The following is a 72,089-nucleotide window of genomic DNA, read 5'->3' as shown; positions in this document are numbered from 1 at the left end:
TATGTGATTTAAGCAGCAATCTCACACCCTCCTCCTCCTCCTCTGATTTACATATTTATATGATGAATTATTACTAGAGTAACAGCTGTACACAGTACTCATATCTCAGCAACGTAACCTTCCCCTTCTCATCAGATCACTTCTATTTCTGACTAGAAATCTTCTGGTCGACCTTTTCATTTGCTGTGGATGATTTTTTTTTAATTATGTTGGTTGGTAGATCCTCAGGGATATTGTCTTTAGTGTCATTTATATCTATTCTTTCTGCTTAAAACAAGACACCAGATACAATGATGCTGAAGAGACAAGACAGCTTAAAAAATGGTAAGTTAAGTGTGTGTGTGTGTGTGTGCTCTCTCCAATCAGGTGTTCATTAGTTTAAAGGGGATAGTGTGAAGAACTAGAATTTGGGCTCTAACTACCCTACTAGTCTAACATTAAACAACAGAAAAAAAGTGTGTGTGTGTGCTCATTTTAAAATTAAAAATGAAACAGGAATATGCTGACTGGGGTCCTGGTTATATAGAATACTTTAATGCTTTTATATAAGCTATGTATCAGGTTATTTTGTTTTGGGTTTGGTTTGGATTGGTGTGTATTTTCACATTGCACCAAGAAGAATGGATGCACTGTGTAATCTCTTTAGATAGATTGTATTTTCTGGAATAATGCATGGGCAAAAATATGAGGATGACTAGTGAGCCTTTCCATTGTGAAAAAAGTAGGGATGAAAAATCCAAGCAGCACAGATTTTATTTCAATATGATGAATTGCCCAAATATGGCGAGAACTACAACTGTAAAATATTTGTTCTTACTAGAAAGTTTTGAAAGTCACATCAAGACTTTAAAAATATGAAACGTAGAGAAGGCTTAGAGTTCTATGCTGTGTGAACCTGTAACTGCAAGATTTTTTTGAAACGTAACTTATTTGCATGCCTTTTTAAAATGTGTTTTATGTATTGCATATTACAGAACAAGTGACTTTGCCCTGGGCTTCAATGCAGTTGTGGCACGGAGCTTAATATCAGCAGTAATATTTTGGAGGCAGTCTTGTTTGCACACCTGCCTCTTAAATTCTAAGGATCGTATTGTACTACAGGGTTTTGGTTTGGTTTGTTTAAGCAGATTTCCCCTCTGAAATCGGCATGGAATTATGACTTTTAATCAATTTTGGCTTCTTAAAAGGGAGTTCGGTCCATGTTTCTGATTAGACATGAAAATGTTGCTTTTCTTGTGTCTAAAGCGGTGTTTGTAGTTGGAGAGTTACTGAGCTCTTTATTACAGTATTAAAGGCAGCACTCGTGTTTTCATGACACTGTCTTGTGTATCTCTTTTGCTTTAATGCTTTTCCTGAGACAAACATAACTGGGTATACAGAATGAAATGTTGAGAACCTGCTGCTCCCATGGCAGGCAATGGGAGTTACAGATGCTCAGTAGCTCTCAGGGTCTAACCTTGAGATAGCAAAGGATGGTTCCTCTGAATCAAGTTCTTGCTGAAGTCCATGGGAGTTGGATTGAGTCACAGGAAAGGGTTCCCATCTTTTAAATTCACTGTTTGTCTCAAGGGGGTTTTTTTTTCTTTAAAAAGTAAAATGAAAGTTTTGGTATCCCAGAACAATTGAAAACAATGGTGTTTTCAAAATGCCGTAATATCTTGTTAAACTTGTAGTGCATCCCTGAGGTAAAATAACCTTTCAAACAATCCCTTTAGTTGATTATCTGCACTGATTGTTACCATCTTGCAACAACTGTCCTTCTGGGCAGAAGAGAAACTCATTGCCAGAACTACAAATAATGTACATAACCCAATTTAAAGCTCTAACAAAAAGTTCCAGTGCTAAGAGGATTGTTGTACCGTAATTAACATGTGGGATGAAAATACGTTCTGAAGTTTCTGAACACTCAAAATATAGATTAGATCCCTAGGAAAGATAAAAATTAGCTTTTAAAGTTTTCCTCTGCCAGATTTTCAAGTTGGCATTCCTCAGAATCGTACATAAACATAGCTTTATCCCTACAAATGCTGTGTTTGCTCTGCAAAGGGGAGAGGGAGGTGTCTAAAATTTCATATCTACACCTGGGAAGAAGTAGTAACAAACTGGGAATCACGGCTGCTTTTTGCCACCACTGGCAACGTAAACAAAATGATCAATTTAAAAACAGCACATTGCACGTGACGATGAAGTATTCCTGGGCCCTGACAGTTCATGCCAGTTCTGCAAGCCATTAGTAACAGTAGTTTGCATTTTGTTGGTGTGATTTTTTTTAAAATTTTTTTTTATGGATCTCAAATATTTCTCATACTCTATGCAAGCAGCATAACTAAAATGCAGCCAACTGGTGCCCAGCTCACACAGCAGTGTACGTGGGAAGGGGGAGGGAGGAATTCTGGCTAAGGGCATTGTGTCATGGGATCATTAATATCCCTGCAGGATATACAGGACCTCATTTTGGACTGCTATGACTCCTGTTGAGTAGTCCTAATGAAACGAATGGACCTATTTAGGCAATAAGGTAGTAGTGTGAGTAGAGATTTCTTCCGAAGGACCATCACACTGTGAACTTTGTGGCACCCAATCTATCCACCTCAGAATGACAAAGAGCTGAATCAACCCAGCTAGGACCAGAGGCCACTCAAAACAATCTGCTATTCTAGACAAAACTTTAGTGGGCATTCCTCCTAGGCCTAGAGCAGCAGATTTGGCCCAGCCGCGTTTCTGTCGTGATGGAGGGGCAGCTAAGCCAAATGTGAGCTAGTGGTGTTGCAACCTGGTGGACGGGGCTGCAGTGCCTCTCAAGTCTGGCCCAGCCAGTTCTTTGTCAGGGTATGGCTGCTGGACCATATCTGCCACCAGAGGCAGTTGCCCAGAAATCTGACGACCTAGGCAGCTACCTTGTTTGCCTATAGCTGGAGTGGCCTCTGACTAGGATTGGAACCTTTGATTCCAGGAAGCCTGCATAATCCAAGCAAGTTGATCAGATCATTGAGCCTTCCCCTTCTGTTGATCAGTGACTTACTTTATTGTGCTTCAGTGTTAAAGTGATCCGCTTACATCAGCCAAATAAACCCATAAAATGTCAAATATAATCTCTGGGGACCAGCATTATGAATAGCTGAGCTCCATAAAAGGATGCTTCCGGGATGCTGGAGGAAAGAAGAACCTGTCCCTGGCCTGCTGCTCTGAGGTTTTGCAGTCCAGGCAGTTTTCCACCCAGGCTAGTATGGAAATGGAAGCAAGTAGAAAGAAATGACGCTAGCTCTAATCATTGCAGTGTGGGATTGGTGTGTTTCACATAAACCCCTACCTCAGCCAACAGCAACTGGCCATGTAAAACAAAATGATCAATTTAAAAACAACACATTGCACGTGATGATGAAGTATTCCTGGGCCCTGAGAGTTCATGCCAGTTCTGCAAGCCAGTAGGAACAGCCAACAGCTGAGGTGACGATGTAATCTGAATCTTCAAAGTAAAAAAACTCCTATTAAAGGGCTGTGCAAGTAGGATGTCTGAGCGGAGGCCAAACCACAATAGGTATGTACAGCTGGAGAGCATCTGTTTTACGTGCAAATCAAAACAAGATAACTGAAGTCACTAACAAAGAACTGCAGCCTGGAGAATGGGCCTGCCTTCTTCCAGCCATCCTCCTCCTGTCTGTCCAGCACCCTGTGTCACATCCCTTCCTCTGTACAGAGGGAAGGAGAAGCTAACGTTAGGACCCAGTACACAAGGGGCTGAACTGAGAGCGCCCCTGCGCCTTGTCACAGGCAGCTTTACCACATTAGATGGGACCACAAGTCCTCCACCTCTCACTGATCCTTTTAAGAGACATTTACAGATGCCAGCTCACTGTGGCAAAGTGCATGACCCACTTTTTCCACTCTCGTCTTGCAAGAGAGCTATTTGAATAAATGTGCGGTGGCAGAGGGAGAGCACCATCATCAAGTCTGTACTTCGATCCGCATCTGAGGATCACAAAGAAACTAGGAATGTTATCGCATCTCATTCACGAGCTGCATGTGATCTGGAATGATCACTAAGGCACAGGAACAGCCTGCAGGGGTTCTTAAATTGTTGCACTGTTAAAGTGAACAGTGTCATCCTGTCTAAAAGTATAATCTCTTATGGCAGTGTATCAAAAAGAGAAGACTCTCTGAATCTTTGAGTAGATTTAGATGGTTTTTAAGAACCCCAGGAGGGCAGGAAGTGAACTACCTAGAAAAGGTAATACAGACCCACGCCTGCACTAACTTCTGCTGGGTCAGAGTGTGCACCCTGCCCTCCCTCCCTCCACATCCTTGTGGGGGTGAAACAGAGGCTGGGGTGACTGGAAGCCAGGATGGGGGAGAGATGGCTTGGATGATGAGCCATGCAATGTGGGGGAACAGGACTGGCTGGGCAAGAAAACTGGGACGGGGAGTCCAGAGAATTGACATTAGGACTTGCAGGACAAAGAGGCTGGGGCTGGGATAAGAAGCCGAAGATTGCAATCATTTAAGTGAGGAGAACAGGAGTGGGATGAGGTGCCAGGGGTGGGAAAGAGACAGGACTGGGTCTGGGCAGAAAGGGGCCATGCTTGAAAGGAAATGGGCAGAAGAGTCTGTGCCCAGTAGAGCAAACTCCCCTCTAGAGCCTGGAATGGAATTCAAGATCTCTGAGTCTCAAAACTCCTCTGCTGTCAGCATATATCTGTGAAACCCTGTGTCTAGTGCTGGTCGAGAGAGGATAACAACTTACTACTGCTATCAGTTCGCGACGAGCACCATAGAAAAACTCATCTGGAAATTAATAACTGGGTTTAAATAGCATGCAGTAAACAAGGAACAGGGCCACACGTTGGACAATGAGGAGAAAACAAAATATTGAGTAGCTGCTCATTAAGTGAGCGCTGTCCATCTGGTGCATGGAATGAGGCAAGGGTCCTGTGTGGGGGAACAAAGTGATTAAAGACTGTATCATAATGCATATTCACAAAAGGACCAAATTAAGGTGCACAGGCAAATTAATTCTGGCATTTCCTAACCTCTGAGTGCTTGGCTTTGCAGCCTTGACATTTTTTTAATGTTGTGTGTGTGTGTGTGTGTGTGTGTGTGTGTGTGTTTGGTGGTGGTGGGAGTGAGAGAGGGAGATTGAGATGTATATTCCTTAATTATGGGTTTTAATCCATTTTATTTGACATATGGTGGGAGATATGCTGATTATTGCAAATTCAGTCTCTTAATAGTTCTATAGAAAAGAGATGGGCAAATATACTAGTTCACTTATTCCTGTGCTCTCCTGCTATGTGAAACAGTAGAGCAATCAACAGGTTGATGTTCTCTTGCTTGTGTCTGTAAGAAGACTTTTAAAAAATTCCATGTCCCTCTTGCTGTCTTATATAATCACAGCAGTGATTCCTAGGTTCCTAGTTTGAACCTTCCTTGTTGTGTTGCAAAATTTAAACCTTGCCACTGATTTACAGTTGGCTTATAATGATTACATTTTTATTGTTTACCAACAAATACTATTGGACCTAGGATTATAAACCCAAAGTACAGTATAGTACTTTGATCTGATTGTACATTCTCAGTCCTTGAATTGTTTTACCACAAGCAAATTAATTGCCTGTTATCTCCAACCATCATCATCTCATCTCCTCTCTGTACTGCTAGAAAGAATTTTAACAGTCATTGCAGCTGTGGAAGTGCCAGCTTAACTGGTCTCCGGGGAAAAAAATGGGTACTACCTCACACATCTTGGTAGGGTTAGGAAAGAATGATTTACTAGATAGTTGCATCTTCTGTTGGACTGTTCTCTTCTCTTGAATTCCAGGGGCAGTAATTGCTAACAGTGTCAATTCATTGGACAATTAAACTCCTTATTTTATCCTTCAAGCAGGTAGAGATCAGACAGTGGTAATAGAAGGCTCTTCAGCACTGTGGTATAGCTGGATGATAGAGGGGGGGAGTCTCTATACCCATTCTGTCCTTGGCATCTCAGCTACTTAGAACCAACTGTACTGGTGCAGTTGTAATAATGAACAAGTATGTACTGATAACTGGATGAGGTCCACCATATATTAATTGTTAACCACTTTTGGTTTCTACTGACCTGGGCTAGATTTGAACGAGCTATCTAGAGGTGAAAGGTTCCTAATCCCACTGGTAAACTCTTGAGCACCTGAGGTCCTCTCTTGTTCTCCCTTTTTACTGATGATTAACTTTTCCATGATGAGAGAATTTGTGTGAGTGGAAAAACACACTATCCTGCCACACTGGTATTCTCAGCAAATTAAGTTTTCTTTCGCTATTGGCTTGGAAAGGAACACTTTTGTTGTTGTTGTTGTTTAATGAATGGAATTACACATCTAACTTCCATGATTATGCATGCATATGGCTAATTACATTTATTTGCATGCACAATCAACTGATTTTGTACATGCAATCAAAGTAACTGCACACAAACTAGGCATTCAATTACAAGCCCATGTATTGTACTCAGTACACCGTGTAGCTGCCATTCCATCAACAACCAATCTACAAGTAGGTTGAGGACAGTATATTAAATCTACATGACCATGAGGCCAGCTGGCAAATGGCAGCAAGCCTGGAATTAAAGATTTCTAGGTAGACTTGTTCCAAAAATTGAAAAGCTACCTTTGTGAATAATCTTAAAGTTGTTTTTATTATGGGAGTGTTTGGAATGGACCTGGTTTGTTTGTTTTTCTTGAGCAATATCATGCTTAATCTCTTTTTATCAAAATGGTTATTGAATTTTTTTGTTTACTAAACTCTGGATTTTCAATAACTTTATCAAGAAAAAATATTCTTTTAAAAATCAAAAAGGCACTAAAGTGTTTCACAAAAAACAAAAATGTCAACGAGACTGCTTTGAAAAACGTTGTTTTCCTAAAAAAACAAAATAATATATTAAACGTTCTCTTCAGAAAATCAGTTGTCGTTGCAAGCTTTTAAGGATTTCTTGGAGTTTAAAACTAGCAAACCTTTCAGTGTAGTGGAATAATCATACTGCAGAGTTGTACAAAAACATGAATCTCTTACTTGTAGCTGAAAACTTTTAACAACATTGAACTTAAAATCCCTGCCCCCTAGCAAATGGCGTATGGACTCTTAGACCAAGATCTTCGATAAGAGCTATGAGCAGACAGTGGAACTTTGTATTAATAACTACCCTTATTAGACAACTTTCTGTCCTGAGAAGCCATCCAAAACACATCATATCCCCAATATGATAGAGAATAATTACATTTGATGATGGAGTTAAACCAGAGAGGAATTCAGTCCAAGCAGAACAATTCTGTTGTACCTTTATTAGGAGAGAATGTCCATTAAGCAATTTATTTGTAAATCCCTTGAATATGTCTGTGATTCTGTGAGTAGGCACTTAAGATGGCTTTCATTATAGTTTTAAGTGGCAACAAGTATATTATTTGAATGTACTTCCTGTGCTTGGCAAAAACTTGCCTGGCTTTTAAATATACATGGTCATTAATCACCTATTTTTAATATCTATGCAAATTAAGGGCTTATACTAAACTCCACAGGGGTTAAGCAAGAAGCCTCTAGCTTTCTCCTGCCTTCAAACCCCCCCTTCCTACACACACACACACACACACACACTGGACAACATGAGCCTAATCCTGTCTCATTAAAATCGTGGGAGTGGATAGATGTATTATGTCTCTTATTTATCTGTATTGCCTTTTCTGAGAAGCTTCAGGAATTACCCAGCTTCCAACAGTGGTCATCGCATTGGTCTTGGCACAGGATATGGTAGATCCTACAGTTACAAAATAACAAGTTCAAACAATCTTCTGCATTTAATTTTAAACATTTTGTTGAGTATTGTTGAATTGTATTCATTTAGACCATCTTTAAACCCACATAATTACTCAGTACAAAGACTCTAAAAGTTATGCCCTATATAACATACTCACTCCACAAGCAGGAAATGCTTGTCCTGAGCTGTTCCCGCTGTTATAAGAATAGCTCATTTATAAATGATTGGAAGGAATTGGTAAACTTCTGAAAGAAGTGGAGGGACTCCAAGGTACAGTAATAAAGGAGACCAAATATAGAATTCTTTGTTAAAATAAAATATCATACCATGGCCTACAACTAGTGTCCCTCATGTAGCAGGAGGCAGAGTATGATGGCTGGGTTGTTGTGATGATGATGTGATGTTATATCATGAGAAGAAAAGGAGTACTTGTGGCACCTTAGAGACTAACAAATTTATTTGAGCATAAGCTTTTGTGAGCTATAGCTCACTTCATCAGATGCATTCAGTGGAAAATACAGTGGGGAGATTTATATACACAGAGAATATGAAACAATGGGTGTTACCATACACACTGTAAGGGAAGTGATCAGGTAAGGTGAGCTATTACCAGCAGGAGACCAGGGGGTGGGGAGGGAAAACTTTTGTAGTGATAATCAAGGTGGGCCGTTTCCAGCACTTGACAAGAACGTCTGAGGAAGAGCGGTGGGGGGAGGGGGGGCGGAAATAAACATGGGGAAATAGTTTTACTTTGTGTAATGACACATCCACTCCCAGTCTTTATTCAAGCCTAAATTAATTGTATCCAGTTTGCAAATTAATTCCAATTCAGCAGTCTCTCGTTGGAGTCTGTTTCTGAAGTTTTTTTTGTTGAAGAATTGCCACTTTTAGGTCACATCACATCAGCCACACTATCAGAGGCTCGTTTATCTGCACATCTACCAATGTGATATATGCCATCATGTGCCAGCAATGCTCCTCTGCCACGTACATTGGTCAAACTGTACAGTCTCTACGTAAAAGAATAAATGGACACAAATCAGACGTCAAGAATTATAACATTCAAAAACCAGTCGGAGAACACTTCACTCTCTTTGGTCACTCGATTACAGACCTAAAAGTGGCAATTCTTCAACAAAAAAACTTCAAAAACAGACTCCAACGAGATACTGCTGAATTGGAATTAATTTGCAAACTGGATACAATTAATTTAAGCTTGAATAGAGACTGCGAGTGGATGGGTCATTACACAAAGTAAAACTATTTCCCCATGTTTATCCCCCCGCCCCCACGCCCACTGTTCCTCAGACGTTCTTGTCAACTGCTGGAAATGGCTCACCTTGATTATCACTACAAAAGGTTTTCTTCCCCCCCTCCCCTCCCCGCTCTCCTGGTGGTATTAGCTCATCTTAAGTGATCACTCTCCTTACAGTGTGTACGATAACACCCATTGTTTCATGTTCTCTGTGTATATAAATCTCCCCACTGTATTTTCCATTGAATGCATCCGATGAAGTGAGCTGTAGCTCACGAAAGCTTATGCTCAAATAAATTTGTTAGTCTCTAAGGTGCCACAAGTACTCCTTTTCTTTTTGTGGATACAGACTAACATCGTCGCTATTCTGAAATATATCATGAGAGCCATTCTTCCTCCTTCACCCATCCTATTTAATTGCATTTATTATCTATATATCTATATAATATGGGTGAAGGAGGAAGAATGGCTCTCATGATATAACAAGCTGGCCTCAGAGCCCAACTTCTGTATCACAGTTAATTAGAACCCGTGAGCATTCAGAACTTTAGAGTTTTGTTGCTCTGGGGGCTGGCGGCTTCACGCAGTATGTATTGCAAACAGGAAATAAACTGTACATCAGCAGCTAGAAACTTGTGTGTTGCACATTGAAGAATACTGGTCAGAATGCCTTCAAGACCCCTTTTCCAGGAAATCTCAGGGGTCGGCTCCATGAAAGTACTTAGGTGCCTGAGTACCTCTTTTGGTTCTACAGCGATCCACAAAACTCCCACCAGACCCTGCAGGTATCTAAACTCACTCAGTGCCTAAGTTTTTCAGGATAAAAATTCCCTAGGAGCCTATGTTTCTGCCTCTGGGCATGCGCCCTGCTGCCTCCCTCTAGGCCTCTGGGCAATTAATTCCTGCCTAAGCCAGGGAGCAAGCCACAGAGTGGGGGGAAACAGACATTCAGCCTCCTAAATCATCTGTGGGGCCTGATCCAGTAGGTGCTCATTGACATTGGGCTAGAGAGAGCGAGGGAATGCCTGTAGCCCACTGGTTACGTTTCCCAGAGGTGGCAGACCCTGGATCCAGTCCCCCAGTCTAATTACTCTTTTGTTGTTTATCCAGAGTGAACAGCTTCAACTGGAGAGACTGAGGGAGCCCCACATGGGAATATCCCATGGTTCAGAGGGTAGAGAACTCTTCTGAGAGGCGCAGAGACCCTGTTCAAATCATTTATCCTCCTTTGGCAGGGAGGGGGCAATTGAATCTGGGTCTCCCACATCCCAGGTGAGGGTTCAGACCACTAGGCTCAATGTTATAAGGTGGGCACCACAGGCAGCAGCGACTCCTCTATCGTTTTGTGTCGGGAGAGACAGGCTCCTATCTCATTCCTGTAAGAGGTGCCTAAGGCGCTTGACTGCAGGCCGCAGGTATCTCTTCAAGCATAGCTAATCTGATGTAGGTGCCTCTCTACAGCCTGGATTTAGATGCCTATGTATGAGAAAGGGGAGGGATTTAGGACACACCCATATTGTCGGCATCTCCCATTGTCTAGTTTAGGTGGCTCCCCACCTACCCTGCGGTGTTTTGTGGATCGTATTCTGAGGTGCCTGTCTGCCCCATTTGTTGCATAGGAATCTAGGCACCTACCTTGGCTTTGTGGTTTCTGGATTTTCTAGGCACCTAAAAATTAGACAGTGTGATGCTCCGCATTGCAACATTGAAGTCCCTTTGTGAAGCCCCAGCAGGGTCAATAATGTATAAGCCCCCATAGTGCCCAGTAGAAGCTGCAGAATAGGCAGGGAAGGGAGGTGTTTATTGCTACTGTGAAGAGAAACCACTTGCAATGAGGTTGGAGTTATTGTGAGGAAGTGTCTTCAGCACATAGAATGAAATGCTGGCCCTACTTTGAAGTCCATGGAAGTCTTGCCATGGGCTTCAATGGAGCCAGGAGTTTGCCTATAATCCAGCTATTGCTATTATTTCAAGACAAATCAGCAAACTTATATTCCTAAAGAAACATGATTGTATGCCAAGAGCTTCCCAATCCTATATGATAAAGGCAGAAGAAAATGAACAGGCAGAGGTGAATTCCTAAAAAGCCATTGTCTGATTCTGATAACAGGAGTGACGCCCCTGAAATCGAAGAGGGTACTCTAGTGTAAGGGACTTAGGGGAAATGCATGTAATACTATATGGGGCAAGTGGCATGAGTATTCCTTTTTCTTGGGCAAAATAGGTAAGTGCCAACTATGAAATGGATTGAGACCTCAAACTCATTTCTCATAGGCCATCAAATGGCCAGCCCATAGTGACTACTGATTGTGGCCTATAGACCAATTGCAAGGGACCATGTCAGCGAGGGGAAGAAGTAGTTAGGAAATACTTAATGATATTGTTGAAAAATCATGAAATAACCTAGAAAATATTAATGAATTTTTGTGAGATGTAATGGGGGGAGGAAGGAAGATACTTTCCTATATGAAGTGAAAGTCTTGAGAAATAGGTTGCGTAGTGTACACTGAGAAACATCATAAGGAGACTAGATTGTGTCACTGCTGCTCAGTTGCTAAAAGTAGAGCTGTTTTGAAACTTCTGCCTTTTAGCTGCTGAGGATTTTAAAAGCCATGCAGCACAAAGAGCTGAATATGGCCTGGCTAAAACAAATGGATGAGGCTCCAGGAAGATGTACTTCTGCCTTCCTTATATCCATTAATTGGTGACAACGTGAAACATGGGAAAACGACCAGGCCAACCAGGATACAAATATAAACAGTAATGAGGTAGCGCCTAAGGGCCCCAGTCACGGTCCAGGGCCCTATTGTGCTAGGTGCTGTACAGATACGCCTCTGTCTCAAAGAGCTTCTAATCTAATAATGGTGGTGGTGGTGGTGGTGGTTTCTGTGATAAATAGCAAAATTACCAACCCATGACACACAGGCCCTCAAACAGCCTTTACATAGACAGTAATGACTTTAAGCCATAGCTGGCCAGGGCTGTTTGAACCAGAGTCCTAGTAAAGGAGGCTTCTGTAATCTGTTACGAATCTCCTAAGTAATACTATGTTTGAGACCATTACAATATAGCAAATTAGCATGGACTTTCTGCTTCCCTGATTTGTTCTGGCAGTAGCAGATCTCAATCTGCGGCAAAAAGCAAGATTTATTCCGGGGTATATGCTGATTTACATAAACAGTTACTGCAGTGGCTTTTTGATTGATTCTGTTCCTCCTACCCCCTTCCCCCTGCCATCGCCAATTGTTTAACTCTTTAGATAACAAATAGCAGTTAAAATTATGTAACCATTCTGCAGCCTCAGACTGCAGAAGAAGTATATTTGCTGCTTGTGGATATTTATATTAAGCTTTACCACTATAAACTTATTTCCAGGGGGTTCTAATGTTGATGAAAATGTCCTTTGGCCAAAAACAAGGCTTTTCTCTGTATGTGATAACCACTGCAACATGAGTTTTATTTACAGATGAGCAGCAAATGTTTCCTCTGTGTAATGCAATGAAAATGCAGCTGTGCTGAGCAATGCTGCATCTGCTCCATAGAAGGAAGGTTATTCATTCCTCTAGAAAAATAAAGGTATTTATACTGTAAATATATAAACCTTAACATCAGACCCTACAATTATTCTCAAACTGAAACATTTCAGTAATTCGCTACAATCAGCTACATTTATCACTAACAGCACTTTGCCATGTGAGCACCACTGCATTCAAATATTTGCCTAAGGCGTGCCAACATAAATAATGTCTAAAACAGTATTGTACTGGCTTTGCAACTGTAGGTGAAGCGCCGTCACAACTATAACTCGAGAAGGGTGTCTTAACCAACTACTCCAGTATCACCTCAGCAAGCCAAGTGTCATGTTCTCTTATCTACATCACTTTAAAGTTTTTTTGAAAGCAGAGAGAGCAAGCTTCACCTAGTGCAGTGTTACATGGCAACCCAAACGTGCATCAGTGCGAGAGAACATAAAATGAACAGGAAAACCTATTAGGCCAAATATCCCATCCCTTGGTTTTTTTGTTTGTTTGTTTTTTCATTTAATCCCACCTTCCTGCTTTTTCACAAGACTCTTAATCCTCTTCCTCTCCTTCTCCAGAAATAAACGCAAGCACCATTTTTCAGTGTAGATGCCTTCACTGAGGCACCCTAAAAAGTCTGGTTCCCTCCCCCCGCCCCAAAGGACTGAGCACTTACTCCTCCTCTGAACTTCAAGAGGAGTGCAGAGGGACCCATACCATTTAGGGCACTCATCTTGAGAATTTTGATACTAGTCACCTTTTAAAACTCACTCCCTGGTGTTTATCTCCATCTTTTTTTTGTTTTTGTTTTGTTGAGTAGCTTTCCTTGGTAAATTATTCTATACGTTTACTACCCTTTGCCTAAAACAGTTGCTGGTCTATGGTAGACAATGAAGTCTGCTTAACTACATTGCTCAGCAGTGTGAAAAATCCACACCCCTGAGCAGTGTAGTTAAGCCGACCTAATTTCCTAGTCTAGACCAGGCCTCGGTATGTCTACATTACAACTGCTACAGCATCACAGGTGCAGCTATGCCACTGTACTGTAGACATTTACTACAGCAATGGAAGGGTTTTTTCCATCACTCTAGTAAACCCACCTCTTCGAGAGGTGGCTGATCCCTTGTTCAAATCCCTTCTCCCCCCACAGGAGGACTTGAACCAGGGGTCTCCCACGTGCTGGGTGAGTACCCTATCCACTAAGCTAAAGACCATGAGGGAGGGCCACCTCCTTCCCGTTTTGTGTGAACTAGCCTGAGGGCCCGATCACATATGTGTGCTCAGAGACTTCCTACTGGATCAGGACCCCTCCCCGACATGTAACTTGGGCAGCTCAAGGCCTATCTTTCCCAGTTTGAGAATCACTCTGGGGCTTACATGGGAGAGAGGCATCTGGATGCCTATCATGAGGCAATAGTGTGCATGCTCAAGCAGGGGATAAGTGCCTGGTAATCTAGAGGGAGGCTGCCGTGTGCATGCCCAAAGGAAAAAAGGTAGGTGCTGAGTGAGTTTAGGTACCTAACGGGTTAGGTGGCAGCCAAGCAGCAGTGTTGTGGATCGCAGTGGTGCCTGAAAATGAGACATAGGCACCTAAGTACCTTGGTGGATCCCACCTTAAGTAATTGGGAGCTAATATATACCAGAGTATTAAAGGGAGGTAAGTTCTTCTAAGTGTTTCAATCTTTTACTGGTCTTGCCTGGGTTCTGCTTTAGCCAGCTGCTCTTCCCCCAGGTGCTCATTTTGATCAGGCAGTAAGAAAGCTGGGAGATGGTGTCCCATATCTTTGACATAAAGGAGATGTTGAGCTGGATGTGGTCTGCACCCAGGTGGCATTTCAGCACCTGTTGTCATGCTGGCTGTCCCAATAACTTTATATAAAGGTTGAATACTATTGTGGGAGAGGAATGAGCTGTTCTGCTTTAGGTGTTTAATGACATTACATTTTTGTTGTAGAAACACAAACCCCATATCTCTCAGGTCTCACAGAGAAGAATGCATTTACTTCTAAAATGCATTGATTTTGTAACTTGAGAACTAAACATTTTCTGTTAATGATTTTAGATATTATACAGTTTTTACTATTTCACTTTAAATTGCATTCATGAATTCTGTTTTTTCTCTGTATTCATCACTTTGCTAATACAGTTTGAGCTCTCCTATTCTTCCTACTATTTTGCTGTGGTTTCAATAATCTCCCAAATCCTTTTTCCTGATCAGAATGCAGATGGATACTGAAGATGGAAGTACTACTATCCTTCTTTATGCTTAATTCCATCAAATGAGGAGATAATACAGTGCTTCTTCTTAATTGTTTGCTTGGCCATCAAGTTTTGCATCATCCCCACTTGTTTCAGTGGTAGCCCAGTACAGAAAAGACAGCCCTCAGACTATACAAAACTAAAAAGGATTTTGACTGAATTGCCCCCCGCATACGATTTAAAACAGAATAAAACTCACTTGCTTTGATAAATGGAGCTTTTCTATCACTACTAATCCTTACATAAAATGTTCTTTTAAAACTTTCTAGGGAAAAACTATGTAAGTGTGAAGAATTCAGAGAGCTGTAATATGGGAAGTGCACATTTGGGTTCAAACCCCTATTTGTATGACTAATAAATGTGTCTTTAGAATAACTTGTTCCACCAAGCAGAAATACATTGCAAAATGGTACTTTGCAGCATTGACATTGGAACAATTGTATAGTGGGGGTGTTGAAAGCCACTGAACAAAACTGCAAATCCTGTATATGATAGAAACCACTTCAAGCCCGGGGGTGCTGCCACACCCCCAGTTCCAGCAGCCCTGCCTTGCAGGTGAGATCAGCCAAGCTGCAGGATTCTCAGTTAAACCCCATTCTACCTGCCGTGGATGCTGAGTGTTGGCCCTGAGAAGCTGCATACCGAAACAGCAATTGGCTTTTAACTGGGCTGTGTTAGGAACATGTGTATAACCAGACAAAAAGGAAAAAGCGACAGTTAGACGATACCCAACCAAACTGCCAGACAGCTCTCTGGAGCTGGGCCAGTAAACCCGATCCATACTGCAGGGGCTCAAATTGACCTCACCCATGGGACAAATCAGGGGGAAGGGGCAGAGGCTGAGGGCGGAAGGACTCTGTCTGTCCTTGGAGAGTTTCTCCCTACTACTTTAACTGGATGGGATTTGTCTCCCCAGGCCTTGTTCCCAGTGCAGAATGTGTCACAGGAACTGCCTAGAAATCCTGCCCATCCCCCGGGTCGGATCTTAATGGATTGTAGGCGATCTACAGGAGGCCAAGTCCATTGACGAGGGGGGCTTATGCTTCCCCAGCAACTCTATGCCCACACCCACATCCCCTCCACAAACATGTGTACCCCTGGTAGCACATGATTCCAGACTTCCTTGCCCCACCTTTCCAAAAGAGGGACCCTCACTACAGATGGGGTTCTGTGGGATGAATAACCTGGAACTGTCTTACTTCAGAATCTCTGCAGGGCAGGAGGTTGGATGAAGTGTGTCTCCATCTAGTCCCTGTCCCCTCCCACTGAGCACATCCTATATGGTCTGAAGGAAGAGGAGATGTCACCATACTGGTAGCTGAGCACCCCTTCCACCTTGGAGGGGAGAGAGCATATGTGGATATTCTCTTTAACACGCTAATCTTGGAGACACAATCACCTCTGTTGTATGGAGCTATGGAATGCTTCCTATCTTCTGTGTGCTGCACCTTTTAAATGTCTGATACACCCCCTGTGTAATGTGCACAACAGCCATTTTCTTCTTGCCTGTAATAACTTCACACTGAACTGTTGAGTGGAGATATAGGCCAGCATTCACAAAAGTGGCTGAAGGAGCATCATAAGAACAGCCATACTGGGTCAGACCAAAGCGATAAAATACCAGTTGACGATGTGATTGTGGGGATGCAGATTGTAGTTTAAAAAAAAAAAAATCTGTAATAAGGGGCCAGAGCCACACATAGATACACGCAGCAAACTTCCAAACCTCTGGCAGTCTGATATACAAAGTCCACAATCCCTCTCCATGTGCAGATCATGCCTGTTGTGCTCTTAGCCACAGAAGCATTTATAATTTCCAGTGCTGAGGAATGGATTTTTTTCCCTGCTGCAACTTACTTTTGCTATTTCATAAGAAGATAAGAATGGCAATATTGGGTCAGACCACAGGTCCATCTAACCCAGTATCCTGTCTTCTGACAGTGGCCAATGCCAGGTGCCCCAGAGGGAATGAACACAACAGGTAATCGCCAAGTGATCCATCCCCTGTCGCCCATTCCCAGCTTCTGGCAAACCGAGGCTAGGGACACCATCCCTGCCCATCCTGGCTGATCGCCATTGATGGACCTATCCTCCACGAACTTATCTAATTCTTTTTTGAACCCTGTTATAGTTTTGGCCTTCACAACATCCTCTGGCAAGGAGTTCCACAGGTTGATTGTGCGTTGTGTAAAAAAATACTTCCTTTTGTTTGTTTTAAACCTGCTGCCTATTAATTTCATTTGGTGACCCCTGGTTCTTGTGTTATGAGAAGAGGAAATCACACTTCCTTATTTACTTTCTCCATACCAGTCATCATTTTATAGACCTCAGTCATATCCCCCCTTAGTAATCTATTTTCCAAGCTGAAAAGCCCCAGTCTTTTTTAAATCTCTCTTCATATGACAGCCGTTCCATACCCCTCATCATTTTTGTTGCCCTCTAAACATTTTCCAAGTCTAATATATCTTTTTTAAGACGGGGCGACCACATCTTCTCGCAGTATTTAAGATGTGGGCATATCATAGATTTATATAGAGGCACTATAATATTTTCTGTCTTATTATCTATATCTTTCTTAATGATTCCCAGCATTCTGTTCGCTTTTTTGACTGCCGCTGCACAATGAGTGGATGTTTTCAGAGAACTATCCACAATGACTGCAAGATCTCTTTCCTGAATGGTAACAGCTAATTTAGACCGCATCATTTTATATGTATAGTTGGGATTATGTTTTCCAATGTGCATCACTTTGCATTTATCAACAAAGTATTGAATTTCATCTGCCATTTTGTTGCCCAATAACCCAGTTTTGAGAGATCCTTTTGTAGCTTTTTGCAGTCTGCCTGGGACTTAATTATCTTGAGTAGTTTTGTATCATCTGGAAATTTTGCCACCTCACTGTTTACCCCTTTTTCCAGATCATTTATGAATATGTTAAATAGGACGAGGCCCAGTACAGACCCCTAGGAGACATCACTATTTACCGCTCTCCATTCTGAAAACTGACCATTTATTCCTACCCTTTGTTTCCTATTTTTTAACCAGTTACCAATCCATATGAGAACCTTCCCTCTTATCCCATGACTGCTTACTTTTCTTAAGAGCCTTTGGTGAGGTACCTTGTCAAAAGCTTTCTGAAAATCTAAATACACTATATCCACTGGATCCCCCTTGTCCACATGCTTGTTGACCCCCTCAAAGAATTCTAGTAGATTGGTGAGGCATGATTTCCCTTTACAAAAACCATGTTGACTATTCCCCAACAAATTATGTTCATCTATGTGTCTGACAATTTTGTTCTCTACTGTAGTTTCAACGAGTTTGCCAGGTACTGAAGTCCAGCTTCCTGGCCCTGTAATTGCCAGGGTCTCCCCTGCAGCCCTTTTAAAAAATTGGCATCACATTAGCTATCCTCCAGTCATTTGGTACAGAAGCTGATTTAAATGATAGGTTACAGACGACAGTTAGTAGTCCACATGCATGTGAATTGCTAAATTGGACATAAGGATGTTGAAGAAAGGCATGAGAATAATATTTCTGCGTCAGGTCCTCTTGTATGATTCCCCCGCCCGGCCCCTATCATCCTGTCCACAGAGAACTCTGTGAAAGAGATGCACCTGTACCACATACCTTGTGTGCTAAGAGGACATGAGGAAAACCTGATGCATTATGCTCTTGGAAGATAGGGGAAAATTGGCATTTTCACAGAATAAATAGGATGTTGCCATCTAGCCATGCACAGCCCCGCCTATGTATGCATTTATACCATGCTTATCTCTGGTGTCTAAGGTCCATGGGAAATCCTCCCTTCAGCCCTCTGGAGATCCTGCCTCTCTGACCCTCCCAAACCCACACAACAAAACTAGAAGTGTGTTTGGCTCAGGTGCAGTGCTGTCATTGGTCCCCTATGGAAATGCATAAGCTACCTCCCCATCTGAGGTTAGTTAAAGGAACTGAGGGGGAATTGATGGTGCAACAAGCAGCACTAATTTACATGGGAAATTGCCATGTAACTTGACTGGGTGCATGCTGCACAGGGTAAATAATCCCTACCACTATCCCTTTATGGACAGCCATGTTCACCAAACTGCATTTATAACCTGGTCTGGTACTAGCACAAAGCAAGTGTCAGTCATTTGACCTTTCCACCTGCTTCAAATGGCAAATGTGGGTATGGAGCCACTCTACACACACTGCTGTGGAAGGCTGTATAGGGACTGTCCTAAGGCTGTAAGATCTTGCTCTCCTTTCTATTGCTATAGATGAGGAGCATTTTGCTCTTGTCCTTAGTTCCTTTCAGTCCACGTCTGCAATATCATAATGACTGTGTAGGTGGGAGGATTCGTATAATATAATGAAAGTCACTCTGGCTTTTAGAAATAACATTGCTTCTCCTACCTTTGGGCCCCAAATCTCTCTCAAATGCAGGAAGCCACAACCACCCCATTTGTTTTGCCATGTTGCTGTCTTTAAAATATCTAAATTCTGCATTTTGGGGGGTTGTACTTAAATATAGGCCTCAGCCTACTTGGGATGGCTAGTGCCATGATTGCTGCAAAGTCGTTGTGCTCAGTTAGGCATAAGAACTGCAATTATTCTGCTCCTTATCTCCTATGCCCTTCCAAGTGCATGCACCCATACGGGGGGAGGGATCGGGGATGGACAAGAATAATCTCTTTGTTTATGCATGTGAATGAGTCAGGGATTTTTCCCTTTCTACTTCTAATAACTTGGGGGCTGAGGGAGTTCACTGGTCATGGTTTATGTTAAGATTCCATTTGATAAAGGGTTCAGTGTTTGAATCCATTCTTAGTGCCACGGCGCAATAGATTGGTTATAACCATTTATAACACCTACTGTTGTGTTCATACCTATGACCCATACTGCTCATGTCTGGAACATGCTTATAACATCTATTATCATTTATTAATGGAACCTTTAATATAAAATATGACTGGTTAACTGATGGATTCCATATGCATTTTGGGTCATAGGCTCCATGCTGTAGTAAAAAGGTTTAGGAATTTCTAAGATTGCCTGTTCTTCCATCCTCACGAGGCCCACAGGAGGGTGTAGCAGTTGGGGGAAGCATCCACAAAGTCCCCTCTGTGTGTTCTGTACAGTATCCCCTCAAGGGGAAAGGTTTCTGGGGCTGTAGAGCAGGGACAGAGGCAGGCCTCCTGATGCCATGGATCATGGTGTTTCACAAGGAAGGATACCCCAGCATTGAATAGGCAGGTGCCTTCTGCAGGGATAACAGCCCCTCTACTGCCTTGGTAGCAAGGCTCTTGATGTGGTTGTTGGTTAGGTCACTTGGGATGCTGAGCAACAGGCACATTCAGTGGACTTGGGGGGAGAGTTAGCAGAACATGGAACATGACTCCTAATTGGCTTTCTACACAGAAACCCACCTGGTTGGCAGACTATAGTGCTGTACAGTACATCTAGAATAACTTTGGCTGGAGGGCAAATCAGCAATTCTCCAAAAATAATAAATCAGCAGAGCCCTTTTTGCACTGAACACCCATGGAGGGATATTGTCGGGGTCCTGGGGCAAGAAAGGGACAGAGATCTGGAAGAGGAGAGCGGCACTGCAGAGGTTCCCTTCTGCACACGTGCAGAAAAGATGCCCTGGGCTATCCCGACACTTGCCACAAAACTGATCTGTGTGTGTCAACGCAAGTCCTGCCATCTAGTTGTGAGTGGGTGGGAGGAGAGAGTTTTTAGTAACTAATGTAGAGCATGGCTAGAAACACCTATTTAAAGCGATAAAATACCAGTTGACGATGTGATTGTGGGGATGCAGATAGTATTTAAAAAAAAAAATCTGTAATAAGGGGCCAGAGCCACACATAGATACACGCAGCAAATTTCCAAGCCTCTGGCAGTCTGATATACAAAGTCCACAATCCCTCTCCATGTGCAGCTCATCCCTCTTGTGCTTTTAGCCACAGAAGCATTTATAATTTCCAGTGCTGAGGAATGGATTTTTTTCCCTGCTGCAACTTACTTTTGCTATTTCATAAGAAGATAAGAATGGCAATATTGGGTCAGACCACAGGTCCATCTAACCCAGTATCCTGTCTTCCGACAGTGGCCAATGCCAGGTGCCCCAGAGGGAATGAACACAACAAGTAATCGCCAAGTGATCCATCCCCTGTTGCCCATTCCCAGCTTCTGGCAAACCGAGGCTAGGGACACCATCCCTGCCCGTCCTGGCTGATCACCATTGATGGACCTATCCTCCACGAACTTATCTAATTCTTTTTTGAACCCTATTATAATTTTGGCCTTCACAACATCCTCTGACAAGGAGTTCCACAGGTTGACTGTGCGTTGTGTAAAAAAATACTTCCTTTTGTTTGTTTTAAACCTGCTGCCTATTAATTTCATTTGATGGCCCCTAGTTCTTTGTGTTATGAGGAGGAGTAAATAACACTTCCTTATTTACTTTCTCCACACCAGTCATGATTTTATAGACCTCCCTCATATCCCCCTTAGTCATCTCTTTCCCAAGCTGAAAAGTCTTCAGTCTTATTAATCTCTCTTCATATTTCAGGGTAATACTCTGATTCCTGCCACACCTCCTCTACTTCCCATCCCCCAAATGCTGCCCCTTCCCCTTCGCGTGGGACCATATTTGTGCTGCAGGTCAGTACAAAGTGGCAGCATACCAAGTAGTAGGTTTTAGCTTGCATGTAGAATTTGTAATAAGTTGCTACGGTGTTCAACACGTAAGCCATGGGAGCATATGGCTCATTGTTTTTCGTACTTGAAATGCTGGCACCGAGTAGCAGAATTACATCAGTGGAATTACTTGCAAGATATTGCTTTTTATTTTGTAGTTTCTGCCTGTAGAAGAGTTAATAACACATCTGGCTAAGTTAGAGCATGAATGCTTGGCTTTATAAATGGAGATTTTGATTCTGCTCAGATGAGTTTCCAGAAGTTGTTAGGGAAGAAATAATTATTCAATGGAGGCTCGCATATGACTTACTGTTTTGAGTTAGGTGTCAAAGATTTAGTTTAGCTGCCATGACCCAGTTCAACTAAATTTGACTCCACTCTCAACATGAGAACAGATGTAAGCACAACACCCTTAGCCAGTACTAGTGTAAAATTTGCTTATATTGGTTTCTGTTCCAGTTAGTTTAACTGGTGGAAGTATTTTCTTTTCTTTTTTTTTAAAAAAACACAGGGGGGATCCCGCAGCCTCCCACCTTGTTAGGCATGTTATGCTAAGGAGTTCGCACATGGAACAAAACAGGGGGAACTCCACACTGCCCTGAAGAGTTATACTGAAACTGAGCAGCAAACAGATTTCTTCCTGTTACAGGTAGACCCAGTACTTACGTATGTCTCTGACTATCTGGAACAAGTGAAAATCAGAGTGTTCTTTCTCTTTCTCCCATGATTTATTGTGTATAAATTGTTCTGAGCCACTAAAGCCTCATGAGGAAATCTTTGAAAAACATTAGTTGTTGCTCAATTTTTTTTTTTTGAGGAATCTTTGTGCCTCAGCTGCTTCTGTGAGAAGGGAGACAATGTCATGGTGAGAGAAATGAAAACCGATTTCTGCAAGGGGGTGGGGGGAAGGTAGTGATAGGTGGACTTGGGGCCAATAGTGGTATCAAGACTGCAGACCATGACGCAGATGTGAAATCTGAGTCAATGTAGCTATGTTTGAAGATGGTTTGGGGTTTGTTTTTTTTTGCTTTTATTTAAACAAGAAAGGCCTGTCTCCAGGCCTGTCTGCACGAGTTTCCAATCATGGCTTTTTTTTAACCACACAGTGACAGAGATCTGAACCAGTTAAATCAAGCATTACTGAACATAGTCCACATAGCACTTTCTCTGTCTGCCAAACCTATGTGCTAACCATGCATTCACATCCAAATCTATGATGCTGCCTAACAATGTCTATGCACTGGTGCACAGTGGGAAAATCTGAGCAGCTACTGTGTAGTGCAGCGGTTCTCAAACTGTGGGTTGGGACCCCAAAGTGACCCGGTTTTAATGGGGTCGCCAGGGCCGGCTTAGACTTGCTGGGGCCTGGGGCCAAAGCCGAAGCCTGAGCCCCACAGCCTAGGGCTGAAGTCGAAGCCTGAGGGCTTCAGCCCTGGGTAGCGGGGCTCAGGTTACAGGCCCCCTGCCTGGGGCTGAAGCCCTTGGGCTTCAGCTTTGGCCCCCCGACTCAACCCAGGGCGGTGGGGCTTGGGCTTTGGCCCTTCCACCCAGGGCAGTGGGGCTCAGGCAGGTTCAGGCTTCGGTCCCCTCTCCTGGGGTCACGTAGTAACTTTTGTTGTCAGAAGGGGGTCACGGTGCCATGAAGTTTGAGAACCCCTCATAGCGCTTCCACTGGTGCAGAAGATTTTGGTTGGGATTTTTCCAAGATGTTCCAATACCGCTATTCAAGATTGTGGGCCTTGCCTAAAAATCCCAGATGACTCTTTGGCCACTTTCCATTATGGAGATCTTGGCCCGCGCCTGGCAAGTTCTGAAAGTTTGCTGCTTGACAGCCTTGAAAGCAAACAGGTCAAAAATGATTGCAGAAGACTGACCATTGCTGTCCCTACATGTTGCTGAGCTGAACTGCAAGGAAACTAGACTCTCTGGGCAAGACCCAGCTCTCTCCGTTGGTGGGCTATTATTGTGGCTGGCTTGGTTGACATATGCAATATTGCATGCAGAACCTAAATGTTGTTACTGAATATAGAGGCTAATCTGGAAGGTTGTACATTAATTCCCACAATAATCTCATGATCATCAACACACTTCCATACAGCTATGCTATAGTTAGTTTCTAATTTTTTAAGCATTAGGAAAAAAACAGTAACCTTTGACATTGCTAGAAACCTCACCCTTAAGACTGTATACAACATTGCAAGAAAAGTCCGCATATCTGGGTTTTGTATGCAAAACCACTCTCGTTTTTCCTCCTGATAGTTTCAAAGTTATAAGAGGTTTTTTCATTTTCTTCTTTGTAGGCCCCACTGGTGTCACTCTGGTGCTCTAGGCTGTTCTGCTTGCTGAGAACAGTAAGGGGAGTGATTCCTGTGGTAAAAGCCTGGGAGCAAAGACTGTTGTCAACTTAGCTACTTTGTCACTAGATTTAGTGACTTTCTGGTTTTCCGAGCGAAAAAAGAAGTGACCAGTGACAAATTTAGTGATTTTCACTGCCAATTACAGTGACATTCAGAGAAAGAAGTCACCAATATGTATAGTCACAAAATCATTCACCAGCAGCTCAACTGTGTTAATAAAATCCATTCCATGCTCTTTTTACTACTTTCTTTTGCAGACCAAGTCAATGTCATTATGTCTCAACTGTCATCAGTAGGAATCGCATTCCAGGGTTTCTTGGGCTGAGATCGCTATAATCTGCAAGCAAGGAAAAGAAGTTTGTGGAGGCTAATTGCTAAATCCAGGCACATTATGGAGAGAGAAGTACATTAGCCAGGGCTTGTTTTTAGCCAAACGTTTTCTTTCTCACTGCGTAGGTAGCATACCCTGCGATGCAGTGAAAGATGGCTAATGAAGTGGGCAGGGTGGGGGAGGCAGGTTAGCCAGTGAGGAGAGCCGCATGGATGGAAGGTGGGTGGGCTGGGATGAGACAGGGCCATGTGCCCCAATGGGTAGGAGGCACCATGCCTCCAGGGAGGAAGCCCTTATTACAGGATCAAAGGTGGAGCTAGCTTGATTTTGGCTCCCCTTTACTCATTCCCCTGGCTTGGCCTGGGACTAGCTGCCTATCTGTTTTCAGAAATCAAACCCTGGAAGTGGGGGGGAAAGGGGTCTGGCTAGTGGATTTTTGTTTTTAAATCTACTTTCTTGGTTCCCAGCAGCACTGAGCTCAGGTAAGGCAAATGCCCTCCTCCCCCTGGCTCTGGGCCCTCCCTTTCACTAACGTGTCGTCTCAAATCCAGGCTGGCAAGAAAGGCGAGGCTGTAATTAACCAGCCCCAGCCGATTTGGGCTGCAGTGGGACAAAGATATTTTGCAGGTTTCGGTATGCCCAGTGCTTAATTTGTGATGAAAGAGGGGCCAGGGCTCAGCTTCCCTCAGTCCTGGCACGCCCCGGCACAAATTAAGCACTGCCCAGAGATTCTGGGGCTACGACCTGCCAGATGTGTCCGATTGATAAGAAGGACCCTCTCTGCTTTGGGGCTAATGAATATTCCCCCTTTAATGATGTGTGTTTCATTGATAAAGCAACTATGGGGTTGTTTGTTTTGTTGTGCTTTTAATTAAAACTATTTGATCCAGAGGGGATGTGGAGGAGGAGGATTTACAAAGCTCAGCTGTACAGACTTTGCTGTTTGAGAGTCCAATTTCCACCTGTTTAAGGGGGCCAGGCTGCAATGGCAGAACCTCTCATGGTCCTGATTAAATGCTCTCCCCCTCTCCAAGCCTATTCAGCAGAAGGCTTAAGGTTTGTACATGAGCCAGTGGCCCTCTGCTCATTGGGAAGGGTGCTCTGTAACTGCAGCCCAGGGTGACTGGGGTTGGTTAATTTCTTTCTGCCAGCTTAGGTTTGAGCCGACAGGTTAGTGAAAGAGAGGGCCCAGAGCCAGGGAAAGAGGACATTCACCAACAACCTGCCTCCCCCACCCTGCCCATTTCATTAGCCATCTTTCCCTGCATCACAGGATGTGCCACCTACTACGCAGCAGCAAGAAAGAACACATTGGCTAAAAACAAGCCCTGGCTAATGTGCTGCTCTCTCCAAAGTGCACCTGGCTTCAGCAAAATATTTAATTAGCTTCCACAAACTTCTTTTCCTCACCTGCAGATTATAGTGATCTCAGCCCAAGAAGCCCTGGAATGCAATTCCTTCCAAGGACATGCTCAGTTGAGAGGTAATGACATTGTCTTGGTGTCCAACAGAATGTAGTAAGAAGAACATGGAATGGATTTTATTATCACTACTGAGCTATTTGTGAATGATTTTGTGACTATACTGGCTTGGGTATGTGCGAGCGCGCGCACACACATATATAAAAATTCTCTGTTGAATTCTCTGGAAATTTTGTTCAGTGACTCCTTTTGAGTGCTTAAACAGCTACATTTGGCAACTTTTCAGGGTTTGTCTGGTGACTTCCTGCTATGTGGAGTTGGCGACACTTCCAGCAGCTGACTCCTTTTTTCCTGAGCTCCTATCTTTTTGGTGCCTTGAGCTCAGCCCCACAGACATAATGACCAACTTTCCTGGTTTCATCCTCCCTGTCCCAGAAAGCAGGCATACCCCTCAACAAAACAAGGAAGTGGGAACATAAGAGGTAAATCACTATGGCAAAATGACAAAATTCAAGAGGTTAAATGAGCCAAATAAATTTCCTTCAGGAAAAGGAAATGAACAGGGATTGAAATGGAGGGGAAGGAGGAATTACTATTCCCAGCTCTAATCACAAACAACTCTGCTCAGATGAATAATCAAGATGAGATGCTATTCACAGGATCTGTGGATGTTCAGAATATGATACTGTGCGGAATTTCACTGGGCTCCTTGAGCCTAGCTTACCCTCTCTTGGGCATAAATTTGCCTATGGGCTTGTTGGCACTTTCTTAATTGTGGGCGAGGTAGTGAATATATGGTGTGTCTCAAATCCCACCCCCATTGGTGGCACCAAACCGAGACATCATTCAGGACATTTTGCACAAAAAGTGTGGGGAGTTCTCACACTAGACTCTACAGTGTTAGGTACAGGGGGTCCCCGGTATACATCTCCCCTTTGTTTATTGTTTTGGATATCTGTCACTCATCAATAGGGGTACGTGTTCTGATTTACGTTGGTCCTGATCTGCATATCGGATCGGGACTGACGTTAATTGGAACATGTTCCCTTATTCTACAGTACCGTATTTGCATCCGCCGGCCACGTTCAGGGCTTATTACCTACAGAGGATGTTCTCCATGCTGATTAAGGAGATGGCAGGTGAAGGAAAGCCCAGTGTAAAGGAGTTTTGGAAGTCCTACAACATCTTGAACTGCGTGGAAAACACTGACGTGTCGTGGAAAGTGGTCACTTTGCAATATATGAACAGCATTTGGCACTGTGCATGGCCAGATGCTGTCCACAGCTTCATGGGATTTGATGCCCTTCCTGCTCTTGAGCAAGAAACTGTCAGGTTGGTGAAGGATGTCAGCTTCGAGGAGGAAGATGTACTGTATAGGAGTTGTTGGAGTCTCATGCCGAGCAACTGACAAATGAGGAACTGATTTGAACTGGACCAACAACGGATATCCGAAGAAAGCAAGAACAACGATAATGATGATGATGATTGATGATGTAGGGCAGGAAGCCAGGAGTCTGACGACAAAGAATCTCTGCCATGTACATTGGTCAAACTGGACAGTCTCTACGTAAAAGAATAAATGGACACAAATCAGACGTCAAGAATTATAACATTCATAAACTAGTCAGAGAACACTTCAATCTCTCTGGTCACTCGATTACAGACCTAAAATTGGAAATCTTACAACAAAAAGACTTCAAAAACAGACTCCAAAGACAGACTGCTGAATTGGAATTAATTTGCAAACTGGATACAATTAACTTAGGCTTGAATAGAGACTGGGAGTGGATGGGTCATTACACAAAGTAAAACTATTTCCCCATGTTTATCCCCCCGCCCCCACGCCCACTGTTCCTCAGACGTTCTTGTCAACTGCTGGAAATGGCTCACCTTGATTATCACTACAAAAGGTTTTCTCCCCCCCCCCTCCCCTCCCCGCTCTCCTGGTGGCATTAGCTCATCTTAAGTGATCACTCTCCTTACAGTGTGTATGATAACACCCATTGTTTCATGTTCTCTGTGTATATAAATCTCCCCACTGTATTTTCCACTGAATGCATCCGATGAAGTGAGCTGTAGCTTACGAAAGCTTATGCTCAAATAAATTTGTTAGTCTCTAAGGTGCCACAAGTACTCCTTTTTTTTTTTTGCTTTATCCTATATTATTGTACAGTATTTACTATATTAAATGTTCTGTGTTTGAACGGTGTTAGTAGGGTTCTACATTATTTTATTCAATGTTTTATGTGTAAAATGTGTACTGTATAACCTGTCATCCTAAAAAGGTACACTGTTTAGGTACACTGTTTAGGCAAAAAGCATTGTCATAGGTGAGTGGGGTGAAGTTGTGAACGCATCCCCCCCTTTATTCCACTATGTCTTGTGGGGAAAAATTCCCTGATGTACGTCGTTTCAGTATCCATCAATCTTTTCAAGAATGCAACCTGAATGTATACAGGGGACCCCTGCACCTCAAGTTCATCATCAAATTAGTGACGCCAAGCCCAGAGATGAATGGGGTAGTTCACGCCTCTCAAAGCTACTGTTCCAGGTTCTCTGCAGCCTTCTCTCAATCCGTGCATATTTTTGAGGCTTTCTTAATCATACGCTCAGGTCTATACTAGAAAAAGTTTTGCCTTGCAATTCCCTCCTAGTGTAGATGCAGCTTCTACTGGTATCAGAATGCTTTTGCTGGTGTAGTTTATATCACTGTATTGTCTAAAAGCTGTAGCCAACTGTTTGACTACACTCGCAATTTGTTCTTAAGAATGGTCAAGAGACCAGATAACCAAACTTATGGCTGGTCTATACTAGAAAAGTAGAGCAGCTCATCTATGTTGCTCAGGAATCCACACCCATGAGCTAAGCTGACCTAAGTTCACATGTAGACCATGCTAGGTCAATGGAAGAATTCTTCTGGAGATCTAGCTACCGCCTCTCAGGGAGGTGGATTACCTTTGCTGACAGGAGAACGCTTTCTGTCATCGTAGGCAGTGTCTATACTGAAGCATTTCAAGTGTACACAAGCACTTAGCCAAATTTATTGTCTAAAGACAAAACAGTACAATATGAAAAGGAGACATGTATATCCCCCGAGGAGCAATTCTTATCTCTCAACATGTTCACCTTATACAAAAGATATGTTTCAAATATATGCATTTTAGGTATTTATAGTATGTTTACAAGTTACAAAAGTCCTTACAGGACACTAAAATCCAACCCACCCGTCCATAACATTTCCTTAACTTGTTGCTTGGTTTTGTACTTTTCTTGTCTCTGGTTTGGATACTACATTCCAAACCAGCTGCCCATGAAGGTAACTATACTAGGACATAGAACAAAAGTATTTTGATTTTGACCGATTTTGAATTTTCAAGTGCCAAAGCTGACTTCAGTGTTGCAGAGTGTTATGGGACATGTAGCAAGAGTAAGTATGATTCAAGTATGTAACCCGGCTCCAAGTAAGTATGATTCAAATAGCCTAAAGTTTTATAACATTTATATATAATGTATAATACATATTAATATGGTGTGCAATAGGTATAACATGCCCATTGCCTAACCACTGCCCCAAGCAAAATAGAGTGTACCCACAAAAGCAATTTTATGCAGGTAGAGCTTCCTCTACAATAAAAGGGTTTACCAATACTGAAATTCTGCAAGCCCTCCAATTGCCATTACTATACCAAAAAAAGTTTTTAATCTAAAACTGGTCTAAATTCAATTAAAAAAAGGAAAACAGTTTCTCGCAAGCAAGAGAGCACCTTCACGGAGGTGCTAGTATTCTGGACCACTGCCTACCAATTCAATGTGAGCCCTGCAAAGGAGCATAAAATATGACCAGTACTATGCAAGAAGGAAACTAGGAGGGATAACTTTTAAGCCCTGGTACATACAATAGCATAGTTTTTATATAACTAGGCTGGGTAGGGCTATGGTTTTTTTTTTTAAACTGATAGAGTTTGGCCAACCCTGCTATATAACTGTGGCTCATGAGTCACATGTGGCTTTTTTACTGTTAAAAAGTCCCTCCTGTACTCCCCCATTCTCCACTTACCAGACTGAGGGCAGGGGGAACTGGGGACCTGTGCCTTGCAGCAGAGTGGTGGGGTAGTTGGTGGGGAGGGAGGTGTCTCAGGGCTTCAGCCCTGTGGGGTGCACCTGCCAGGGCTTGTGGCTTCAGCAGGAGTGGGACTGAAGCCCCAAGTACCCTCAGGCACCTCCTGCGGGGCTGAAGCCCCGAGCCCCAGACCCTGGCAAGTGTGCCCAGGCTCTCAAACTTCTGAAGACTATCATATGTGGCTCGGAGGACTGGTAAGTTTGGCCACCCCTGTAGTATAGATACAACCCCTTGTGCAGGGTGGATGCAGTAATATTGCTATAAAGAAGCCTGATACTGGCCAAAGGGCTTTGGCTGTTATAACTGCCTCTATGGTAGGAGGGCAAATGTTTTTCTACTGTAAACAAGGCCAAAGGATGGTGCTGATACCTATCTCCTTGTATTGGTCTTCACCACAATGTGTGATAAGGAGACACTTATTCTTTTCAAGTAATAAACATGAAGAAGTGTGAGGGCTGGAGGGGGAGAGGGTGAAGGTGTGTGTATATATAATGATTTGGGAGTAGTCAGCCAAACTGGTCCAGTACCTAGAGTTGGGGGAGGAGGTTCAAATACAGCCATTGATAGGCAACTGGAGAAAAGTAAATCGGTCCAGCGAGGTGCTGCTAGGGGTTATTATAGGAAGGAGCCTATTGGGGGCAGGAAGGGGAGATTGTGGCTATGTACAGCACCTTCAACAACTAATTTTCCCGAAAAGACTGTGTGTTTTTATCAGTTGATTTATTTTATTCTTAAAGTCAAAAGTTCAGTAGAAATTTATCTCAGCTGGGTCAAGTGATTTGCTGTTTATTCTGGCACTATCCTTCTGCTTCACTACTGTAGGGGGGCGGGTCCAGCCCCTCTCCTGGCTCCCCGGTGGGCTCCAGCAAGACTGCCTCGCTATTATTATTATCTGTATAGCTACGGGCCTGTGGCCTCACTTATCTGCACCCAGTCCCTCATAATCCCCACAACCTGCTTCTGCCCCCTTGTTGCTACCCTAATCCATGCCCCACTTCCCAATCATTTGTGCCCCAGCCATGTCATGATAATCCAGGGTAAGACCCCTCCGCCCCCATCCGTTCCTACCCCACGGGACACCCCCCGTGTCTATGCCCGCGCCCTTCCCTCCTGCAGCCCCTCACTAGGCCTTGCCCCCTCCCTCGCTCCCGCAACGTCCCCCCGCTCCGAATTCGCGCCGGCCCCGGCCCCGCCCCCTCCCCGCGAGGCGGAGCAGCCGCCTGGGCCCCGCCCCTCGCTCCACGAAGGCGGAGCCAGCCGGCGCCCGCCCCTCTCTACCCTTGGAGCCGGGTTACATGGCGGCGGCTGGAGCGGCAGCGAGGCAGCCGGGGACCGGAGCCGGAGCCGGAGCGGAGCCCGCCGTCAGGGCCGGGCGGTCCAGGAGCCTGTGCAGCGCAGCCCCTCAATGAGCCTGGGCAGCCCCGTGAGTGTGGCCGGCCGGCGAGCGGGCGGGGCCAGGCCGCAGTGCGCGGCGCGCGGGGCCTGGCCGCACAAAGGCGCTTTGTTCCCTCCCCGCTGCCCGGGATCTCCCCCGCTGCCGGGCCCGCGGGCCTGGGCCGGGAGCCTTCGCAGTGCGGCGGGCACATGCCCCTCCCGGGCAGGGCTGCAGCCGGCCCTGGGGTAGGTCAGGCCGCCCGGGCTGCCCCGGGTGCGGAGGGGACGCGGCCGCCCAGCTCCTCTCACCCGTGGCGGGCGCGCCCCGCGCGGGGTTATGCGGCGCCCATGGGGCGGGGAGACCTGGCCCAGTCCCCACCGGGCTGAGGCAGCGTGGCTGGCCGGCCCCGGGCTGCCACTCCCGGGAGGGGGCTTTTCCTCTGCGGCTGAGCGCTGGGGGAAGGGTCTGGTCAAGGGGGAAGCCTGGCTCGGCTGCCGCCCGCGGGCTAGGGGGACCCCGGCCACAGGGCACCCGCAGCCCTCCCTGAGCTCTTCCTCCAGGCTGCGCCTCGCTCTTCCCTCCATGTGGGCAGAGGGTGACACAACTGCTCCATTACGGGAAGGGTTGGCGAGCTGTAACCGGGGCTGTCCCCGCTGCGCCGAGCCCCCAGGGCGCTCCGCCACCGCCGCCTGGCCGGAGCCCAGGGTGCGCTGTTAGACAGCGGCCGGGCTCCAGCCCGGAGCTGGCTGCCTTAGAGAAGGAGCCGTGTGTTGCTACTGAGTTCGTGGTGCGCTTTGGGGGCCCTTGAGATGGAAGAAGCTGTGTAATGGTAGGGCTTTGTCTCTGCCTGCAAATGAATCGAAGGACATTTGAAGGTAGACACCTCTTTTGTGCTGTGGTGGCTCGCTGGCAGGATCGCTTGTCAAATATCAAGTCAGGTGTAATAGGTGGCAGGTATAAGGTCAGTGCTGAATTGTCTTTTGAACATTACTCTTGTCACCTATCTTAACATGTTTCAGTCTCTGCAGAGAGCCAATAGAATGGGGCAGAAATATTGCTACTGGTAGCTGGAATTGTCTCCCTTTTGGGGACCCACCAGATTGCAATGCTGTGCATCTATGTATAGCGTCTTCTTTTTAACACAGTCTTATCTTTCACTCATGGAAACGGGGTGGGTGGGTTGTTCAACAGGTACAAAAATGCAATCCATTAGGGAAATGATAGTTTTCCTTGTTAATGTTCTTTGAAAGGAGCAGTTGAGCAAATAAAAAAATAAACAAATGTGAACTAAAATGTATAGTGTCTTGGTGGCTTATCTTTTCTTTTAAAATTAAAATTGACTACAGAGGCTTTGGCCTGCAGTTGGTAACTTTGAGGGGCCAGACTAGTGTCATAGTGCTTTGTATTACCATTTGGGACATTACATTCTAAGGGTGAAATCCTGGCTCCGGAGAAGTCAATGTAAGTCAATTTGTTTCAGCAGTGAGACTTGGATTTGCCTACGGTCTTCTGCTTCCAAAGTTAACAGTGCCTTGTACCTTTTGTTAGCTAAGGAAATCCTTCTGGTACCTCTGACCATCACTCATTTAAAAGGAGTCCTCTCCAGTTATTAGGATGATGGCAGGTACAGTCTTGAGATAAGTGTTCATGGATCTTCCCGGGGACCTTAGATGACCCTGTGAGGGGAAGGATTTCAGAGTAGCAGCTATGTTAGTCTGTATCCGCAAAAAGAAAAGGAGTACTTGTGGCACCTTAGAGACTAACAAATTTATTTGAGCATAAGCTTTCGTGAGGTACAGCTCACTTCATCCGATGAAGTACTCCTTTTCTTCCTGTGAGGGGAAAGAAGTTTTTTGATTTGTTTATAAGTAGTTAAATTACAGAACAAAAGAACACATTTTGCATGATTGTGAATTTATTAATAAAATGGGCACAGTTGGTCAAACTGGCAAAATAAAGTAATGTTTAAAGCGACTGTGAATGGTGAAAATATTTTTTGTTACGTTAATTAATACAGTATTATTTTTGATCAACTTTGTGGTTAAATTAACTGTTGTGAACAACGGTTGTGATCGAGCCAGTGCAAACATTATGCTAGGTGCTACCACGAGCAAATAGTGTATTATATTTTTATTGCATGAAACAAGTTTTTTAATCTAGCTATAAATTCCAGAAAGTGGTGGTTGATAATTGGAAATATAAATAGACTTTAGGTGGGAGCAGTAATACAATCTGATACTTTTTGAAAAAGGATAGTGGAAACTACAGTTGGAATTTAGATTAGCAGCCAGAAGCCTGACTGAATATATGCTCTTGTGATCAGTCTTTTTATATTTATTCTTGAGACTCTGGTCGAAAATCATATCCTGGTGAAGCAATGAATTTACAGCCACCTTGCAAAGTTGCTATTATCAGAGTTTACCAAATGAAGCTTCTGTGTGTGAAGTATTGACTATTGCATGAAATTACAATAATGGAGCCTCTAAATATTGGTGTGTGTTTGTGTAAAAAAATAAATAAATAAATAAAATCATTTTTCTTTTTCATCTGTCCATTAGTTTTGAGACTAAACTAATAGTAACATCTGCTGACTCTCAGCATATAGTTCCCTAAACTGTAGGGAGTAAGTAGGAGGGTTTAGAAAAACAGCAATTCCATTATGACTCACTCTGCCTACTGACTGCAACGTGGCTGATCTAAAAAAAATATAGATGTGCACCGCATCTTTTATAGTTTAAGGGACAGGGCATATCAGGTTGTGTAATAGTTTTCTTTAGTGTCTCTTACTTAGTCTTGTATTTTCCCTATGAGTAACTAAATGATTACATAATTAAAATTAGCTGTTTTTTTTCAGTAACTGGGAGCCCTGGGGGAAAAAACCCAAATATCTAGTGTAATACTTTACTGTAGTCTTATTGTCTGTAGCATTTATTATATTTAAATGTAAAGATTGATGTAGTGTGCAGTTGGGGAGAAATTGAGGAGATATTTGGAAGGTCTCTTTTGCAAACTGAATTAAGCTTTGTGATGTTGCTTGTGTTAATCGTCAGCCCAGCAAAACATTTCAAGGAAGATGTCTGGCAGTGACTTATGAAAAGAGCAGTTTTGTTTGGCCAGAACTGACCTTCCTTTAAAACATGGCTGTACAAAGATGGTAATCCCTTCGTTCATTTATTTGAAATTTATTCGGGGGGGGGGGGGGCGGGGGGAGGGTCTGGAGTTGTAAGAGTCCTGCTTAGTGTGATCACCTTGAATAGTACCTGGTATCACACATAGTCTAACTGAAAACTACAGTACTGTACATCCGATGCATCCGATTAAGTGAGCTGTAGCTCACGAAAGCTTATGCTCAAATAAATGTGTTAGTCTCTAAAGTGCCACAAGTACTCCTTTTCTTTTTGTGGATACAGACTTACACGGCTGCTACTCTGAGTACTGTACTTAATAAGTAGTTCTATTCAATATATGTAATGGGGCAGAATCTGGTCCTTAGACTCTTATACAATGTACTCCTTTTATAGGAATCACATCTGTCCTGGATGAGTTGATTATTATGAGCAGTTGATTCTTGCAAGCAGAGTATAGATTAGAATAGGAATAATTTTGTCCCAGTGGTTTTGATCACTGTATGCGGTTGATTCTTATATCAGTGATACTTACAAATGGAGTGCACTATACTACACTATATTTAGCAGGAAGATATCTGTTATACATGCTGCATTCTCTAATATTTATATCTGTTCAGTGTATCTGTGTCACAACTTGAAAAAGAATTAGTAGCGACAGATAGCTACATGAAAAGCAATCTTTTTTATATTTATCCTTTTATATGGAGTCCCAAGACAAGGAATTGGACTGGCTCTTCAAAATGTAGGTCTTGTATTGTATAGAAGATCCAGAGTTGACTGTCTTATGTTTAATAAATGTCATTCTTGGCAAGTTTGAACACTTATAAAAACTTCAATTTTATGTGTAAAAACATAAAAGGCACAATTGAAACTGTAAATTTGTTACAGTTCGGAGAAAAACAAACTTGCATCATCATTTGAGGTTACTTTGAGGTTGGCATGGGAAAGGCTTAATAAGAAGTTCCAGATAACTTCTTGTCTCTTCATTCTGACAAGAGCATACAATAATGACTTTAAACCCAACTTTAATCTTTTTTCCTCCCCTTCACTTCTTATGGTCCAATAAAACTATTGTGGTCTTAGTAGCAATCATAAACACTGTACTTATTAACTTGTCTGGGAAAACAGTTGTTATGCAGTGTTGCTGCTTAACCAGCCACTAGAGGAGGCAAAAGTATGATGAAAGCTGGATTCCTGGAAGAGAATATCTTGCAACTACCAGTTTTTACCCTGAGCCAATCCAAGAGGTGGTAGCAGTGAGGACATTACAGAATTTGAGCACAGTGCTATACTATTCAAAAAGCTATTAAGCTAGCCCTCAATGTATTTACCTTCTAGGTGGAAGATGTATAGGTACAGAAAAAAGATAATGGGGAATTAATGATTAAGGGCAAATTTTTTAGATATTTGTTTGCTGAAAACTTTATTATAGTCAGAATTGTGGCTCATCTTCCTCTTACTCATTGGTGTAAGCTATGTTTAGGTGGTGAATAGAGACCTTGAGTATCTCCACCACATTATTAGAAGCCACCGTATAGTTTTTCACATTGTGGACTAGGGTGAATAAACTGACTTATAACATATTTTACACTGTTGTTGTAGCCATATTGGTCCCACGATATTAGAGAGGCAAAATGGGTGAGGTAATATCTTTTATTGGACTCGCTGGTGTTGAGGAAACGGACCTGCTTTTGAGCTTACATAATCTCCTCTTCACATCTGGGATAAGGTACCCAGGGTGTCACAGCTCTGTACAAGGTTGAACACATTGTTTAGCATAAGGAGTTAACATGCTGTAAGAGACCATTCAAGGTGACATGGGCAGTAAACCCTCTTTGTCCTACAGCTGCAGTGGTGTTATAACATGGTAGTCCAGTGAGTTAGTTCCTACAAAAGAACTGTATTAAGGCACACTAACTGCAAGACACTTTTCAAATGGTTGAATGCTTGTATATCTATTTATCTGAAGTGCTTCCGTGGCTCCCATTGCTGTTGTATCTGAATGCCTCGCAATCTTTATCTTTTATCAGTTATCCTCCCAATACTTTATGATGTAGGGAAATACTTCTGTTCCCATTTTACAGATGGGGAACTGAGGCCTAGAAAGTCTAGTGACTTGTCTGTGGTCACAGAGGAAGTCTGTGTATTAGTGTTTAACTCTCTAGTGTTTTTCCATACTTCCTTTCCAGCTAGCCCAACTTATATCTCATTTTGTTTTCATTTTGATAGAGTTCTTATGAAAATTGGCTTAATATGTCATGCAGAGGAAGGATATTGCATGACCTGATATTAAATAAATAAAAAGCCATTTTTAATGGGATTAGGGATGAGACTTGGGGAGAGAAGGAATGGGGACTGCAACTTCCTTTTCACAAAGTTAATACAGCTGTCTTTGGTGCTTTTTGACTTTCATTAGTGTTGTCACTTCCGTGCAAACCCTGAAATGATGATGGGAAGATAAGCAGATTTTGCTTGCTACCTCTATTTCCTAGCTAAAGGACTGACCAAATGTCTTCTTTCCTATTCCAGTCCTTTTCAGTGAAACATATTAAAGTATGGACTCTGGACGCAGTATCAAACAGAGTTGGAGAGAGAATCTATTGCCTGCACATAGAAAAAATCAGAACCGTGAAATGACAATGGTGTTACTTATGGGGAAAAAAGAAGACCCTAAAGAATAGAAATAATAAAATTTTAGAAGTACATATGTAGATGATCTTGAGTTAATGAAAGATTTGAATGAATTAAAGTTTCAAAAATGATCCTTCCACAATAATTTTAGAAATATTTGAAGGAAAGGTAACTCTCAGTGGGTTCAATTGGTTTGCAGGGAGTAATCTGACTACAATTTTTCTGCTAGATTGTGTAGATGAATTGCCTGTTGATAAAATGATGTTGTCTTTGCAAATGACTGTCTGTGGATATAAACCAGTAATAAAATAATTCCTATAAGGTAAATTGAAATTGAATTAACAATCAAGGTGTTAGGAACAGCTTGATGGTAGTTGACTGTACCTTAGGCCAATTAATACTAGAATGTAACATATTTCCTACATGTAAAAGGTGTCATCTCCATAGGAAAGGTCCTCATATATTTAGGTAATAACTTCCATTATAAACTAAAAATGGGATTTGGGGCACAAGAACAAGTGTTCAGAAATTTTACATACGGCAGGTCAAATTTAGAGGGTTGATTATACATATTGCTTGAATGATTTCTCGGTATTCCATTCAATTTATAATGAGCCCCTAAAAAACACTTAATCTGCTTACGGTTAAGGTTGCTCAAATAAGCTTCCTCAGAACTCCCTAAAATTTTAAGGCTACATTCAGACACCATACAATATGTCATCAAAAAGTAGCCCACCACCCTCAAAAAATTCAACTGAATCAGTATATAAATACCTTCTAACTAGGGCTGTCAAGCGATTAAAAAAATTAATCGTGCAATTTAAAAGATTATAGAATATCATTTATTTAAATATTTTTGGGTGTTTTCTACATTTTCAAATATATTGATTTCAGTTACCACACAGAATACAAAGTGTATAGTGCTCAGTTTATATTATTTTTTATTACAAATATTTGCACTAAAACAAAACAAAAGAAATAGTATTTTGCAATTCACCGAATACAAATAATGTAGTGCAAAGTTGAACTTGTTGAATTATATACAAAAAAATAACTGCACTCAAAAACAAAACAATGTAAAATTTAGAGCCTACAAGTCCACTCAGTCCTACTTTTTGTTCAGCCAATCACTCAGACAAACAAGTTTGGGTACATTAGAAGGAGCTAATGCTGCCCACTTCTTGTTTACAGTGTCACCTGAAAGTGACAACAGGTGTTTGCATGGTACTGTTGTTGCTGGCATCACAAGATATTTACGTGCCAGATGCGCTAAAGATTCATATGTCCCTTCATGCTTCAACCACCATTCCAGAGGACATGTGTCCATGCCTATAATGTGTTCTGCTTGATAACGATCCAAAGCAGTGCGGACTGACGCATATTCATTTTCATCACCTGAATTGGATGACCCCAGCAGAAGGTCGATTTTCTTTTTTGGTGGGTTGGGGTCTGTAGTTTCTGCATTGGAGTGTTGCTCTTTTAAGTCTTCTGAAAGCTTGCACCACACCTCATCCCTCTCAGATTTTGGAAGGCACTTCAGATTCTTAAACCTTGGGTCGAGTGCTGTAGCTATCTTTAGAAATCTTACATTGGTACCTTCTTTGCATTTTGTCAAATTTGCAGTGAATGTGTTCTTAAAATGTGCTGGGTCATCATCCGAGACTGCCATAACATGAAATATATGGCAGAATGTGAGTAAAACAGAGCAGGAGACATACAATTCTCCCCCAAGAAGTTCAGTCAGAAATTTAATTATCACATTTTTTTAATGAGCGTCGTCATTATGGGCCATACGAATGTTTAGCATATCTGGCACGTAAATACCTTGCAACGCTGGCTACAAAAGTGCTATGCAAATGCCTATTCTCACTTTCAGGCGACATTGTAAATAAGAAGCGGGCAGCATTATGTTCCATAAATGTAAACAAACTTGTTTGTCTTAGTGATTGGCTGAACATGAAGTAGGACTGAGTGGACTTGTAGGCTGTAAAGTTTTACATTGTTTTGGGGTTTTTTGAGTGTAGTTATGTAACAAACAAAAAATCTACATTTGTAAGTTGCACTTCCATGATAAAGAGATTGCACTACAGTACTTGTATGAGGTGAATTGAAAAATAGTATTTATCATTTTTACAGTGCAAATATTTATAATAAAATAATATAAAGTGAGCACTGGACACTTCGTATTTTGTGTCGTAGTTGAAATCAGTATATATGAAAATGTAGAAAAAATCCAGAAATATTTAATAAATTTCAATTGGTATTCTATTGTTTAACAGTGCGATTAATCGCAAATAATTTTTTTGAGTTAATCACAGGAGTTAACTGCGATTAATTGACAGCCCTACTTCTAACACATTCAGTTCAGCAGTTGTAGTGCCCTTAATGCTCAGTACCGGATTGCCAATGATGCCGTCCACACCGGGCCCATGATGCTTGCCAGGCATAGGCGTAATGGGAGAGTTTCGTTTGGGGGGCTATGCGAGCTCCAGAAGCTCTGTAGAAGTCGGGGGGCTACCATCCCCGGACTGTGGCCTCTTCCTCCCCAAGGCCCCTGCTGCCCACCACTTGCTCCTCTCCACTCCTTCCTCCCCTTCACTCGCCCTTAAGGCAGGAAAAAGTGATACGGCCATGGGCCCTTGGCTCCCCCGTTCCAGTTCACCATATCTCTATATATGAATATCATGTCAAATAAAAATTTCAACGGCTGTAAGAGATCCAATACATTATGAGATCGCAAGAAACATGAATGTGTCATCCAATGATCACACATTCCAAAAAGGCAAATGATACAAACGAGTAAGGGATAGTCCCGAGGGAATTCTGCACAAAATAAATAAATAAATCTGTGCATAATATTTTAAAATTCTACATCTTTCATTTCTCAATAAATGTGGATGTTCCAGTATGGCAGTGGGGAGCACAGGCCACTGGCTGCACTGAGGTGGGAGATCACCCTGCAGCCTGCCCCACGCCAAGGCACAGATTCAGCAGTGAGGCTGCACCTGACCTGACACACCACAAGGGCTAGGCATGTCCCAGAAACACTCTGGGGCCCTGCCCCTCTACCCTCGGTGTGCCAAGATAGTAAGCAAGAGAGACAGAGTCTCACATGCAAGTCCAGCTCTGGCCCCCGATCCAGGTGTGGGACAAGCAAGCCCAGCCCAGCAGGAACCAAGTGTGCAAGGTTTTTGTGGAGGGATCCAGTTATGGGGTGAGAGGGTTCTGTGTGGGGCAGTCTGAGCGTGGATGGCTTGGTGAGGGGTCTGGGTGTGGGGGGATCTGTGCACAGGGGCTCGTTGCGGGGTTCTGGGTGCAGGGGGAATGGGAGTCTGCAGGGGGGTCTGGGTGAAGGTGGTTGGAGCTCAGCAGGAGGGGTCTGGGTGTGGAGGGATGGGACTCGGCAGGTAGGGTCTGGGGGGCTCAGTGATGTGGGGGGGGGAAGTGGGGCTCAGTGGAGTAGCAGTCCGGGTTTAGGGGAAATGGAGCTTGGTGGGATGAGGATCTGGGGTGCAGCTGGTTGAGGCTTGTCAGGGAGTGGCCTGGGTGCAGGGGTGGGGGTGGGGGTCAAGATGCAGGTGTAAGGGACCGGCAGGGAGTCTGGATGCTGGGGGGGGTGGGCCTCAGTTGGATGGGAGTTTAGGTGCTTGGGGCTCAGTGAGGGGGGGGAGACGGGACTTGAGGCTTGGGAGCCTCAGTCTGAGTATCATTGCTTTGTAGCCAGATGTGTGTATTGTGTAAACTTTGTAAAGCATTCCTCATTGAATGCAAAGTTTGAAGTTTCAAATAAGTTATTTATAAAAAGCCAAAGGCTCTCACTCAACTCAAGAATGGCTGAACTGGTTTTCCTTAAACTTTCCTTTAAAAATCACATTAGGCTTAGACCAGTGGTTCTCAAACTTCCTTGCACCATGACCCACTTTGGACAACAAAAATTACTACACGACCGCAGGATGTGGGACCCACAGTTTGCAAATCCCTGGGCTAGACCATATATATATATATATATCCATATATATATATATATATATATAAATTGTATGCAAACGTGATTTTTTTCACCATTTTGAATGGGGAGCAGCAGAATATTATAACGAAATTCTTGCTACTGACCTCTCTACAACAGAAAGAAATCTCGGAGAATTGTCAAGATTTATACCATGCTTCCTTCATTATTCAAATCCAATAGCTCTCTTTGTCTGCATATCTAATATATTAGTGGCAACAGAGGAAAGTTATTCAGAGGCAGCAGGTTGGTGGTTAGTGTCACTTCATCCTCAAAGAGCATAAAAAGTATGCATTATTTCTAGTTCTATAATTATGGTGGTTTTCTTTTTTGAGGTTACAGGTGATGTGCTCAAATAATGACCTACAACTTATCTGAAGCAGTCTAAAAGGGTTTTTTTGTATAGAAATGCTGACCTATTTTCTTTCTCTCTCCTTTTTTTTTTTTTTTTAATTTCTCCTCCAGGTTGTCACGGAATAAAATGGATGGTAGCTTTGATTGTGATTGTGGTGAGCTGGAGCCACCTGATCATTAACAGAAGGCGTCTTTTGTAAATCAAGATCCGCCAGTTTCCTGTTTAACTAGACTGTAAACAAAGGAGGAAGAAAAGGAAGAAAAAACATAGTGCTTACCAGCACCATAGAATGACGCTGCTCAGGACCAGTCCAACACTGAATGTATCTGCACTGTGAGGAGGAGGATGTTAATAGAAGTCTATTATGTGCATATTTATTCACATTTTTGTTAAATGTTACCCAGTTGCATGGTAGAGCTGAGTGCATAGTATGTCATTTCATTTCGTTTGAGTTTCTTGTGAGTATTTTCTTTAATGTCTGCAGAGATTCTGCACCTTTCTTGAACTATGAATGCTGCAATCTTTCTATCTTATGCTCAGTTTGAGTTATAGCGTTTGTCGGCTCTAAATTTAAGGGGACACAACAGGCCTGGTTGGCTAATAATGCAATGAGAGTGTCAAAAAACCATATTGCAGTCAAAGCCAAGTTTTTCTTCTCCCTTTCTGTAAGATCTTTCCTTCAGATACCAGTGGAAGAGTGTCTACGTATTTACAGAAGCTTGGTAGCTTAAGAGGAAAAAGAAACTTGAAGAATTTCAAAATGGCAGAAAAGTTTGAAAGTCTCATGAACATTCATGGTTTTGATCTGGGCTCTCGGTATATGGACTTGAAACCACTGGGCTGTGGTGGAAATGGCTTAGTTTTTTCTGCTGTCGATAATGACTGTGATAAAAGAGTGGCTGTCAAGAAAATTGTCCTCACAGATCCTCAGAGTGTTAAACATGCTCTACGTGAGATTAAAATTATTAGAAGACTTGACCATGATAACATTGTGAAAGTATTTGAAATTCTTGGTCCCAATGGAAGCCAGTTAACGGATGATGTGGGCTCCCTTACGGAACTGAACTGTGTTTACATTGTTCAAGAGTACATGGAGACGGATCTGGCTAACCTGTTAGAGCAGGGCCCTTTACTGGAAGAACATGCCAGGCTTTTCATGTACCAGCTGCTACGTGGGCTCAAGTATATTCACTCTGCAAATGTTCTGCACAGAGATCTCAAACCAGCTAATCTTTTCATTAATACGGAAGACTTGGTGCTGAAGATTGGCGACTTTGGTCTTGCACGGATCATGGATCCTCATTATTCCCATAAGGTTTGTGAAGAGATGGATTCACATTTTAAAAAGTGATATTCCAATAGCCTATCCGTCTTAGAATGGTCTCTCTTTGTCTAGATATTTTAATAGTATTCATCATTATAAGTGCTTGATGGCAGGGTTGGTGAAAGTGGAAAGTTTCTTAGGCCTATCCTGGATTGGTAACTAACTTTCCCTCATAGTATTTTACAAAGTTGCAGCATTTGCTGTTTGGCTAAGAACACTGGCAGAGTAAGGCTATGTCTACACTGCGTACCTTTCAAAAGCGCAGCTGTGTCAGTGCAGCTGCACCATTGTAAGTTGTGCTGTGTAGCCGCTGTGTAGCCGCTCTGTGTAGCTGTCTCCCAGAGACATAATATAGCCACCTCCAACAAGGGGTGGTAGCTTTGTCTCCGGGAGTGCGGCTTCCACTGATGAAGCGCTGTCCACGCTAGCACTATTGTCCTTAAAACTTTTTTGTCATTGAGGGGGGTGGTTTTTTCACACCTCTGAGTGACAAAAATTTTAATGAAAGTGCTAGTGTAGACATAGCCTAAGTTAAAATGTCATTATCTCCATAGGTAGGCATTAATGGCTGCTAGAGTACCATGAATGTCTTGCCTTCAGCCCCAAAACATTGAGATTTTCACCTCTGTTGGCTTTGTGTCTCATCTGGCCTTTTGAAAGTTCTGAGCTTGCTACTTTAGTTAACTATCTCCCATGGCAAGTTACAAGTAAATTAATCTAGGGTTGCAGTGTTTAAAATTTTGGCAAATGCAGTGGATGAGAGTGCTGCTTTTTTAAAAAAAATCCTTATACATTTAATATTTTGGGGGGCTTGTTCTGCCCTCAGATAATTTGTTTACTTCCAAGGGGAGATTGCATGTACGTAACCAGGAAGAGAATTTAACTCTGAGTATTTATAAAAGCAGTATTTAGATGAACAAATGCACAATTTAGGATTTAAGAGCAACGCATACATGTAGAATTACAGGAACTTTAGATTATTTTAAAATATCTCAAAGAAAAGGAGTACTTGTGGCACCTTAGAGACTAACCAATTTATTTGAGCATAAGCTTTCGTGAGCTACTCAGATAAATTGGTTAGTCTCTAAGGTGCCACAAGTACTCCTTTTCTTTTTGCGAATACAGACTAACACGGCTGTTACTCTGAAACCTTTAAAATATCTGTGCATCCCCAGTGTACAAATGTGACTACTCACTGGGCTTTAGTAGTAGTAGTGTGATCTTCCTTTTGTTGTTTCATGTCTCAGAAGGGATTTGTTTATTATCTCCATTAACTTGACATTTGGAAATAAGGAACTTTTGAGGAGCTATACCTAATTTGACTAATAAAATAATATCATACTGATTTATGCAAATCAAGTTGCAAGTGATTGATTAAATACAATCACCATTGTACTTAACTGTTTTAAAGATTGCTGTAAAATAGCCCTTTCAAGATCAAACTTGGAGCTCATTGCAAACAGTATTTAAACTTGTTTAGTGTGCTTATAAAATATACAGTATTGGTATGTGTGGTACACTAAATGTAACAGGTAGGACAATATATGTGGTCAAATGGTCTAATATTGTCCTTATCTCTGGAGGCTTGGATTAAAATAATTTTTTGTCTTGAGGAAATCTTACTTGCATTTTCTTTTTTCTTCCTTAGGGCCATCTTTCTGAGGGATTGGTTACTAAATGGTACAGATCACCCCGTCTCCTACTTTCTCCTAACAACTACACTAAAGCCATTGACATGTGGGCTGCAGGTTGCATCTTTGCTGAAATGCTGACTGGGAAAACCCTCTTTGCAGGTTGGTAGCGTACTGATTGTCATTCACCCAGGCACACCGGCTGCTGCTGGGGCAGTCTCGCCCCCCCACTCCCCAGCAGCAAGAGTTTGGGGAGAGCTCAGGGCTGGGGTGTGGGGAGGTGCTTACCTGGGGGGGGGGGCTCCCCAGAAAGGTGAGAGGAACACCCCTCCCTCAGCTCCTCCTAGCTCCATGGGCTGCCTCTGCCGGGAGGCACCACCCCCGCAGCTCCTAGCCGATGGGAGCTGCAGAACTGGGGCTTGGAGTGGAGGCAGCATGTGGAGCTCAGGAGCAGGGAAGGTAGCCTGCCCCAGCCTTGCCAACCCTCTTTCTGCCTCCCTTTCCCCCGAGCACCGGTGGTGCCACTGGCCGCCGCCTCCCCCCCCGCCCCAGCACACGTGGCGGGTGCGCACGGCCCCCCCCCTCGCAGCACCTGTGGTGCCCCCTGGTCTGGCCCCCCGAAGCTGCCCCCACCCCAAGTTTTAGTCAAGGGTATGTAGTAAAAGTCATGGACAGGTCATGGGCTGTGAATGTTTGTTTACTGTCCATGACTTTTACTAATAATACCCGTGACTAAAACGTAGCCTTATTTATAGCCCACTTCTGGTGCTCCATTGGTGCAGAAAGGACATTGTTTAGGGTAGGGTATGTCCCTTTATGAGTTTGTGATTGTCCCAGCAAAATTTGTAACCTCCATTAATGTTTTCAATCACATGGGATGCAAACTTTTACTTTCCCGGAGAACTACACTAACTTCTGCCGGTATAACTAACACATCTACAATGAATGAAATACAGGTCTCACAACAGTACAAGCAAAATCCATTCAGTTCTTTGAGTTGGGAGTGTGACGACACTGTTTCCATACACTTAAAAAAAAAAAAAAAATCGCTGCAAGGAAATTCCTAACTTCAGGCATCAATATAAAAGTTAAGATGAGAGCATTTTGCCCTTTAAAATGCCATTGATTGGGTACCCTATCTTTGAAAATCACTAGGAACTTGAAGGTACATAGAGATCTGCCTCTCTCCAGAAGTTTGTCCTGGAATTAGTAGATGTATTAAATCTTTCAGTGAGCACTGAGAAGTGTCTCTTAGTACTGAAGAGTACTGACATGTCTCTTAGTATCAAAATGTTTAATACTCTAAAAATAGAAATATAATGTGCCTCTAGCTTATTGAGAATGATTGAAAGAAATGTTAGATGGCTCTGATGGAAAGAATGCTAGTCAGTAACAAAAAGTCCTGAAATTTGGTGCTGTGGGTGCATTGATTCCGTTCTAATATAGCACAAACACAGAATCTCCTTATATTAAAAATGTAATCTAAAAATATTTTAGTAGCAATGTTGCGTCACTAGCATTTAGATTACATTTTTAATATACATTGATCCTAGGATTATGCTCTTGCCCTTTCCTATGTCAGAACTATTACATAAATAAAAGCATAAAGCCATGTATTGTCTTGATGTCTTTCATAATGGTAGCTTAATTTTACATCTTGTTTGTTCAATTTTTCTTGAAAAATGAAAGGACAAACCGTCTATATTTGTAGTTTCAATTTCAGCCTTAACCTGGCCTCAAAACACTTACCACCTATGGATTATAAACAGCCTCCACTTTACTTTATCTGTCCACCTTAACTTATTTACATCTTCCCTATGGGCCGCAAACCACTTCTTGCCTCCATCCACATTCTACGTACTGACCATCGCATATGGGTCAAACGACTCTACTTCGCTTCAGAACACCCTACCCCTTCCCCACTCCTCTTGGTTAGATGAGTGTCTTGCATTTTGGCTTTTATATCATGCTTTCCTCCTCCACTATCTCACTATGGACTGGCAAGCTCAATCTACTCTACCCTTCATAGAGGGGTTTTCCAGCTGCTCACTTCTGTTTTGCCCTCTAGACATGGGTTGGAGATCATGCCCTTCCATTACAGACAGATTCACTATTTCATTCTCTGCTACGCCCATAGACTGAGACTTGTTCTTTATCTTGGCCTGATTTGATTTTAAATATCAAGATTGAGTATTAATCCAGACATTTATTTTATTATGTGAAAAGAGTGGGCTAAAAAAAGTACTTACAAAGCAGCCAAGCTTTAACCTATCTCTTAAATGCTACAGTATAGCTTAATTTTGTGTGTTGAAGGCATGGTAGCTGCAGCAATGTATCTTACAGGGAAAGTGAGTTAGGCTGGGCTGTTGACAAGGATATGTGTGGATAGTTGTATAAGGAGACTTGCTTCGTGAGGATGCTTTGAAGCTCATATTTAATAGGAGTTTGACAGAAGTACTTGCAGAGCTCTTTCATATTTGCTAGGTATAACAAAAAAAAATATAGGATGCACTTATGTTGGTGATGTACAGAGTTTGGTGCATTAAGGAGAGCTTAATGCTGTTGTCTGTTTGTGCTCTGCTAAAAGGTGGTTTCCTAGAAAAGCCAATGACTTCTAATGGCAAAATGTCACTGTAGCTGGAAAGAAGAGTGTGTGTTGTACAGTATTGTAAAGTACATCTTATGAAATTGCTTGTGCTGTGAGGGCTTATGCAGTTTTTCTCTCTAATACAGAAATGTCCAAACTAAAACCACTACAAGACGAACTTCCAAAAGTGCTTAGTACCCACAATTGGGGCCACATTTTTGAGAGCTAATTGTTCTCAATGGAAAATTGTTGGCAGCTGAGCACTTTTGACAGTTTGGTCACTTCATTTAGGTGTCTGAAGGGGAAGTAGCTGAGCTCGCTTGAAAATCTGGCCCTAATTTCTTGGTAAAGACTTTTCTTTCTAACTCTATGCAGTTTTGTCAGCAGGTGTAGGATTCTTGTTTCTAATGCATCCTGTGGCCACAGGCTATACAAATGCATATTTGAGTGTCTCTTGTTTTGCCACCAAGTAGGATACTTGTACATCCTTTCTTCGTGTGTGGTGTCAGTTTAAAAAAAGTTGAGTAAATCACAAGAAGGTGGAGTTGTAAGCCTGTATATCTGGAAACATACATTATCCATCATCCAGACTTTTAAGTTGTGATTCAGCCCTCCTAGGGAAAATCCCAAGTTCAGCATGTCTGTTTACGTGTGATATCAGGTAAAGAAGCAACTAGGAAAAACTCCTACTAAGTCCTTGCTCAGGAAGCTAATTTAGTATCAGCTTCCTGAATAAGAGAGAGGTAAACTTTTAATGTCTTTAGATAGGTGGGAGGAGGGGAAAAGTCCAGAGAGGTATTTAGCATGTTAATATCAAGACATATATTAATTGACTTTTCTGATTGGAACACTGTTCTTTTGAGGTTTTTAATGTTCATTGCCTGTCTGTGCTTTCAAGTTATCCCTCAGAATCCTGCTTATTGGAATGCAACTTCAATGAAAGAGGAAATAATAGACCTCAGAATGCTTGGGGAAAAAAAGTTGATTATAACTATAAAGGAATTTTTAGAAGGCATTTTAAGAGTAGTATAAAATACAGAAGTAATATATTTTTAATAGCAGTTATACATTCACATTTCCAAGCAAATATTTAAACAATAAGTAGTTCATCTTGAATGGAGAAAAGAGAAGATATTTTATTTTCTTAAGCAGATTCTTAAATAGACTGAGAGAGAGAAACTAAAGCAGCTGCTACTCGTCAGCCCAGGCAAGTGAGGTACAGCCTAACCAAAGAATTCAGAAACTAATTTCCAAAAGCTACGTTTTTTGTATATATACAAATTTAAGGACAGTTAAGCATGTATATATTTAAATAAGCTAACGTAACTCCACAAGAAGTGCTTGTGATTTGATTTAAATAAATCTGTCACTTCAGTCTCCCCCTCCTCCCAATCTCCATAGTGAAATGCAATGCCAGAAACTGTAAATATGGGTGGGGCTCAAATTTTGGTTTAGGTAACTGTGCTTCAGGAAGCTGCCTTGTTACCATGGGAACTTACCATGCCCAAGAGTCATTTTGTGAAGACGTTGCTGTGGTAACCACAGCTCGGTGAGGCTGCAGCAGTTACGACCAGTTCTAACAGTGGGGCTGCAATGGGCTTCCTCCCAGCACTGACAGTGGGACTAGCTCCCTGCATGGTCAAGGGACCCTCGACATCATGGCACAACATGCAGGGTGGCTGCTGCAGTCATCCCACCTCACTGCAGCAAGACCCCTAGCCAAGATTGCAAGGAGGAGGACAAGCCTGCAACCACAGGGCAGGCCACCCCACTGTTGAACAGTTCCTGGTTGGGGTCAGCTCCCATTGCCACACTCCTGGTTGACGAGTGAGGCCATCACAGCAAAGCTGCAGGGGGCACCCTGCAGTGCTGCAGAGCCAGTGACACCCAATTCCTGAAGGGGCAAGGTGCAGGGAAAGCTGCAGCCCTTTCATGGGAGAACAGAGGTCCCCGGCTGGGACTATTAGGATGAGTCCCTTGCAGCAGGGGAGGCCACCCTGCTGCTGATTGGTTCCTGTTGGGGTTCTCCTCCTCCTTGCAGTCCTGGTCAGCAGTCTTGTGCCTAAAGGGATCAGGTGTCAGCGGCACTGCATCAGTGCAGGGTGTCCTCTGCGGATCTGCTCGCTCACTCATCAGCTGGGAGCGTGTGGGGGCTGTCCTGCATAGGAGCCATTCAGCAGTGGGGCAGCGTTCCCTACAGCATGGGTCTTGCAGTCCTGGGTGGGAGTGTCTGATCTGTCCTGCCAGGACCTGCTTGCCCACTCCCATGACAACAGAAGGCTCCCTGCACAGCCAGGGTGTTGCTGACACCTGACCCAAACTATGAAGGTGCAAGGCGCAGGAGGGAAGCTACAGTCAGTCCTGGCAGGGCAGAGCAGAGATCCTGGCCAGGACTGTGAGGAGGATGAGTCCCTGGGCCTGGCCACAGGGAGGCCACCCCACCACTGAATGGCTCCTGCTAGGGGCTTATCGTCATCGTCCTCACAGTCATGGCCAGCTGATCAATGGAAAGCTCCCTTCTAATTTAGTAAGTGTTTTGTGTTTAATGCATCTCTTTATGCCTGCTGTCCCATATTTATAGTCTTGGTTTTTGAATAGTCTTCTTAAAGGAAGTGTTGCATGGTTGCCTTTTTAATATGCGTAAGTACACTTCATTAAGTATTTTAAATGTTAATACTGCACTTCAGAAATAAAATACAATATTCATACAAATTTTATGTGGAACACTTTTCTTTGTAATCAACTGATATTGATATGTTGTAATAATATTCCTGACATTACTGCAAGATTTCAGATCCGAATTGTACTGCAAAGGGATCAATTGTTGGGTCTGTGAATTACGTTAAAGTAAATAAAAGGTGAGATGAATCGTCACTGTTCTAGAGGAGCATGGAACCTAAAGTGCTCCAAATATTGAATGAACTATTGAGTAAGCAAAATGGAACAGCTGGAGGGGGCAGGATATTGGCAAAAAACAAGTGGTAAGACCTATTCTTGGAGTTCGATGTACAGAAATTTAAGACCCTGTGAGGCATAATATGCTAACATCTAGCCATGCTACACTAATTCCTTCTAAGTGTACTAAACTACTTTTGAGCTCATGTGTTTGTCAGAAATTAAAGAAAGTTGTTTGGAACATAACTGACTTTTTGTCTTGTCTGCTTAACATTTAGGTGCACATGAGCTTGAACAGATGCAGCTGATTTTAGAGTCAATTCCTGTTGTGCATGAGGAGGACCGTCAGGAGCTTCTCAGTGTAATCCCAGTTTACATTAGAAACGATATGACTGAGCCGCACAAACCTTTAACTCAGCTGCTTCCAGGCATCAGTCCTGAAGGTAAGTGATTCTGAAAAAGATCTAATTTTAGTCCCTGTAAATTAAAAATCTTAAAAATAATAGCAGACAACTTTACAGTGAATGTTTTTGGCACCAACTTGATTACGTACTAAGCATGTTTTCGTGGATGGCAGGATTGATACTATATATGATGTCACATGTTTGACTCTTGGTCATTCTCCAGAATAGGAACTTTATGGAGGCAGTTGTTTCCAGTCCTTGTGAGAAATGGAGCATCTTGTATCACTTAGTCAGTCCTAGAGGAATGTTACATGGCTTTCTTTGCAGGGAGCCGTAGAAAGAGGGGCACCTCTGTGACAATTCAAATAATGCAGAGGTGGGGAGAGGGTTATTGAGACGTTAGCCTTCTAAAGGCATGTGAATGATGTAATTGGTTCAGGAGTATACAGTAATTGTTCTGAAAACATTTTAGGCACTATTTTGTCAAAATTGAAAAGTTTTGGTTCAAGTATTCCTGCTTGAACAAAACATTTTGAATCTTTTTTTGACCATTCCTGAGTAGGTCAGTGGCACTTGCTAACTTGATTTAGACCATGCTAACTCGACTAACTTAAAACTAATAAGAAATTCTCTTTTTAAAATCACCACTTACTGCTGTATTCTGCCTTTCCAGATTTATAGTTAGTCAATGTTCCCTCTAATTTTTTACATCTATGTGCGGAATGAATTTTATGTGCACCAATATGGAGGTGATGTGTGGTGGGGGTGGGACCAAGGGGTTTGGCGTGTGGGAGGGTCTCAGGGCTGGGGCAGAGGGTTGGGGGGGGGGAGGGGCTGAGGGCTCTCGGTGGGGGTGTGGGCTCTGGGTGGGTCTGGGAATGAGAGGTTTGGGGTACAGGAGATGGCTCAGGCCTGGGGCACAGGGTTGGGGTGCTGGGGATGTGAGCTTTGTGGTGGAGCTCGGGATGATGAGGTTGGGGTGCAGGCTGCCCTGGGGCTGCAGTGGGGAGAGAGGACAGACTTCCCCCGCCCTCTCTTGCAGCAGCAGGCCGAGGGAGAGGCGTCTCTCCCCAGCTGTGGCAGCTCCGGGGCTGGGGCCAGGCGAGAGATGCCTCTCCCCGGCCACAGCAGCTCTGGACCTGTGCTGGAGCTGGGGGAGAGGCACCTCTCCCTGCCTGTGCAGCCCTTGAGGGGACTTAGGTTACAGTATGGATTTTTGTCCAGATTGATTTTATCACCTGGTTGCTTTGTCTTAAAATCATTCTGTAGCCTTTAAGTCTCAATGTTTTCAGCAGTCTTTGACATAGACTTACACATGTATAAAATAAAGCACTGGGTTTATAATCCCCAAGTGTAATTGTTTCAGGAATAAAGATTTTCAGCTTCTAATTACTGATCACTGTTGTGGTTTTACTCTCTACAGCACTGGACTTCCTGGAGCAAATTTTGACATTTAGTCCCATGGATCGATTGACAGCAGAAGAAGCTTTGTCCCATCCTTATATGAGCATTTACTCCTTTCCAACGGATGAGCCCATTTCAAGTCATCCTTTTCACATTGAAGATGAGGTTGATGATATTCTGCTCATGGATGAAAGTCACAGCCATATTTATAATTGGGAAAGGTAAATTTATTCCAAATGATGTTTAGATATTAGTGAATTGTCTTGTGCTTCTGAATCATGACATCTTCCTTAAATCTAAAGTAAGAGGCTATATTTGAGATGCTGTGAACACATAACTTAAAGAGCAGTAGAACTCTGCAGAAAGCAGGGATAAGTATTCCCATGTTGAGAAGTTTTTTCCTCCTCCTTCACCTTCCCAGGAACCCCAATTGCATTTTAATTGATTTTTCTAAATTAACTTGAGGATAAGAATTTTCCCACAGCTTGTCTCTGTAATTAGTCTTTATGCGCTTTATAATTGTCCGCTGCAATACAAAGCACAACAAAGACTGACTTGGATATGGTGATGTATGTCTATTTCTCAGTCTGCTAGGCTTTTAAGATTAATTTTTTTAACTTTCTTCAATAAGACAAATTGGTCAGGAATGCAAATTTTCCCTATTCTGCATTCAGTAAATACACTAGTAAAGGCATAGAATTGCAATTGTCATATTTAAAAATATCTTTACTTAAAATAGCATTTCTGATAGAAGAATATTTTGGGGGTTGGAGGATTCTTAATTTGGGTTAAATCTCATATTTTAGTGATTTATATTCTGGTATTTAAAATGATTAAAGACATGCATGTATAAATTACCATATTCAGGGTGCCATTAAAAATCTAAAATACAGATAGAGCCCAGTTCAGTAAATAACTTGCATATGTTGAATTGTAAATGGTCTAGCGGTATTCCTAGCCCTTGCTCATTTTGTCTGGGATAATTTGTAATCAAGAAGGTTTATTTTCATTCACTAACTCTAGGAAATTAATGATTACAGATACCATGAAAGTCAGTTTTCAGATCATGACTGGCCTATTCATAATAACTTTGAAGCTGATGAAGTTCAGCGTGATCCAAGGGCTCTTTCTGATGTCACTGATGAGGAAGAAGTGCAAGTAGATCCTCGCAAATATTTGGATGGAGATCGTGAAAAGTATCTGGAGGATCCTGCTTTTGACACGCACTTCTCTACTGAGCCTTGCTGGCAATATCCTGATCACCATGAAAACAAGTACTGTGATCTGGAATGTAGCCACACTTGTAATTACAAAATGAGGTCATCTTCGTACCTAGATAACTTAGTTTGGCGAGATAGTGAAGTTAACCATTACTATGAGCCCAAGCTTATTATAGATCTTTCTAACTGGAAGGAGCAGAGTAAAGAGAAGTCTGATAAGAAAGGCAAGTCAAAATGTGAAAGGAATGGATTGGTGAAAGCTCAGATAGCTCTTGAGGAAGCATCACAGCAGCTTGTTGAAAAAGAAAGGGAGAAGAATCAAGGGTTTGACTTTGATTCATTTATAGCAGGAACCATTCAACTCAGTTTACAACATGAGTCTACTGATGTTGATAAATTAAATGACTTGAATAGCTCAGTGTCCCAACTGGAATTGAAAGCCTTAATATCAAAGTCAGTAAGCAGAGAGAAACAGGAAAAAGGAATGGCCAACTTGGCACAGTTGGAAGCTCTGTACCAAACTTCTTGGGATAGCCAGTTTGTAAGTGGAGGGGAGGAGTGCTTCCTCATAGACCAGTTTTGTTGTGAAGTCAGGAAAGATGAACAAATTGAGAAAGAAAATACTTACACCAGTTATTTGGACAAGTTCTTTAGTAAGAAAGAAGATACAGAAATGCTAGAAACCGAGCCAGTAGAAGATGGAAAGCTTGGGGAGAAGGAAAGAGAAGAGAGCTTTCTTAGTAACAGTGGGGAGTTTCTCTTTAACAAGCAGTTAGAGGCTATAGGTATCCCTCAGTTTCACAGTCCTGTTGGTTCACCACTTAAATCAATTCAGGCCACATTAACACCTTCTGCTATGAAATCATCTCCCCAGATTCCCCATAAAACATACAGCAGCATTCTGAAACATCTAAACTAAAACACTCAGCAGACATTTTTTTGTATTCTTCATGAGATGTTTGTCTTTTTTTTTTATTATTATTACTAGTGTAAGTAATTTTTTTACTTGAATCAGATGGTGTAATTTTGGTATGGATTTCATTAACGTTCTGTTTACCATCATTTTTACAATCCCAGAATTACTTTCTATACATGAGTTAGTTTTTTGTTTTTAAACTGGCATGTCGTTTGCACACAAAATTAAAGAATAGAGCAGAATAATGCAAAATGTAGGAGGAAACAGAAAAAAATGCACTAAACCAAGTAAAAACATTCTGTCAGTAAAACAGTTGTCCATGTTTTGCAGAAAAAAGAATCTTGCCTTGAAATTTACACAGTGAGACTGTACATAATTGCATGAAAATATCTATTTTTTCCCTGAAACATTTTTTCATTCGTGTATTAGTTTTTCATACTGTATACATTTCTTAGACACATGATACCAGCAGCAACTGAAAATGAATGCAGAATTTGGTACGCATGTGTTATCTACCTCAAGGTAACAGCAGTATGTGGCAAAACATTAACCACCCATAGTGCTTCTCATATGCACTTCTCTTTAGCCAGCATTATTATAGTAGCTATTTTTCCTGAAAAATCATTCAATATTTATAAATGTTCTGGTATGCATTCTTTATAGTGAAGTGTTAATATGTGGCACTTTTATTTATTTTAACAAATAAATGTTTTCTGTAATTACAGAACGTCAACTTAATTTTTGAAGTTACTTGGCAAATAAGGTTTTTGTTTAGCACTATGGTTTATTGCCTACATAGCTGAATATATAATAACATTGGCTTATTCTGAGGCTGTCCAATACATTTTTTTTTAAAGTTTTCATTTCACGTAAAGCACTCACTGTGTATAGGAATTTGTAATTTGGGGGTGCTTGATCTCTCTACAAAAATTAGGAATTGCTTTATCATAAAATGCTCCTAGAAGTCTTAATTGTGTTCATTTTAAAAAAAATTTTGTAATGTTAGTTGTGTGCATGGAAATAATTAAGGTACATTATTATTGTAGGTTAAAAGTTATATATGGTGAGACATTTTGCTTTTACTGTATGTTTTTACTGAATAATTCCCACCCCCAAAACAAGCATGAATAAAATTAGGTTAAATGTAGCATGTAGCATCTCGGTCTTCTGGAAATTTGTTTTACCTTCTGTTTTTTTGTTTTGTTTTTGTTTTTTTTGGGATACTGTATTATTGGCTCCCCTCTTTAAAGAAAGACAAATAAAACATGGCCAGCAAAAAATGACTCTTGTTTCACTACTTGTACAATGAGAATTACCTGCTGCATTGTAACTTAGGTAGATATCACCATTTATATTGTGGCCCGTGTGCCTGCCCCCAGTTTTAAATGGTTTCTGATGCACACTCAGCCTGTGATGACTTGAGTGTTGCCCACATACAAAACAAAACTTAACTTGGTAGTGGAAACAAGTCCTAGGTGGTATATTCCTGGAACTCCTACTGTAGCAGTATCCTGTAATATTAAATGTATGAAGGTCACAAACGTGATGTACTGAGACTATAATGTTTGGAGGCAGGTGAGCAGTAGCTTCTATAATCCAATCGATGAAAATTCAGTTATTGTGGGTGAAGATCTTTAATTTATAAATAAGCATTACTGCTTTCATTGGCAGCACACAGCGACAAAACAGCATGGTTATGAGCGTAATGTTCCAAGAGTACCAGCAAATTTTCAAGGTACCCTTTCTCTTTTGGCCACTGCTTGGAGCCCTGCTTATACAGGATCAGATTATGCCCTCCTGTTCCACATACATAAATAGGTCACGTGGTGGGGAAGGAAGGGGCTCCTCATGTCCTGCCCTATCACCACAGGTGTCTATCCTGTTCTCCCTGAGGTGCACAATATGCCACAAGGCACAGGGAAGAAATTAAGCCAGGTCTGCCCCACATGCATGGGACAACAAAATTGGCTAGATTGACTAGAGTATGTAGCCTGAAAGCTAGTCCTACGTGCAGTTCTGGCATGATGTACCCTCAATATGGCACAAATGAGGCCATTGTTTTACAAATTGTTAGGCGCTAGGCATCTAGCCCTTTTGTAACTGCATATCAAATAGGCAACACTTTTTATAATGTGTATGTGGCAAGAACTAACATGGGGTTGATGCTGTAGCCTTAGCCCTTCTCCCAAATATTTCCGCCCTTCTCCCAAATATTTCCACCCTTCTCCTGTAGAGGGTTGTCCAGTCCCATCTGCAGAGCTCCTCAAATGATGGAGCAACAAGCTGAACATGGCAGACAAATGGCCATTTGGGGCTAGCAAGTGTAAAGTGTTTTAGCAAAGACAAATTGTGTCCTGAGTTCAAACTGTCATCTTGGTGTGCTGGACCCCTGTATGACCTCTTTTTGCTTAGGACGGAGAGTGGGAGGAGGAGACTGTTTGAAATGAACTATGGTAAGTAGTCATTCTGAAATTGGATGAGAAGAGTGGGTCTGAAATGATTAGAAATTGCTAACCAAATTCAGTCAGAAGCCTATTACTCTGTCAGTGTGGGCTGATTCTCCACTGCCTCACATTGTAACGTGAGTGCAAAAATACTGCCACCTCAGAATCTGAGCGTTTTACACCCATAAGTAAGACACTCTGTGGAGAATCTGATGCCAAGTCTAAATCGAGTATGGTATTTCATTGCTGTAGACCTCCAGGAGTTCTGTGTAGAAAAGAGTGCTTTATGGACATGTCTGTTTTATTTTGGTGGAAAGTAGTAGTCTGAGAAAGGCCTGGTTCTGTGATCACCTGGAGTGTCCAGCTGCTCTACGCTCTTGCTGAGAGGCCCATGCAGTGGCTTAGTCAGCAGAACAAATCCTCTTAGAGCAGATAATTAAAGGAGGTGGAAATGCATCAGAAGTAAGAGGCAAAGTTAAGTCTATTGCTAATAGCTGACAACAGGCTGGTCAGATCTTTGGTCCTTCCTTGCCAGCCTGTTTTGGGAGAACAGAGGGTACTTATATAGGTCTGAGACTCTTTCATGCTGGATGAAAGATTGCTTTTGCCCTGGATTTCACTAAGGCTCATCACCAAAGCAAAAATAAAAATGCCAGTTAAATTAGTAGTTCTTCAGCTGTGATCTGGCAACTGGATCTTTTTTAAAAACAAACTATAGAGTAGAGCTAAAAATAAGCCAGATGAAGGCTCCTCTGGTAAATGCCAAGGTGCTTGCCAACTCAAATAAATTCTTTTGTTTCATTTAAGAGAAAGCAGATCAATGAAGAGAAATGCTAATCATTTTTTAAGTTTGTTTTTCCAACTTCTGCGTGGTTTTCTGGGTTTCTCTGTTTAAAAAAAATTTGAATATGATTATAAGTGAGATAATGCTGACCACAGCTTAATAACATCGACCAGGACAAAGTGTGTTGAGCATTCTGCAGTTAGCTGGCACTGAGCTGAGCGCTATTTTTCCTGGTTTACACTTAACGCTGACCCATGATTTAATGGTAACTTACTTAATTGTTCACAAGTGTATGATGTGTCCTCACATACATACTCCTTTCCCTTTATCTCCTGTTCCATATTCCTGTTTGTTTAAAAAACAAAAACAAAACAAAAACGTAGCCGCCTGTACTGTGGACCTTGAACTTGAACCTTGCCTGGCACCTAGTTGCCATGGCAGATTCTCCCTTTTCCCCAGGGTTTAGTTCATTGCCTAAAAACAGTATATTGCTTTTACGTACATGGGTTCTTTTCTCTGCCCCTTCTGAACTTCATTGTAGTCAGCAAGAGAAAGGGTTGTTTTTTTGTTTTGTTTTCCAGTTTACGTATTAGGTGGAGTTTTTACAGACACAAGAAATGGCCCTGGGGGGAAAGTCGAGTGATAGCGAGAGAGAGCAAAAGAGCAGTCAGCAGAGTAATGCTGGAGATAAGCCTGAACTGGACCACCATCTGTGAACTCTCTGATGTGAATGGCTAGCCAACTACAAAAGAAGTTTCTCCTCCCTTGGTGTTCACACCTCAACTGCTAGAAGAGGGCCTCATCCTCCCTGATTGAACTAACCTCATTATCCCGAGCCTGATTCTTGCTTGCATATTTATACCTGCCTCTGGAATTTCCACTACATGCATCCGACGAAGTGGGTATTCACCCACGAAAGCTTATGCTCCAATACGTCTGTTAGTCTATGAGGTGCCACAGGACTCTTTGCCGCTTTCTCTGATGTTTGTGAAGGTTAAGATCCAGATCCCAAACTCTTAGTCCAGGCCTGTTGCCAGAGTCAGTTCATTTAGTGTTACCAAACTTATTGCACAGCTTTACCATATTGCAACTGGAGCCACAAAACTCATGAAGAATTAGTTGGGACTCCCTGAAGAGTCAGGTGACAGAACTGCTGAATTGATCATTCCTGGAAGTTGGGGGGAGAGAGAGGTCTTAATGACATTTGCTGTCCTGAATCTATTTTTCCCCCAAGCTGTGTCTCTGAGTTGCTCTTCCTCTGCAAAGAGATTATCCCTAACTGATGGATTTAAGACAAAGAAAGGGAAGAACCACCACTTAACTCCCAGTATGTTCAATGTTCGTCTCTATCGTGGGATGCTTGCAGGAGTCCTAACTCCCTTTGCATTTTAGTCCTTGAATTATTTCGGTGCTTATTTAGTCCTGCAGTTTCTGGCTTGTTCTACATCTGTTTACGTAAAGCTTAGGTCTAAAAATCTGTGGAATAATATTTCCCCATGTGTAGTAACAAACCAGGTAATCAGCAAAACCATTCAGACCTGCAAGGCTTACTCTTTCAAACAAGTGGCACTACATTTGAAATGGCTGTCTATTTATTCTGAGTGGTATTTAATGGCTGCTCAAAACATTAATTCCCTAAAATTTCAATGACCTCAATTTTTTTCAGAGAATCAGTGCTAATGACAGTGTAATTTACATAGAAGAATCAGTATGTGGTGAAAGTCCTGCTATGATAGCACTCTCAAAACACATTGATGATTAGGTACCACAATCTTCTATAAATAGTTTTGTTAATGGTTGCCTAAGGTTGCTACGATGTACAAATGTTGTTCTCTGTCATTTGTTTGGCTGCGGTCAAGGCAGACCTTTTATAGTGAATTCTGACATTAACATTCCTATTATAACTAAATGTTATTCCAGTGCCAGCCAAAATTACAGTTAATCTGTGAGTGTTACCCATGCTGAAAGATGGCATTTATGAAAGTGTAGGTTTTGGTATAAGAGAGGTGAGCGTTCATGGTCTGGATGCAGAAATGGAAGCCAGAAACCTCCTGGAGTCTATTGCTGATTCTGATATTCTACTGTGGCGTTGGGCAAGACACGGAACCTTCCTGTGTTTGTTTCCCTATTAATATAATCGAGATAACATCCCCATGATGTCGGTGTTGTTAGGATCCCGTAGTTGGTATTTCTAAGCGCTTTTGGTGAGGAACATACAAGCGCTATGCATGATGATTTTCATACAACATTGGTGTGCTTTTATTGTATTTTCCCCATGTTATAGGCACGTATCAGGAGCAAATTCATTCCCAATCCTTAATGGGAGTGTTGCTCTTGATGTCCAGTGGGTACAATTGGCCACTTAAGACCCCATCCTTGAAGTCAGTGTGAGTCTTTTTATTGACTAATGGGAGTTGCATTGACCCCGAGTTAAAGTTCCCCAATCTGACCATCTAGAATTTAACCATTCAAGTTGTAAGCCAGCTCTTTATTTCACTGTTGTGCCAACAGTAATAAGTGATGCTCAACATAAAACATTGCACTAGGATTATAATTCTCTTTATGCACATTCTTTCTAGAATGTGGCTCCTAACTGTTTCCTAGTATGCCTGATCTAACAAAATAACTTCTTTTAAAACTATGCCATATATAAATGATTTTTTCACTTATTTGAATTAGTTACATAATATCGCAGTTTTGTTCCTATTCTCAAAGTGACTTACATTCAGCTTTGCTGTCCAGTCGCATGTGTCTAGACACCCCTAACACACGCAGAAAATGGATTTTTTAATAAAGCAAGGTGAACATCAAATATTTGCTCCCATTACATTTCCTTTCCAACCATAGATTGCAAGGAGAAGCATTTAGTAAATATGTATGAATGTAGTTTTTTAATTAAAAACCTTTCATACCTATGTCAAATTAGAGTGAAGGAAAGACTGAGAGGGATGGGCTGCGTGGGTAGTTAGATGGAGAAGGGGAAGCTGAAGGATGAATGTTGTGATGTTTGTTGAATCTGTTGATTCTCTGTGGTCCAGAAATGGGGTCCGCCCTCAAGGTTTTTCTCTGTCCTATGTTCTGAACATTAGTCTTTCGCATATGGCTGTTTTTGTTGTGATTCATTCTTGGATTGTTGGCCTTTATGTTCTAGTGCTTTTGATAATAGAAGGCTGATGATTATCCATTCTGTCCCCATGCTACCTATTCTGTTCAGGTTAGTGATACTTTCAACTACACTTTGTTTCAAATTTCATTAAAACTTCTATTTTATTTCGTACATTTTTTCCAGTAATTGGTTACGGTTGGATACAACCCAGAATGTGTAGATGGTCTCCAGCTTGATTTGTTTAATATAATTGGACTATAGCAGAACAGATAATAAAACAGATAATAAATTTAATAAATTGCAAGCCTTCTTTTGCATTTGAATTTTGGTATGTCCCTCCAGCTGTATTCCAGAGCTATGGTCGGTAAAAGATTTTTTTAATGTGTTCAAAGCTATAAGAAAAGACCGAACAATTGAATGACAGATTTAATGTGACTCATGTTTCTGTATGGACAAGGATGTATATAGTACATTTCTTGAAATGACTGGATAACTGGCACAGGCACATTTCCAAAAACGATGATTAAGACAGCACATGGGTTTGGTTTTTATTCTAAATTTTGTCCATATCTCACCCTATTTGGGGGCAATTGTTTTTGTATTACATGTGTTTCTTAGCAAATTCAGTAGTGTCTATGCATCCTGAAAGATCATGGTGGTTTTATATGCTAAAAGATCCTGTTGGACACTTACGGATATACTTATAGATATAACCTGATTCTTTTTTTCCTCCTAATTGGTACACTTTTTTGTATTAAAAGACCCACACTTACAAATATTGGTGTCTTCTGTTGGTATCAACCAACTTCATCCACAATTTCTTTTCAGAAACCCAGTATGGGTATCTTTCTTTAAAGTTCATGTTGAGGTCAATGTTAGCCCCTCCCCTCCCACCCTCTGGGAACTTGTCTATACTAGATGTTTATATCTTGAATTAATTGGTTGCCAATTAATTTGAGGGTTTAAAATGTTTGTAAAGGCTAGTATGTAAAGGCACACGTTTGAGCCAGGCTCCAGAAGTTCATACCCTCTAGGGCAGGCAATCCGTCAACTTGAGGTAGAAAACTCTAGTAGCCTTCAAGAGTCTAGGCCTGCCAGGTGCTAGGCACCTCCTCGTGAAGTGCAGAATGTTCCCAGCATTCAGTGGGGTTCAGCACTTTTCAGAATCCGCTTCTGACTCAGCTCACTCACACTTTAAGGCCTCAGTTCTGTGAGGTGCTGAGCATCCTTAACTCCTACTGACTCCAGTGCAGGGACGCCCATCACATGGCCTGAGGGATATGTGCTGCCCACACCTACCCACTGCTGGTAACTCCAGTGTGGGAAGAAAGCTTATTAACTGCAGACTTTTATTGTTACTGAACTAAGTCAACCAGTAATTCCTAGTCACCTGTAGAGGAAAACACAGGCACAAGCAACTTGTAAGATTGCATGCATTTAGTTTTTGATAAAATGTACATACAACTGAGGTGTGACTCTTGGCAAATTGCCAATGTGCCTCCCAAAGCTTGGTCACCCCACCAAGCTGCTGCTATGATCTATTTGCATCGCACCAACAGTGTACTGGATTGTTCACATCAGCTGTAAAGTTACAGTTCCTGCCACGAGGAGCTAATAATCTCTGCGGACAACACAGAACCAGGGAATTGGAGACAGGGATCAATGCAAGCAATGTGACTGAAGGAGTTAGGCTGTATGTATGCACCCACTTTTACAATTTGCTGGATGTGTGTATGTTTATAGGTTCCTTTGATGAAGAGTGTTAAGAAGAGAGGGCGGAGGAAAGGCATTTTGCTGTCCAGAGGAGATCCCCATGCCTGAGGCAGTGTGGAAGGCACCACAGTGGGAAGACAATGCAGAGAGGCTAAGGTCACACAGCTTGGGTGGAGTAAAGGGGGTGGGGGTGAAGCAGGAAGAGATGGGCCCAGAGGCAGGGAGCAGCGAGGTTAAGTAGGGCAATGAAGGAAAGGAGAGGGAGCTCACGTTGTATCCAGTTGGTAGCGGGAAGCTACTGGAGAGAAAGTAGTGGACTAGATAGATAATATTTAAAGCAACATTTCGGTTGGGTTGACGACAATGAGGTGAGGATCTGTGTCCAAAAAGAAGGAAGTTGCAGTAGTTGAGGCATGAAAGGATCAGGGTTTGCTCAAAGGTTTGGCAGTGGGGGTAGAGAAGAGGGGCAGAGTTAGAAGTGTGTAAGTTGAAACAGCACTGTCAGCTGCTCTTGGTGCAGTCTCTCTAGGGGCCCCAGCTTTCTCCTAACTGGTTCCATTCAATTCCTCTACAATTAGACCAGTCTACAACCTCCTATCTTAACCTGAGTCTATCAACCCTTAAACTCCAGGCCTTGCAGTCTCCTTTTGTCTCCCTGTCCAGAGCCAGCCTGGCATGGGGCTGTGACCCCTCTACTAGTACTTCCCTTTCACTTGCTGCTCTCTCCCCTTTAGACCTGGGCTGGTTGTCTGTATGGGTCACTGCTGTGGATGCACAGGGCTGGGTCAGCCAGATTGCCTGTAAACAGAAAAGATTCCCCTCTCCCTTCCACCTACGGTCAATATGGAGTCTGCACGATTTCGCAACAGTGTCAGTGTGAGGGTAGGAGAGTCAAAAACGAAACGCTGGTTTTGAACCTGAGGAATGAGGTATATGGTGGCATTACACTGGTGAGCTAAGGGGTAAGAGGAGGCTTTAGGAGGAAGGAGAGGGAGAGTAGCTTTAGCCTGTTGGCAGCAGCTGTCCAGGGTGAGGTGTTGGAAAGATGGCAGAAACGCACTCTGAACCTAGGGGGAAGGTGAGGAGTCGAGAAGTAAATCTGGATGTTGGCATGGGTGTAGCTGAATTGTGTAGCTGGATCAGGTCACCCAAGAAACGGGAGGTGGGGCAGGGGAACCAGCGATGAATCCTATAGGGACATTTGAAATGAGTGGAGAGGAAGGGGAGTCCTCATCATTGAATGCCGTCCCTGCCCGCAATCTCCAGAGGACATTCTGCGGTGAATTAGCTAACCCTGTGGTAGCAACCAGTCTGTGTTTGAACTAGTGAGACCAAGAAAAACAAGAACTGGTCTTCCATCATGGAATGTGTCCAAGCTGCTCTATGCGACAATAGTGATAGAAGTGCAGAACTGAACTGGGAAGGTCTTTAGTGTGTCATTGCCTGAGGTGATGGAGAGTCATAGGTGCAGGCAAATGCTGGAGTCTAGCTTCTTTCCACAGACTTTCGTGCTTTTCTGTCTTTTAACAAACACACCTCTCTCTCCTTGTTGTAAAAATAGATTTTCTGCAGTAAGTTAATGCACTGCTCTTCTGTTTGCTTTGTAGCTAAACAGACTGAAGCAACATAGCTCCAGCAGAGTTTTGAACTTCCCCCTCACATCTTAATGGAGCATTACTTCAGCACTTTGTTTTGATTTTTTTAAATGTTTCATGCATTGCTAAAGTCAAGGGTCTGGACCCCATTTGGTCATCCATCATACATAATGTGCCCTCACATAGCAAGCAATACCACAGTAGGTAGGCTAACACGAGTAGGCCCCTGCACATCGCTATCCTCTAGTGTAGCAACTGAGCAGTCAGCTGTCTCATTGCTATGACTCAATCATGAGAGGTTAGAAACGGGCTGTACACAAAACAGACACATCAGATTGTCTTGTGCCAAAAGAGCGTGTAAAATAAGAGTCCAGATACACACGCAAACAAAGGGAAGTTGCCTGAGTCAACAGCGTGCCTCCTAGAAAGTAGCAGGAGGCAGTGGCAGTCTTGGGACGGTGTTGACACCGAACTTGAATTTGTGATGACTCTTGTCCATGTGCATCAGACATATGTTCCTCCATCTCCGTGCCTCACATTATTGTACCCGTTCGTCCCAACCGGAAGCACCTACCTGTGGTCACTGAAACTTACAGGACCCTGAAATCCTTAACCTTATATTACTGTCAGCTTTAATTTGCTGTACGCAAATATGCAAGAGTACATCTTTAATCATATGCTATTGCATGAGTTATGGATCCATTGTTCAGAGACGCTCCTGCTGCTGTGTCTTTGTTTGCATTTCTCATAGATCCTCCTTTAAAGGTACGAAGTTCCAATTGTAAGGTTGCATCATCTTCCACAGCTCTTGGCTGGGGGTAGGTTCAAGAGAATGATCTTTGAGTATTATTGGCAGAGTTTTTCTTTTATTTCTAATGACCTTGTTAATTGGATAACCTAAAGTATGAAATATTTTTCTACAAAGACAAGATATGAAACCTCAGAACACGTGGCTTAAGGCCCTATAGGAGGGAAGATAAAAGGTGTCATCCTGTATTGAAAGAAACCAACAATATTAAAAACAAACCAGAAGACTAAGTTTAGGTGCTGTAAACTTACTGGTGACCTACTGGTGACCATACTTTGCAGCTTAAATATTGAAAACATGGCCACTACATAATGTATCTGTGTATGCTATATAGGGTTGCCAACTGTCTAATCGCTCAAACCCAAACACCACTGCCCCGAGGCCCCGTCCCTGCTCAATCCATCCTCCGTCACTTGCTCTCCCTCACCGTCACTCACTTTCATTGGGCTGGGGCAGGAGGCTGGGGTGGGGGCTCTTGGCTGGGGGGAGAGGCCGAGGGGTTAGGAATATGGGAGGGGGCTCTGGGCTAAGCCTGGGGCAAGGGGTTGTGGTGCAGGGGGGTAAAGTGGTATCAGTGGATTAGCCTTAGAGGGATTCCAGTTAGTTGTTCAAAATTTTGTTGGTGCAGCCAGCAGATGCTATATCCACCCTACCAGCAAGAAGTGAGACAGTGCATTGCGTGTGGTGGAATAATAATAATTAATAAAAGATGAGAAACAGAGCGATTAGAACAACTGTCCTGAAAAGAGGCTCTTGGAAACCTCATTATAAAGAGGCAATTGAATACTGTCTGAAAACAGGTGTCTTGGGAACAGGAGAACCTGGAAATACAGCCTTTTGTGAGGGTAAGATGGGGGAAGCAGTCTTGTGTGGTGTTGGGCCACCAAAAAAGCCCTTAGGCAGCACCACTGCATCCCCCAGAAATGTACTCTGGAGTATTGTCTTTTTCAAAGTTTTATTGTTTATTATGTCTATTTACACAAATGTGCTCTTTCTCTCTATATTAGCACTTGCCTGTTCTCTTCCCTTTTGATACAATGAACGTCATAAACCATTTCTTATATTTCAGTCTGGCGTTATGTTTATTTAACTTATGTGATCTAAAAACCTCTGTCAACTAGCAAAACTAAGATCTGTTTCACAGCTCTGATGTCCTGGGGAGCTGATCTAAACTTGCTGCTGGAGCTGTGATCTACAGCTGATTTCAAGTGTAAAACAAAATAAAATGCAAGCAACATTTTCCCCTGATAACTGACTCTTTAAATGTCTGATGCCAGGACATGGTATTCTGTAACCATCTTGTGTTTACTCCAGGGGAGTTGAGTCCCCTCAGCCAATGGAAAAGCTCCTTTTTCACTGTGAAAGGCCTATTGGAGAACTGTCAGAGTACTCGCTCTCAGATGTTTTTGACCTCACGATTACCAATCTAATCTAATCCTTCCTCCACCAATTATTGTGATATCTAGGCCTCTTCAGGAGAAGTGAGAGTCAGTTCCAGTGCTGGAGGGAGTTTTCTGGTTTGGGGACTGTATGGCAGATGAGTAAGGATAAGGTAAGACTTTTACAATACACATTTAGAAAGATCTTTATTTTCACCCATGGAAACCAGACTGAAAAGGCCTCAAGCAGAGATGGATTCAATATGTATCTCCTGACTCCTGGGTGTGATGCTATTCTGAGATGTTACATTAGCTGAATCATCATTGACTGGTGAATCATCATTCTCAGAATCTTAAAACATTTTTGATTCTGAACCCTGCATTCCAACTCCTGTAGCCATCTCAACATACCAGAGACAAACCAAATCCATAAATAATGAAGCTTTTTATTCTCATCAAAGTGCAAGATACGAAAGCAGCATAATATGTTCCATTGTATGGAACAAAAAAAATAAACTTTTCTTAGGCTAAGAATCAGGCTCATGTTCCTGTAATCTGAAAGCTCTGATGTCCAAAAACAAATGGATATTATTTTATTCTTGTGTAATAACAGCTAGCTTTCCAGCAACGCAAATTGTAACCACTAAATTTACTTGTATAAGCAGTACAGTACAAAGTACATTTCACTTGCAATCTAGTCTGTTAGCAGAAAGTTTCAGAATAAAATTCAGAAAAAGATAGAAGCAAAATATTCCATGAGTGGGGAATAAATATTTTTTTAGTCCACTCATTAACTATAGGAATGGCAACTGTATCTCAAAAGACAATGGTGGAAGTGATAGACAAGGTGCCAGCTCATGCCAAGGTCCCCAGGCCTCACCAAACACTTACAAATGCATAGCTGGAAACCGGTCTTGCTCACCTGTGTGTTAGCATTATCAAAATAGACAGTACAGTTCTAACAATATGTTTAGTATTTAAACTTTATGGAACGCTTGTAGGATGCTGCATATATTAATCCTACTTAAAATATCTGTATCCCCATGTTATAAGGTAAGGTTTAAATGTTTGCTCTGTAACTATAAAAATGTTTAAGACTGTAAATTCCCCAGAGTCAGGGGAGAAGCATTACCAAGTGTGAAATATTAGTTTACCCCAAGAGGTGTTATCTCCTGCTCATCAGGAAGGAGGCTTGAATCCAAATGGGCCATTGTGGAATAAAGACTTTGTCAATTGCTCCCTTCACCCATGAAGAGGTGTTGAGCCCTTGTCCCATCAGCTTGGATTCTTGGGGGGAGAGGGGATAAAAATCCCTGACAAGGAGAAACTGGATCTTTAATGCTCTCTGGACTCCGAAGGGCAAAGATTCCTATACATATGCAAGAGATGCTGCTTGGCCTGAGCCAGCCCTAAAGGACATTTACAGCTGCTTATTTTAGAGGCTTATATTACCTTTTAAAATCCAAGACTGTAACTCATTTGTGTATAGGAGTACTTGTGGCACCTTAGAGACTAACCAATTTATTTGAGCATGAGCTTTCATGAGCTACAGCTCACTTCATCGGATGCATACAGTTTGCACCCGATGAAGTGAGCTGTAGCTCACGAAAGCTCATGCTCAGATAAATTGGTTAGTCTCTAAGGTGCCACAAGTACTCCTTTTCTTTTTGCGAATACAGACTAACACGGCTGTTACTCTGAAAACTGTCATTTGTGTATGTATGTGTCCTGTTTTGATCTTATAAATAACTCGTTTTTTTCTTAGTTAAATCTTTAGTTAGTTTATTACAAGATTGGCAACAGGCATTGTATTTGGTTTGAGATCTGAGTACAATTGACTTGGGGTAAGTGACTGGCCTGCGGGGACTGAGAGTAACCTGAATATTATGATTTTTGGTGTATAGTGGCCATCTATCACATAGTCCAGCTTGCCTTGCAAGGGGACTGTCTGTGACTCCATGATAAGACTGTTGTTATGCTTTAGGAGTTCACACTTTGTTACTGGGTTGGTGAAACCTAACTGTAGAACATATACCCAGTTTAGGGTTTCTGCCCTGCTGTTTGACAGGCTGCCCTGAGGTCCACGTGCACGGACTTGAGTCACTCCGGACAGCATGACGGGAAGCGCTAAAGTAGTTCAGTTACTGTAAGTCTTGCTGCAGTATCTCAAGTAGCTAAAAACATAGGCGCCAACTCCGTGGGTGCTCTGGGGTTGGAGCATCCATGGGGAAAAAATGGTGGGTGCTTAGCACCCACCAGCAGTCCCCCATCAGCTCCCTCCACCACCTCCGTCCACCGGTGGGGCTCCACAGATCCGTGCCTCCTGCCCACCACAATCAGCTGTTTCGCAGCATGCTGGAAGCTCTGGGGGATGGGAGGGGGTGCAAGGATGTGAGGCGCTCTGGGGAGGGGGTGGAACTGGGTGGGAAGAGGAGGGGTGGGGCCTTGGGAGAAGGGGTGGAGTGGGGGCAGGGCCTGGGGCAGAGCCGGGGGTCAAGCACCCCCTGGCACTTCGGAAAGTTGGCACCTGTGGCTAAAAAGTGCAATTCTTGAGCAACAGTCCTTGCCACAGATAGTGCAGGCATAAGGACAGGGCCAAAGGATGAAGCCTGATACTTTTCCTGTCATTGCCTTAGTGCGAGGGCCAAAGTGTGTCAATATTTGATCTATCAGCAAGGAAGTTGCACTGGCTGACTGGATCTACATGTTCAAAAAGAACTTGCAGTCTTTGGAGAATGACCCACATCAATGCCTTGCCAGCAACACAAGGAGACGGGTTCCTCTGTAGTTACTGCAATTACTCAAATCTCCTTTGTTTTTATACAACATTATGATGTTGGCATCCTTCATGTCTTGTGCTATCCTGCTTTCCCTCCAGCAGGCAAGCAAGGCATTGTGAATATGTTTTAAGGGTCCACCTGTCCTCCTTGTTTCAGTACTTCAACTGGAATTCTGTCTTTTCCTGTAGCCTTTTCTGGTGCTAGGCAGGTGATTGCCTTTTCAAGCTTACATATACGTGGTTCTTTATCAAGCTCTTTGATAGTCTGGGGATCATATTGACCGCTTCGTCAGAAACGGTGGTTTCACACTAATAGAGTTCGTGATTGTGTTCTACCCAGTGTTCCATCTGTTTGCTTCAGTCAATGATGGTATCTCCATTACGAGATTTGAGTGGGACAGTCTTGGCTGAAGGCCTATTGCTTTCTTGGTTCCATCCTACATACCTCTTAGAACTCCATTCTCAAAGGACATTTGTATCTTCTCACACAGATCAAACCAGTATGATTGAGCACTGCAATGCACCATTGGCCACGCCAAGGTTAGCACATGTCTCAGGAGAGGGCTTCGTATTTTGGTGGTGATATGCTGTGAATTTTTCTTTAATAACTATAATATAGTGCAATATGCTAATATAATGCATAGTTTTGCTTCATTAACTACAGCATAGTGCAAATTCACTCATGGTCATCTTGTCCTCTCTAATTACAGATTAAAAAGGAATATTCGGTGTCCATATAAAGAATATTCCCTGATTATATCATACGAATGGGAAAGAGACATTCATTGAACATTTTTCTCCTTCCCAGTGTTATCAGACATTTTTGAATTATTTGAGAAGCAGCTCTTTTTTGTGTTTTTCCTAGGCAAAAATTACTTTTTCTAAGTAGCTTTCTGACTGGAAGTTTTGATTCTTGAAAGGCAGCTATAATCAATATTTCATCCAGGTGCCATGCTAACAGTTTAACACATGCCATGCTAACATAGTATGATAAGACTGTACTCCAAGTCAATAAAAGAGTCAAGGTACATTACAGATGTTGACTACATCACTTGATTTTTGAGACAAGTGATGACTACAATGTACTATTAAAATATGCTACAGGGTTGCTCTATCTAAAGATAAAATGGTTAGCTAGTGTCAGCAACTTTGATTCTCCGTGAGTTCAGGTAGTTTAAGCCTTTCACCAGCAGCTCCCATTGACTTCATTTGGAACTGTGGGTGCTGAGCATCACAGAAACAAGCTCGGAAGGTACTTCAGCTGGCAGGGAAGGCGAGGTTATTGCGGGACTGTCAATGAGTCCTGGCACCAGTTTTAATAGATGACCATCCATTCAAATCAGGGGAAGGCAAGGACCGAGCATCTCACACCTAGTATGTCAGAGAAGTGTGCTCTTCCAGCGTGACCATATGTAACAGGTCTGACCTTGCCCTCTACTGATTTGAAAGGACATTGTGATGAAACTTGCACGTGCCCACATCAGAGAAGGGTTCAAGAAAGATGGAACTAGGTCAAACGCCCCCATGCGCTGCTGACATTTTGAGGCAGCTCCAGTTTCTTTGCAAATACCGGTGCCTTTTAGGGTTGAGTCATCTGTAGATGCTAAATATTATGTCATCTTAGTCAAAACTTAGGCTTCAAGCACTCGCGAAACCAAAGCTGCATGAGCCTGCTAAACATGTGGGGAGGGGAATGTGCGTTCCCAGTAAAAGTGATAAAGTAGTTAAAAGTAAAGTTAGTTAAAAATATTTGGCTCCAGAAATATCTTCCGGCACCACTTTGATCCAATTTACAATGGTCTGGCTCAGTGAAGTACGACAAGAATGCTCTGAAGATATTTGATCCAGGATGTGACGTGATGGGGACTTGTGCATTAGGGCATGACAGAAGAGTGGCACTGAGCCAGAAAACCCTCCTGACTAAAGCCACAAAACTATGAGCCCAAGGTCAGCTCGGCTGCCTTGTGGTTGGGAATGGATTAACTCTGAAAGCGCACACTTGTGGGACATGCCATGTGTGGCATTAGTGCAGGGGTGAAAGTAAGGGGGTACGGGCTGGTACGGCATACCAGTAAAAGGTAGCTGCTAGGACCGGCCTGTACCACTGACTTTAAAGCGCCGCTTAAAGCGCTTTAACGTCGCTGCCCCTTTCGCGCCCCCGCCGGGTCCCTACCAGCAGGGTTGCCAATGGGGGGGCCCAAAAGGGGCAGCAATGACCCAGCTGGGGGGCGCAGAAAGGGCAGCGATGTTAAAAAGCTGCTGCGTTAGTGCTTTAATATCGCTGCCCCTTTTGCCCCCTCCCCCGGCTGCTGACGGTGGGGGGGCAAAAGAAATAGCTGCCCCGGGGCCACGATTTAAAGGAGCCTGGGGCTCCGGCCGCCTCTGCCGCTACCACGGCTGCGCTGGCCAGAGCCCCGGGCCCTTTAAATCGCCGCTGGAGCCACGGGCGATGCGGGCCAGGGAGCACAGATGGACTGGCTGGGGCCCTTCTGCTTGAGGCCTCGCCCCTCTCGGGGGGGTGGGGGCAGAGCAGCCCTGTACCGGTAAAATCTGCATTTGACTTTCACCCCTGCATTAGCACCTTGAAAAATATCATACAATAGTGCACACAACCCTCACGTCACTTTGGCAGTGGTGACCCGTCTAAAAACACGGAACATCCGGCAAGAATGACAGCTGGCTGGCAATTAAAACATTCACACAATTCCTCATTTGTCATTTGAAAAAGGAGTCCACAGAAAATCCGATGCAAAGAAATCTGGACAGCTCAATGCTCATACCTGGAGCTAATTTGTACTATCAGTGTTTGTCATCTTCAAATGAAGATTTCCACACAGTCTTCTAACCACACGAAAGCCCAACAAACCCATCTTCAGTCACGCACTAGCGGCACTTGACTCCCAGCACAGTTCTTGAACATCATTTGTAATGGATGATGATGAAATTTCTCATTCCAGTGAAAACTTCTTGGCAAAGCATTTGCAAGGTTTTTCGGATGCTAACTGTTTTCAGCTAGTGTGCTTGCTCTCTGTGTGTGTGTGTGACTTTTCCAATGTTAATTGATTCTCACCACACCCCAGTGAGGCTGGTATTATTATCCCCATTTTACAATTGGGTAAGCTGAAGCAGAGAAAGATTAAAACTCAGATTTTCAAAGGAGGCCTTTGATTCTGGATGCCTCAAGTTCTGGTGCTCCGCTTAAGTGACCTTGCCTTGATTTTCAGAGGTTTTGAGACCAGCAGCTTCCTTTGATTCCCGCAGGAGTTGTGGGTGCTCAATACTTCTGAAATTGAAACCAAGATATCTCAAGTGAGGCACCCAAAATCAGAGGCTACTTTTGGAATTTTGGGCCTAAGTGTCTTCACCAACACAACACAGCAAGTCATGGGGCACCCACAACAAGTTCATCTATAGCTTATGTATGCCCCGGGTCCCTCAAAACTTCCCAGGTGAGAGGTTTTGGTCATTTAATAGCATCTAATGAACCATGTAATTTGATTAGAGAGTAGCAGCAGAGAGGATTGAAATCACAAGTTTGATTAAAAGTGGAGTGCAGGAGAATGAGCAGAAAAACCTAATGTGCCTGGAATATCTCCAGTACTTGATTCAGGAGACCATAGTGGGTATGAGGAAGGGGACTGAGGAAGGAGATTGGTGCCTTCTAGAAGGGAATATTACTATAGCTGCCAACTTTCATGTGGTAAATAAGCACTCTTTCACAATAAGCCAAAACTCAAGCTAATCCCATTTCAAAACACGGCCAAAACAAGCCAGTCCCTAAGAACCCCAACACTCTATGTGACTAGATCCCATGGCGTGCAGTCTGGGACTGTGGTGGGCCTGCTGTGCACCCCTGACTCTGCCCCTGCTT

General features: G+C 42.7%; 1 protein-coding gene and 2 long non-coding RNA genes across 5 annotated transcripts in view; all 3 read left to right on the top strand.

Moving 5' to 3' along the window:
* Positions 1–1,758, top strand: part of LOC119567214 — a 5,007-nt gene extending 3,249 nt beyond the window's left edge. Inside the window, exons 2-3 of the long non-coding RNA XR_005227126.2 lie at positions 279–324; positions 975–1,758. This is a non-coding gene — a long non-coding RNA (uncharacterized LOC119567214). The remainder of the gene's footprint in view (positions 1–278; positions 325–974) is intronic.
* Positions 1,759–30,925: 29,167 nt separating this feature from the next.
* On the top strand, positions 30,926–54,757 carry MAPK6 (mitogen-activated protein kinase 6). 3 transcript variants are annotated; one of them, XM_037910620.2, is made up of 6 exons: positions 30,926–31,157; positions 41,340–42,544; positions 44,202–44,346; positions 49,945–50,109; positions 51,494–51,695; positions 52,515–54,757. In XM_037910620.2, the coding sequence occupies exons 2-6, from the start codon at positions 41,990–41,992 to the stop codon at positions 53,611–53,613; spliced, it is 2,166 nt and encodes a 721-aa protein (XP_037766548.1). In that variant the 5' UTR covers positions 30,926–31,157; positions 41,340–41,989; the 3' UTR covers positions 53,614–54,757. The 3 variants fall into 3 exon arrangements, with proteins under 3 accessions (XP_037766548.1, XP_037766549.1, XP_037766550.1); XM_037910621.2 differs by lacking the exon at positions 30,926–31,157 and adding an exon at positions 31,203–31,354; XM_037910622.2 differs by lacking the exon at positions 30,926–31,157 and adding an exon at positions 31,563–32,070.
* Positions 54,758–61,687: 6,930 nt separating this feature from the next.
* The window catches only part of LOC122462136, a 19,698-nt gene continuing 9,296 nt past the window's right edge, over positions 61,688–72,089 (top strand). The window contains exons 1-2 of the long non-coding RNA XR_006284511.1: positions 61,688–61,813; positions 65,527–65,612. This is a non-coding gene — a long non-coding RNA (uncharacterized LOC122462136). The remainder of the gene's footprint in view (positions 61,814–65,526; positions 65,613–72,089) is intronic.

Source organism: Chelonia mydas, chromosome 10, assembly GCF_015237465.2.
Source record: "Chelonia mydas isolate rCheMyd1 chromosome 10, rCheMyd1.pri.v2, whole genome shotgun sequence".
Lineage (NCBI taxonomy): Eukaryota > Metazoa > Chordata > Testudines > Cheloniidae > Chelonia > Chelonia mydas.
The sequence above is the reverse complement of the archived record's forward strand: the minus strand, read 5'-3'. Positions and strand labels throughout refer to the sequence as shown.

Excerpts from the sequence above, each read along its gene's own strand:
- MAPK6 (XM_037910620.2), top strand. The coding sequence starts at position 41,990 with ATGGCAGAAAAGTTTGAAAGTCTCATGAACATTCATGGTTTTGATCTG. Across the intron at positions 42,545-44,201 it reads ATCCTCATTATTCCCATAAG|GGCCATCTTTCTGAGGGATT; the intron begins GTTTGTGAAGAG and ends TTTCTTCCTTAG. Across the intron at positions 51,696-52,514 it reads CATATTTATAATTGGGAAAG|ATACCATGAAAGTCAGTTTT; the intron begins GTAAATTTATTC and ends TAATGATTACAG.